This window comes from Lygodium microphyllum, chromosome 12, assembly GCF_053477565.2.
Source record: "Lygodium microphyllum isolate KBCC chromosome 12, Lygodium_microphyllum_v1.1.10, whole genome shotgun sequence".
NCBI classification, from domain to species: Eukaryota; Viridiplantae; Streptophyta; class Polypodiopsida; order Schizaeales; family Lygodiaceae; genus Lygodium; species Lygodium microphyllum.
The window spans coordinates 26,970,227-27,042,315 of record NC_141146.1 but is presented as its reverse complement, the minus strand read 5'-3'; positions in this window follow the sequence as shown (position 1 = coordinate 27,042,315).

The following is a 72,089-nucleotide window of genomic DNA, read 5'->3' as shown; positions in this document are numbered from 1 at the left end:
GATTTATAGCCAGAGCCCCCTGGCACCCAAGCGTCCTCCTGTTCCAAGTAGCGCTCAACGGAGAGACCTCTCGCGGCGAGTTCGGTCCACTTTCTCGGCGCGGTCAACAACCCCCTTGGTTAGGGTTAGGCAGGCAGTTGGGGGTAACTGAAGCTGCCTCTCCCTTCAGGACTTCAACCTAAAGTATAGATATCCATTTATCTTTTAATTCATTGATCAAACAAAGCAAAACAGTGCTCTAAAATCTGTAGCAAGCACAAACATTTCCATTGATCGTTTTTATTTGCAAACTGCTAAGGAATGAATCCTTCCTTACGAATGCGTCCAGCACTCAATCCAGGATGACTTGCAACTTGGCAAGATCCCCTATATCCTGGGTTAGGGTGTACCCTATTAACCCAACTTGGTCAGACCTTAAGTTCATTGGGTACTACAGTTTATCAGCTGGTCTTTAGTTTCCAATTAATCTTCCTTACTCAAGAAGGATACTAAAGTATTCATCCTCTTGCAAGATAACTTGCGTAAGGATCCGCCAACTTCATTGTGAGAACTTGGCCATTCCCTTGTGATTCAATCACAAGATCCGCACTTGTTGCGCAAGTGTCGCTTCGAACTATGAGACAATGGAGTCACGAAACAATCTGTTTTAGGTTACTAGGCTGGTATCGTTAGACCTAGGGTTTCCAAGTTTCATCTTTTAAGATTCTTAGGGACAAACCCTAGCTCCTTTACGATTTCATTTCATTGTCCCTACATTCAGTGAATGTGGACAAGTATTTAAGGTATAGGCATTTCCTAGAATTTACTTATTCTAAACGAGCACTCCGCGGCTTAGGTGTTTTAGGTTTATGCCAATTTGGTTAGCTCTATAAGATAATTTCGAGATTACTTCCACATGATTCGTTGACTATGCGTAAATTGATTTTTTTAACTCTAACTTATCGGTTTGAGGTCTTAGGTTAATTTCAACTAATCTTCCCTTTTCTTTGCGAAAAAAATTCATGCTAATTAAGAAACCTTTTTCTTGCTAATTTATGCAGTTGTTAACGATAATTTCATAGAGTTTATGCATCGTAAGAATCGTTTCATGCTTTGCACTTTCCATGATGATTCATTGCGATATGGGTTAATAGTGCGAGATGCAGTTTATACTTCTAGGCTTAACCGAAGTATACTATTTTAATGGATAATAAACTAGTCTCATAATTCATTTCAATGCATAAGCTATTTGCTAGAAATGTGTTTATGCTTTCTTAATTTGCATGTTTCATTTAAAAGTATTGATGACTAAGTTCCTTCATCGTGAACAACTAGGACGAAAATATATCCTATTTCTAACAATTAACCTTGCATGATTGAATTACAACAATATCAAATAAAAATTAGGAAGGAAAACCTGGGCTTGGGGTGAGATGTCCACGTGGATGCCAGGAGATGACCCACCCACGGCAGCGCCTTGGACTTTCTTCGGAGGCATCGCAATTGTAGTCTTTCCAATGTGGAAGTAGCTTTACAACTCCTCTTTGGAATTCCACCGTCGCTTCCTTGCACTGTCCGTCGAAAGTAGTTTTAGAAGGCTCCCTCGAGGCTTTTTGAGTGAAAAAGGGAGGTATAAAAAAAAACCTTCAACACTCTTCTTCTCTTTTACGAGTGGGGAAAAAGAATAAAAACCCCAAGGGTATTTTGCATAGGCAAGGAACGGGCTAAGGGGTTTAACCATGGGGGAAAATGGGGAGTAATCCCAAGTCCAAGGGAAAGGGCTTAAGGAAATTTATAAAACGGGGGGGGTGGGGGGATTTCAAAACCCACAGGAAGCATGGGAAGGCTAAGGGGGAAAAAGGGCTTATAATCTTTTAAACATGAGGGGGGGTGATAAGAGGCACAAGGAGGGGCCCTTGTAAGGCTTTACGACACAGGTGGAGGGGGGGGGTGAAAGGGTTTTAAAGAGATACAACACGGGGGTAATAAGACCTTTAAGGCCTTAGTTCTTCTAAGGGTAAAGGGGCTTATAAAGGTAAAAAACCGGGGGGGGGGGGGGGGGGGACTTCAAGGTGAAGGGAAAGGGGTTTAAGGGATTAAGCACGAGGAAAAACGGATGGTTTTCCAACATTCATGGGAAAGGGCCTACGGGGCGTGTGAGGATTTTAAACATGGGGGAGGGGGGGTGATAAGTCCAAAAGAAAGGGGGCTTAAGAGGATTTTAAACCCGGGGGGAGGGGATTTGATGAAGCAGAGGAAGGGGGTTTAAGGAGGCCCCCCCTTGGAAGCTTCTGAACTTCCAGAAGATTACGTGGGGGGGTGTGAGAGCCATCTGTCGACGACAAAAATGAAGGCGGCGGCTCCCGTTGGCTGCATGGCAGCCCAGCCCTCGTCCACAGCACAATGATGAGGCGGCCTCACTCTTGCAGGGCGGCATTACGGCAGACCAGGAGGCGGGAGGACTTGCGTAGATGGCGGCATCCCATGACTGAGGGCAGCAATTGCTAGCCCACGACAGCACTGCAGTCCGACGGCCTTCACTCCCTCCTTTCTCACGACCACAGCGGCAGGATAGGGTCCACACTTCACTCCCTCATCAAGCTCTCACGGCAGCACCTCCGTCCGTCTCCCTCAGCCTGCACACCCTCCATTTATATAGGTGGGGGAAAGGGGGATCCTCCTTCCCCTACGTGGCCTCATGCATGAGCCCCCTCCCTCCAAAGCATCCAACAAGGATGCTTAGTCATCCACCATTCCCTCCCTCTCCCCCAGCACGACAGTCGGCTGGGGGAAGGAGGGAATAATTAAAAAATTTGCCTAATTTAAAAGAAAAATATTGTCCCTACTAATTATCCCAACCTAAGAGGGGATTCATGCGAAATGCATATTTCTACTACGGAGCTGTTATATTTATGGCCTCAAAGGCTCCACGTGCCTGAAATGAGAAGATAGACTTTTTTCTCCAAGGGACATTAGAATATTGGCATTCCTCTTTCGATCCCCAATTGTATGTCACATCTCAGTTGGAGGGCACACATTGTTTGTGCTTTATATAGTTGATCTCATCTTGATAAGTGACAATGCCCAAAAAGTTAAGCAAACAAAGGAGGCACTATGCACTGGGCAAGTCATTTGTTGGGCAAGCGGTAGTGTGGCGACACAAATCACATATTTTCTACTTAACTTCTTTGTGATCAATTATTTTCAATAGTTTCTTGCCAGACCTGGTCATTTTATTAGGCTATTTTTAGCTATTTATTGTAGCCTTTAGCTAGCCCAATTCATTTTTCATTTTTAAGTGAGTCGAGAGATCAGCTTGTGGAGATACTTTTGACAACCCGTTTGTAAATAAATATTTTTCATTTCAATGTCGTTCATCTACTAGAGATTTTTGCATTCTGCTGTCTATCTTCTCTCTCCCTCTTCTCTCGTGTTTATTGTCTCTCAGTCTTGTCCATAGGCTTCCACATTCACTGCACTCTAACATATATATATATATATATATATATATATATATATATATATATATATGCATATGTATATATCTCTAAGGAGGGATTTAGGCCTGCTTGCCCCAAAGTCACTCAAGTACTTGGGTACAAGATGGGCTTCATTGGACCATAAATAAGGTAAAAGAATGAGAGAAGACGTACATAAGAGCAGGCTAAATACTTTTTCTCAGGTTTTCCCCTTTTATGGATTGTCATACCATTCATTTTCGTCATACGAAATGGACAGGTAAGAAGAGCTCTCACCTTCCTTGTTTGTATCTCCTTCTTCAGCTCCAGTTTGCCTTGAGTTTGCATGCTTTGGAGCATGCACCATAGCTCACAGCTCCTTCTCCATTTGCCACAGGTATGCAAGCCCAGTTTTAGCACCGAAAAATGCGGGCTACATCCTATTCACCTCCCACTTATCACTTTGACCACTTAGGTCACTTACAAGTCATTTTAGTCCATTATTTCAGGTCCCACATGAACCTAGTGTACTTTTGGCACTTTTCTTGATTTCTAACCAAATCTTCCTCTTGAACCAATGTGACTTAGCCTACAAACTGTCAATTACTTCTAGCTGATCAAGTTGTGCATTCCCATAGACAATTTTTTTTAAAAATTTACATGATACAACTGAAAAGTGTATGACAGATACAAAAGAATTTATGAAACTAAGTGATATCTAAGTTGGTTGTTGGGTAACAATGTCTGAGTTATGTATGAAAATTCCTCATATAAATCCTAGTAAAGTTCTTCTGTGTTCATAAGAATTCCATGTTTTATATTATGAACAATAAACTTTCTGACATTCACCCCCTCCTAACTAGCACATCCTCTGGCATGTGCCATTTCACAAAATTACAGGTTAAGGAGGGTCTTCTTCTGACATATCTTCATCTTCACTCTCTAAGTCTTCTTCATCTTGCTTGTCTTCATGTAGATGGCTCATATCCAAGTCATCAAGCTCATAAGTAGAAGATTTTCTTCGTTTGAAGATCTTGATACGTTTACCAGCTATTGGTACCTTGACCATGGTCCCATCCATTTCAGCCAAAGTATAAGTAGCATTATCATGTACTACTTTCACCACATATGGTCCAAACCATCGCTTGGCTAACTTCCTATGAGCACTATATTGATTGTCCAGGCTGCTGTCATAGACAAGTACCCAATCATTCTCTTGAATAGCTCTTGGACGGAGTCGATGATGCTTGTCAAACCTCTTCTTATTCTTCAATCTTGCTGCCTTCAGCCTTTTAATTGCTGTCTTGACATCTTCTCGCCTTCTTTCAAGCTGCCTTATGTGCAAAATCAGCAACTCTTCTCTATTTATGCCTTCATCCCAAGGCAAGATACTCCATGTGACAATAGACTCCTCAATAGGAATAATAGGTGGCTGCCCATATATTAGTTCAGCCGGCATATAACCTTTTACTGCACTATGGGTAGTTCTATCAGCCCATAATGTGAATGGAAGCATTCTAGGCCATTCTCTCATCTTTCTTCTACAAGATTTCGCCAATGCTTTGAGAATTGGTTGATGACCTCTTTCACTCTTACCATTGCCTTAAGGATTGTAGGCTGATGTAAGAGATAACTTGATTTCCAATTGAGCAAAGAAATGGCGAGCCTCATCGACATCCAATTCTCCTCTATCAGCAGTTACTTTGGCAACACAGCCATACCTGCAAAATACTTCTTCAAGTAAAAATCTACAAACGGCTTGAGTAGACTTTGTTGTCAAGGCTTTTCCTTCCACTTGATTTGTGAGATCTTCTCTAGCGAGTACTAGATATCTCATGTTCCAAATTCCTGTAGGCATGGTTACTAAATCAATAACCCATCTATAGTGAATGGATAAGGAAAGGTAGGTTGAAGCCCATCTCTATGCTTAACCATAGAGTACATTTGACAAACATGACAAGACTCAATACATGTTTTGCCACCAAAATTTCTCTTTTATTTTGGCAAAAGTTCCCCATATGCCTCTATGACCAGCCAATAGGCTTTCATGGAATTCTTGCATGACCTGTCTTTGAGTCTTCTTGTCTCGTAAGACACGAACAGGCACCCTTCCTTTCTTTTTCGCATGCCTCCAAAGGTAACCATCTTTGAGGAAAAAGCCATAGGCTTTTCTCTTGATTCTCTTGAACTCTTCATTAGTCCAATCTTCCTTCTTTGTCATAGTGCTTAGAAATTGGCCAATTTTTAGCCAATCACCTGCATAATATTCTTCTTTAAAGTGCGAACAAACCATAACAAAACATTGAGCATGCTGTCTTTCAGTTGTCCACTGTCCTTCTATGGTTGTTTCTTCTTTCTTTACTGCTGTAAATTTTGTTTCAGCAGCTGAACCTGTTGTACTTGCTGTAGTTAATGTTGTACCTATATTTTTGACAGCGGAACCATCATTAGGTACACCTGTACTTGCTGTTTTCAGATTTGAACCTGCAACTACAGCATTATTTTTAGTAAATATAGACTCTGTTTCTTTCTCATCCATCATCTGTTCTTCATCCTTATATTTGGCATGCGAAAGCATGTCAGCAATTGGATTATCTCTTCCTACAATATGTTTCAAATCAGGATTTAAGGATTTAATATAGGCTATCCATCTTAGCATAGCTATGTCTGGAGTGGAGGAGTTGGCAATCATGCCCAAGAGTGGAAGACAATCTGTTTCAACTATTACATGTGCGCCCATGAAGTACTCCCGGTCACATTTTAATGCAGTTACCACTCCCTAAAGTTCTCTTTTGATTTGAGCATATCTTCTTTGACGTTCATTAAGAACCTTCGCTCCAAAGCGAATTGCATATATGTTGCCCTCAAGGTCATCTTGACCGACTTCCCATCCTATTCCGATAGGACTTGTGTCCACTGTGAGTATGAGAGGCTGTCCATTTGAGTAATTAGCCCTCTTTAAGGTGGGGACTGAAACCAGCAATTTCTTTAATTTCCGAATAGCTTGAGTATGCTCTTTTTCCCATATAAACCTTTGGCCTTTTCTTAGTAGTTGATAAAGATTTTCAGCAACATGAGCGAAATGTGGGATCCAAATAAGGTAGAAGACATGCTCCAAGAAATCTTCTCACCTCCGAAACATTTGTGCATCTTTCCTGCATTTTTCTCATAGCATCAATCTTGGTTGGAGAAGGCTTTCGGCCGTATGGACCACACATATGCCCTACCACAAGAACTTCTTGGACTCCAAAAATAGATTTAGCATCTAAAAGAGTAAGATGGACTTCTTCCAATTTAGACAAGATTTGAGCACAATCATTAATATGATCGGAAAAAAACTTGCGACATCCAAGTTCATTGAGTTCTTCATTCTTCTCATGAACTTCACATCCTTTGATCGGTACATCATAATTCTCTGTATAGCAAAGTTGGTGGGTTCCAGAAAGAAACACTCTGGGGAAAATCCTTCATAATTCAAGAAAGTGCATTCCCTCTACTCGCTTAAGTAGTCTCCACTCATGAGTAATAATAATGGCCCGAATTTCTACACCTTCCACTCTATACAAAACATCCAAGTTAATGTATGCATCAACAGGAAGATTTTCTTCCAGCAGTGTCTTGTCATGTACTTTGGGGCTGAAAGATTAAGGGAGATTCTTGTATCACCAGAACTTATAATCTTCCCAATGCTAAATCATTGACATATGCATGGATATTGTTGTAGTCCATGCTAAGCTTTTATAAAACATATCGCACATCATGACTTGGCATGGTATTTTCAAGTGGAAATATATGATACTTTAGCAACCTGAAAAGAAATCATAAAACACCTTGAAAAAGCACAATTGCTATTTATAATGGTATCGAAAAGAAATCAACGAAGCATACGTAGAATGTACCTAAATAACTCAGTCACACTCGCATCGCTCCACCCGTATTTTGCTTACGCACTTAGAAGTGCAAGAAACATCTTTAGGCAAGATACTCGGCGCCAATCATATAATGGTATGGATGTTTTCTCTCTTAGTGGATCAGATGTCTCTGTATCCATCGGCATCAATGCATCGATCATTGTCTCCATGTCAAGCTCCAAGATTATAGGAAAGTGCGAGAGGCTACCTATCTCCTCTGGTATTGATGGTATAGATTGGGTTATGCCCTAGAGCCCCAAGAGGAACACCAAGGAAAAGGGGATTCTACTGCAAGAAAATCTATCTTGTAACATCAACAAGCTTTTATTTCATTCTTTTGATCATCAAAACAAAGACAACAGTAAATCTTCACGTAGCATCATAGTAGATATCTCCCACGGATTTGATAAAATCAACCATATTCTTCAACATCTTCATAGAATCCATCAATACAACAAAGAACATAGAAGAATACACCATCTTTGAATGAAAATCAATCACATAGTATTCATCTTCAATGTCTTTATAGTTCTCTCTCTCAATCTCTCATATACAATTACACTGTTTTGATAGAATTGGCTATCTCTGGCTCTCTCTCTCTCTCTCCATCAATAGTACATCATCTCCTCACTACAATACTCTCATAATAACTCTCAATAATCCTTCTTAGGTCGTGGATGCACCTCCCAAGACAAATATCTGATATGAAGAGGTACCAGAGCCACTATAGTGTCTCTTCACAGCTCACTAATGTCATTGTCACTTTAGTCTTCTCTTCAGTCTTCATCAGCTCCTTCTTCCATTTGTTTTAGCTCTTTTGAACTTAGATTCATCCTTTCCAAAAGTTAGAAAAATTTCCCAAAGTCACACATAAATTCTACAGAACACTTACAGAAGATCTACAGAACAGTACAATACAATACTAGAGCAGCTACAGAACAGTTACAGAGCAGAGACAGAGTAGAGATAGAGGCTCTACAAAAGGTTTACAGAGGGTTACAGAAGGTCATCAAAACCTCATAACTCATACTAAAATCATTCCAAACTATCAAAAACTATTCAATAGGCTTCCAAAAGACCTCAATATTTATCAATCATCAATCCATGCTTCATACAGAAGAAAATCAGAACAAAACAGAAGCTATATAGAAGGTATACAGAACCAATCAGAACCTCAACAGAACCTATCAGAACATCACATAGCTTCATATCTCTACTAAAAATTACCATGAACTTCTAAAACATAATCAATATCATCTAAAACACTCTCAAATACTTCCTTTATCAACCATACATCACTCTAAATCCATCAAAAATCAATCATTCGGATCTCAAAAACAACAAAAATCAGTCAAAATTCAGTCTTTTTCCACTCTTAACATATCCCCATACTTAGAAAGGAAGCGTCCTTGCGACCTAAGGAAAAGAAGAATATAAGTTTATTAAAGAGCTCAATGTTATCTTTCGTAGGATCTTCAATAATCTCGCCAAATCACGACCCCAACTTATCACCTGTATCTTTAAAAAAACTACTAAAGGAAAACTTTTGTTATTCATTAACTCATTTGATTAATCATTTAAAAGTCATAACAAATTTGTAAAGGATATAAGAGGTTTTTCTTCAGCTTTTCATCATACGCTTTCCATCCACCATCAATAGTTTGAAAAGAGCTCTCGAACAAATTATTCTCAATCAGCACGAACTCATCACATACAATTATTACAACAACACACACACAAAACACAGAACACTAACATAACCATCTGAATGACACCTTCAAAAAGAGAGATATATATAATTAAGAATCATCCAAAATACATTGCAAAGGCATCAATGAAGGTGATCCCTTTTAAAGGCTTGGTGGTTTCGAAAACGATCCATGGAAAAGGACTCATCTACAAATGTCTTTGGAGGATTTTGAAAGAATTGCAGGTAACACATCCTTTCTAGTAAAACAAGGTATCTGCTAGGGAGACATAGGGCATAAAAATATAGGGCATCCAACTGTCGGGAGTCAATGTTCACATTGACATTCATACAAAGCTTTGAAATGGCCTTTTGATCATTATGGGAATGCCTATGCATGTGTGCTAGATACCAAGCAAAATGAGCTGTCAATCTCACTAAAGGATCTAGAGATTGTGAATATTGGTTAGCAAGATGGATGTAATTCTGGTATACTTGACTAGCAGTAGTCCAGTCCCCTTGAATTATTGGCCAGTTTATCTTGGGTCCCGTAAGATAATCGGTTGAGCTCCATCCTCTTCTTCTTGGAATATGCTGATCAAATCCATCGTATCCAGTAACCAACTGAGGGGGTTGAGAAATAGAAGTGGCAGGAGATGGAAGTGGAATAAGTAAAAGAGGATGAAGATATGGGTAGGCAAAATCATAAAAGGAGGAATAAGATAAAGGAGCGGCTGAAAATTTAAGTGAATCGGTTAGGAAATGTATTAATTGATGAACAGGAAAAGTAGAAGGTATATGGATAGATGAAGAAGGACATGGTGGATAAGGTAAAAATACTCGATCTTCAATGAAAGAACAATAGGTAAATATAGGAATTTGAGGAAAACCTTGAGGTTGGAAAAGAATTCATGGATTGCAATCTTTCCACTTTATCTCGAAACAAGGGACACAATGTGGCCTATCTCTGGAGAACTGCCAAGTCTTGCTTAAAGATAGAAGGAATCATAGGATCATTGGGGCTTGGAGGAATGGACCGTGATTGTGCCAGTTGGTCTTGCAACTGCTTAATTTGGGAAGCTTGTGATTCCACTATGTTATGAGCAGTCTGTAAGGCTGAGAGTTTTGCATCTAAAAGAGTCTAAAACTCTTAAGCTTCTTTGGATATTCTCTCTTTCTCCTCCGAGACTTTAGTGACCTTTGACTGAGCTTCTGTTAACTAAATCTTCAAAGAAGATATCTCTTCTCTTTGGGTCTCAATCATTTGGGTCTCCTGCTCCATCTTCTTAAACAGATCAGCAAGTGTGTCTTTAGCAGAGGTTAACTCTGAGGTTGCCTTATGCAACTGGTCTTTGGACTACATCAATTCTTCATGGAAAGAAGCATACAGTTGTTGAACACAAGCTGCCACTAAAAGTTCAATCGAACTTTGGATGTCTTTACAGAGAAATGGAATAGCATCGCTTGACACTAAACTGTTCAGTGAAGGGACTGATATTTCCAAAGGACCCTCTCTATGCGCCCTGAATAAATTTTTACATGTGAGGTAAGCAGGGAGGTCATTGCTAGAAGTAGCAGGAATTGTGACTGAAGGAAGAACTAAGGGAGTTTTATCTGCCACATGCTTCAAGCGCTTCCGCTGAATGACCAATGGAGGAGGAGAATCAAGATCCTCTATGTCAATAGGTTCTGACTCTTCTAGAGGTGGAGGGGGAGGTACTAGATCAGATGGAGGAGGTGGTAGCACACCCTTCTTAAGACCTGAGTATGTCAAGAAAGCATGCACATAGGAACCATAGGTGACATTTGTGATATTTTCTCTAGTTACTTTGACAAAATGTTAATCCATCTTTGTAAGCAAGCAAGTACTCCAATCAATAACCACCCCTTTTAACACCATCCTGGAAGCTGTGAAGAGTTCTTTGGACAAGTAATGGGATGGTGTTTTGACAGGCATAAACCTTTCTTGGAGAAATTGGTAGACTAACTTCCAAAAAGGATCAGTGATCATGGAAAAAGATACTCCTAAAGTGTTTATCACTTTCTTGACATCCAGAATCTCTTTGGCTTGCTTCTATAACAACTTAAAAATCTTATCATTAGAGAATAATTGTCTAGCTGTAATAAAGGGCTCTCCTTTGTAGGGAAGAGACAAAGCCTTCCCTAACCCTCGAGGTGTCAATACCATGAAAGCACCATGAACCAGGTCCGACTTCTTGCTGTATGATGCAAGAAACTCATCACACAAGGATGGATCATCTAGAATCAATGGGAATGAGACAGCCACAAAAGTCACAAGTCCTGCTTTCACTATAGGCTCAAAAGACAATAGGGACGAATAATCCCTACTAACCAGTGGGACATATTGGATAGGAGAAGGAGCGTGAGGCGCCATTCAGATGGAGAACACACACACTACTACACAGACAATCACAAAGAATGCCTGCAAAATGACCAAAATAGTTATAAAAAAGAAGTCAATCAAAATAAGGACATACATACATAGACGTAACTAACCCATCTACCACCCCAAACAACCCATATCCTAGAAAAAATTCGGCATGAGCTCTACACATATGCGACCAAAAACTTCATGTGATGCAACAAGAAGGCACCCAAAACCCCGTATCAAGCAAAAAAGAAAGAAAAACTTCAAACCGTACCCGTAATCGTAACACATAAGCAAACCATAATACCATAAAAATCTAAATCAAGACCTGACCATAACTTTGACCAATAATTTTAACTAAGAGGACTTTACGCGCCCATCCCAGGAAGCGTGTTTATTAAAAAGGGAAAAAAAAGTGCAGTGATGGGAAATGGTTTTAATGAAGGGTTTATTTTAAGAAATTATTAAAAATGGGTGACATTTTATTAGGTTATAAACCTTAAAAAGAAAATGGCGGTTCCTTCTTAAAATTTTAATTGCAATTTATTAGAGTAAAGCGGTGCTTTATCAAAACCCAGACTATGATTCCCATATTGGGGTCTCTAAATGCAAATTCATTAATTAAAAATTAATGGTGATGTAGAGCGCTTTTTTGCCAACATGTCCTTTTTTAATGCCAGGAGGCATATTTCACTGTGGATTCTGTGCCACGATGGATTTCGTGAGGTTTTACGGTGGATTCCGTAAACTTTGTTGACCGGGGCTCATACACAAAGTGGATTCTTTGTGTGAGAAGTCGATGGGGATGCCTATTCTTTTCGGGCGTTTCATTAATTTAGTGTATACATGGGTGATTCCATAGCGGGTGATTCCATAAAATACATATTAAATTAATAAACGTTTATGAGTTTAGAGTGTACACTCGTGATAAATTAAGGTTAGGATTGATTTCTAACCAGTTTATTTATTTATGTAGCTGAAGACTGCTAGGTATTCACTTTTGTCGGTTTAATTGTATTATTTCACTAATGATTGTGAATGCTTCAGTTGATGTGTAGAGATAGCAACAGTGGCGGAGGAAAGAATTAGAGGATAGCATGTATTCGAGTTATCACTTATATTTTGATGGGCGCATACCTTAGGCATGGTGCCTATATTTTGTTGCGCCTATTTATTAAGGCGTTGGATATTTATTTATTATTTTTATATGTGCATGGGCGCACGATTATGATATTTATATTTGGACATTGTATTGGGTATGCCTGACTCTTTGGGCACCTGCCCATTAGCTTTATTTCTATTTAGCACTAAAGCAAACTCAAAAGCCAAAAGCGTGCTATTTTGTAATTTGGGCTATTATTTGAGCTTGAAGATGATTAATACATAAAATACATGCTTTGTGGAGCATTCACACTAGGCATGGGGAGAGATTGCACCCAATTGGTCTCTTATTCAGGTCGTGCATGCTTTCTACCTTGTGTTTTGTGTAAAAAGTAGAGTTCTTTTGTTCTTGCGGACCTTCCGGCGCTCACTACACGAGCATATAGCATCCGATCTGTGCACTAGTGGTATCAGAGCGAAGCTGAGATCGAGAGCTTCCAATCCCTATCCATCTTGTGCGAAGGCGGAGCTCCTGGAACAATCGAGCTCTATAGTCAGTTTCATCGCGAACGGTCGATACGGGTAGATTCCTGGCGGTCAAGAACCTCTGCCTACAGCCTCTGATCGCGAAAGACCAGCCTGAGGAAGTGGAGGACCACTCCTACATCTCTTCTATCAAGTCGTTTTTTTACACAGTTACAGTAAGCTTATCTCCATAACTAAAAAAGTTATTAAGCTTTAAAATAAAGCTTAGCAAGCTTGATAAGAAGCTTAAGAAGCTTCAAGCAAAAATTTCGGTGACAGGCGGCTTCATCCCGTGATTTTCGATGCAGCAAAACGGCCCCCCCTAAAATCCGTCGTCAGTTTTAGCTTAGTTAAAAGCTTAAGTCATATAAGCTTTACAAAGGCTCAATCACTTAAATCCTGCAAGTTTTATCACTTTGCAAGTCACGAAGGTCCATCAAGTTCCCAGAAGTCAAAACTGACTTATTCTAATAACTCTTATAAGGACTGTTCCTGCGCAGAAGCACAGAACTGCAAAGTTGTTCCCTGGAAGACTCTGTTCGCATACGCAGACTTGCTGAACCAGTTTCAGCACATGTAGAAGGTCATACAAAGATTTTACAAAGACTACAAATCCTGCAACCGCAAAAGACAAAGACCATGAAAGCCAAACAAAAATCTATAAGCCTTGTATTCCCGAATTTGAGCTACGCTCATCCCGCTAATTGGATTTTGAGAGTGTGAGGTCTTTTGGATTTTTTACAGGATGACGGAACAAAACATGGATGATCTAATGGCTGAAGGCGATCTTTCCGAACCTACGATGGAACAAAAATTGGATTTAATTATGATGCAGCTTGATGAAGAACGAAGAGCCCGACAAGCTTTGCAAGTTCAATTGGCCAATTTACAACGATCTACCACCGACAAAGATGGACCGCAACCCAAAGATCTTATCCGATGTACCATTGATGCGACTCTCGAAGCTCAATCCATCTACAAGGAAGCAAAGATAAGTAAAAGAAATTTCAAATTCTGTACTTTCAATGGAACTCGAGATGGAAAGACTGTACTTGCATTCATAAGTCAGTTTGATGATTACTTTCATGAAGAGACATACGCTGAAAAAGATAAAATTAAATGTGTCACTAATCACTTAGTCGATCGAGCATCTCTTTGGTGGACCGTGGTTCATAAGAGCATAGATAGTCCCACTACCTGGGAGAGTTTCAAAAAGAAGTTTATGTAGAATTTCCTTCCTCCTCAATTCCATGGAAAAAGCCATAAAGCAATGGGATCTTCTTCAACAACGAGATCGTCAGCCTATTTCTCAGTATACCGAACGTTTTTGGAATGCCCTACTGTAACTCAGAATGCTTGAAGATGTACATGAAGCGACTCACAAGCGCAAATTTATGTCTAGATTACTTGGGCATTACTACACTGAAGTCAATATGTTCAAGCCTACAATCCTTGAAGATGCAATTTCTTTAGCTCATGACATTGAAGACAAGATTCGAGGAAGAGACAAGCATCCACAACAATTTCAAGCAAATGGTAACTATGGTTTTAAGCAATTCAATTCAAAATTTAGAAGATTCAATCAAATTCATTTCCCTTCATCATTTTTCTGTAAGTCTTGGACAAAACCACCTGCTTTGCCATCAAATACCAATCAAAACCCTAAGCCATTCTCACAGCCAAATCCTAATATTCCTAGACTTCTTGCCATTGCAAACAATGTATCTAAAGCCAAACCTATAGTCTGTTACAAATGCCATCAACCTGGACATCTAACAGCCAATTGCCAATCGAAGAAGCCACCTGTCCATATCAACTATCTTAGAGCAATGGAAGATGAAGAACGGGAGGAAATGCCTGACTTTACAGAAGACGAGAACGACATTACTACTCCTTTGGATACTTTACCAGGTATGCCAACTCCACATTCTTTGTTGACAATGAAATGTTTAGTGCATGGAAAAGAAAAGATTATTTTGCATGATGATGGTAGTACACATGATTTTATTTCTGCAAAGTTAGTGAAAGAATTGAAATTACAAACTGTTCCTATGCATTACCACATTAAAGCAGCATTCTTAGGCACAAGATATAATGGAACACAAGAGGTGCATGATTTAGAAATGAAAATTGGTGAATACACTGAACGAAGGAATTTCCTAGTTGTACCTTTATAGTCCAGTGATATTATCCTAGGTATGCCTTGGCGTCATCAGCATAATCCTGACATAGATTATTCCATGCATTCAATTAAAATTCATTTTCAAGAAAAACACATTACATTGTATGGTATGCACGCATCCAATAATTTTCCACTGCTTACTCATACTCAAGCTAAACGTGCATTACGTAAAAGTAGTAAATCTTGTTTAATTTGGGTGAATGAACTTCAAGCTAAAGAAAAACATATGCATCCTAGGCATAAAGAATTCCTTGCACAATTTAAAGATTGTTTTGCTAAAGATTTACTACTTGGACTACCACCTTCACGTCCTGAAGATCACAAAATAGATTTAATTCCTGGCACACAACCACCATGTAAAGCACCATATAGGCATAACTAGATTGAACAGAAAGAAATTCAAAATCAAGTTGAGGAATCGTTAAATAGAGGATTAATTAGACCTAGTAGTTCTCCATTTGGTGCACCTGTTTTATTGGTAAAGAAGAAGAATAATACTTATCGCAGTGCATAGATTATTGTGCCCTATATAAGATTACTGTGAAGAATAGATATCCAATTCCTAGGGTAGATGATCTTATGGATAAACTACAAGGTTCTGCCATATTCAGTAAAATAGATCTTAAATCTGGTTATCATCAAGTGAGATTAGATAAATTTGATATATTCAAAACTGCATTTAGAACACAATTTGGACATTATGAATTTCTAGTGATGCCTTTTAGATTGACTAATGCACCTGCTACATTTAGTCGAATGATGAATCGCATATTTTTGAAATATCAACATTGTGTTATAGTATTCTTTGATGATATCTTGGTATTCAGTAAAAATGAGAAAGAGCATTATGAACATCTATCTTTGGTTTTCAAGTTGTTGAAAGATAATCAATTGTATGCTAATCCAAAAAAGAGTGAGTTCTTTCAAACAGAAATTGAATATCTAGGTCATATTGTGTCATCAGAAGGTATTAAGGTTGACCCTAAGAAGATAGAAGCAATATTAAACTGGCCCATACCCAAAAATGTGCATGAGTTACGTTCTTTTCTAGGTCTTACTAGTTTCTACAAGAAGTTTGTGCAAAATTTTTCATTACTTGCTTTGCCTTTGACTAAACTTTTAAAGCAAGGTATTATTTATCATTGGTCTAATAATCAACAAAAATCTTTTGATTTATTGAAACATGCATTAACCCATGCTCCTATATTACAACTACCTGATTTCAATAGACCATTCTTTTTAGTAGTTACTGATGCTAGCGGATCTGGAATAGGAGTTGTACTTATGCAAGATAATCATCCCATAGCTTATTCTAGTTGTAAATTGAAACCATCCGAACTTAAATATTCCACTTATCATAAAGAATTATTAGTTGTTGTACAAGCTTTAAGACAATGAAAACATTACTTAATGGGTTCTAAGTTTATGATTAAGACTGACCAACAAAGTATTAGACATCTCCTTAGTCAACCCCAAATACTGACCGACATATCAAATGGACAGCCTTCATTCAAAGTTTTCATCCCCTTATCCAATATCAACCAGGAAAAGAAAATGTAGTAGTTGATGCTTTAAGTAGAAGACCCACCATTCATAATATCTCTGTCATATCATTTGATTCTCTTACCCCTATGAAAGATACTTATCATCAGGACATTACTTTTCAAGCTGATTGGAATAAATTAGTTCGAAATAACTGGATTCCTATTGATTCACTGTCTTACAATGATGGATTCATGTTTTATGAAAAGAGATTATGTGTTACAGTTCCATTTAGATCTTTGTTTTTGAATGAGATTCATTGTCCTCCATATCAAGGTCATAGAGGTATTATATCTACTTTGCGTACATTGACTGAAGATTTTTATTGGCCACATATGGACACTGATGTATCTAACTTTGTTTCTGAATGTTTGGTTTGTCAAAGAGTTAAGAGACATCATGGTAAACAATATGGTTTACTATTGCCTTTATCTATTCCATCAAGACCATGGGAACAGATTTCTATGGATTTTATTACTGGTTTACCTAACACTAAAGCTAACCATGATATGATTTAGACTGTTGTAGACACGTTTAGTAAACAAGCATATTTCATTCCATGCAAGAAAAATTTAACAGCATCTCAGGCAGCACAATTGTTTTTGAAAATTGTTTTCACTAATCATGGATTATCAAAAGTTATTATTTCTGATTGTGACTCTAGATTCTATAATAATTTTTGGATTACTTTGTTTGCTAACCCAAGAACAAATATTGATTTCTCATTTGCATTTCATCCTGAAACTAATGGTCAAACAGAAGCTACTAACAGTACTATTTTAGATCTTTTACGTGCTTACACTATTTCTAAACCACAGACATGGGATACACATCTACATTTACTTCAGTTTGCATATAATAATACACCACACACAGCTACAAAGAAAGCACCGTTTGAAGTGATTTATGGTTATAGATTGTCTACACCTGTTGCATCTTTATCAAATAGAATTCAGAGTGCTGATGATATTGCTAACATGCATGCTACTATTTTTGATGAAGTTAAAGACATGACTGCCAAAGCCCAGCAATCATATACAAAGCAAGCCAATAAGAAAAGACAGGCCATGAATTTCAAAGTTGATGACTATGTTTGGTTAAGAATAGAGAAACTTAGATTACAAAGTGTAGATAAACACCCAGTTGTAAAATTAGCACCTAGATTCTATGGACCATTTAAGATCATTCACAAAATCAATGACAATGCATTTAAGTTAGAACTACCACCACATTGGAAAATTCACAATACCTTTTACATTAGTTTATTACGACCCTTTAGAGGCCAATTACCTGTTCACCCTGTTTATGAAAACCCACCTTTGTTAGATGAAGAGACTGAAATCCTTGAGCCTGAAGCTATCATAGATACTCACTTTATGACCACTAGAACTGGCCCTAGATATTCTAGATATTTGGTCAAGTTTAAAAATCATCCTGTTGAAGAGGCCCAATGGATGCACGCTAGAGACTTAAATGCTTTCCCCACTCTGTTAGCTCCAATTGAGCTAATAGAAATTGAGGACAATTGCTATCCCACCCTAGGGGTATGATGCTAGGAGGCATATTTCGCGGTGGATTCCGTAAACTTTGTTGACTAGGGCTCATACACCAAGTGGATTCTTTGTGCGAGAAGTCGATGGGGACGCCTATCCTTTTCAGGCGTTTCACTAATTTAGTGTGTACATGGGTGATTCCATAGTGGGTGATTCTGCAAAATACATATTAAATTAATAAACGTTTATGAGTTTAGAGTGCGCACTCGTGATAAATTAAGGTTAGGATTGATTTCTAACCAGTTGATTTATTTATGTAGTTGAAGACTGCCAGGTATTCACTTTTGTCGGTTTAATTGTATTATTTTACTCACGATTGTGAATGCTTCAGTTGATGTGTAGAGATAGCAGCAGTGGCCGAGGAAAGCATTGGAGGATAGCGTGTATTCGAGTTATCACTTATATTTTGATGGGCGCATATCTTAGGCATGGTGCCTATATTTTGTCACGCCTATTTATTAAGGCGTTGGATATTTATTTATTATTTTTGTACGCGCATGGGTGCACGATTATGATATTTGTATTTGGACATTGTATTGGGTATGCCTGACTCTTTGGGCGTCTGCCCATTAGCTTTATTTCTATTTAGCACTAAAGCAAACTCAAAAGCCAAAAGCGTGCTATTTTGTAATTTGGGCTATTATTTGAGCTTGAAGATTATTAAAACATAAAATACATGCTTTATGGAGTGCTCACACAAGGTATGGGGGGAAATTGTACCCAATTGGTCTCTTGTTTTGATGCCAGGAGGCATATTCCACGGTGGATTCCGTGAGGTTTAACGGTGGATTCCGTAAACTTAGATGACCGGGGCTCATACGCAAAAAGGATTCTTTGTGCGAGAAGTTGATGGGGACGCCTGTCCTTTTCGGGCGTTTCATTAATTTAGTGTGTACATGGGTGATTCCATAGCGGGTGATTCCGCAAAATGCATATTAAATTAATAAACGTTTCTGAGTTTAGAGTGCGCACTCGTAATAAATTAAGGTTAGGATTTATTTCTAACCAGTTGATTTATTTATGTAGCTGAAGACTGCTAGGTATTCACTTTTGTCGGTTTAATTGTGTTATTTTACTAACGATTGTGAATGCTTCAGTTGATGTGTAGAGATAACAGCAGTGGCGGAGGAAAGCATTGGAGTCTAGCGGGTTTCCGATCTTTGGACTATATTTTGATAGGCGCCACGCCTATATTTTGATTATGTCTATAGAGACATCGATTATTTATTATTATTTTGTATGTGCTTATGCGCCTGGATATGTTATTTTTATTTGGACATTGAGATTGGGCGTGCCAGACTCTTTGGGCACCGTCCATTAGCTTTATTTTCCTATTTTTGGTAGAAAGCAAACTCAAAAGCTAAAAGCTTGTCATATTTTTGTAATTGGGCTATTTTTGAGCAAAAAGATTGGAAATATATATTAAATACATGCTTTGTGAAGCGCTCACACAAGGCATGGGGGAGATTCAACCCAATTTGTCTCTTGTCTCATGTCGTGCTTGTTTTTACATTGGTTTTTGTGCTAAAAAGTAGAGTGCTTTGTTCTTGGGGTACCTTTGGGAATTGGGGTATGATGCCAGGAGGCATATTCCACGGTGGATTCCATGAGGTTTTACGGTGGATTCCGTAAACTTAGATGACCGGGGCTCATACGCAAAGAGGATTCTTTGTGCGAGAAGTTGATGGGGACGCCTGTCCTTTTCGGGCGTTTCATTAATTTAGTGTGTACATGGGTGATTCCATAGCGGGTGATTCCGCAAAATGCATATTAAATTAATAAACGTTTATGAGTTTAGAGTGCGCACTCGTAATAAATTAAGGTTAGGATTTATTTCTAACCAGTTGATTTATTTATGTAGCTGAAGACTGCTAGGTATTCACTTTTGTCGGTTTAATTGTGTTATTTTACTAACGATTGTGAATGCTTCAGTTGATGTGTAGAGATAGCAGCAGTGGCGGAGGAAAGCATTGGAGTCTAGCGGGTTTCCGATCTTTGGACTATATTTTGATAGGCGCCACGCCTATATTTTGATTATGTCTATAGAGACATCGATTATTTATTATTATTTTGTATGTGCTTATGCGCCTGGATATGTTATTTTTATTTGGACATTGAGATTGGGCGTGCCAGACTCTTTGGGCACCGTCCATTAGCTTTATTTTCCTATTTTTGGTAGAAAGCAAACTCAAAAGCTAAAAGCTTGTCATATTTTTGTAATTGGGCTATTTTTGAGCAAAAAGATTGGAAATATATATTAAATACATGCTTTGTGAAGCGCTCACACAAGGCATGGGGGAGATTCAACCCAATTTGTCTCTTGTCTCATGTCGTGCTTGTTTTTACATTGGTTTTTGTGCTAAAAAGTAGAGTGCTTTGTTCTTGGGGGACCTTTGGGAATTGGGGTATGATGCCAGGAGGCATATTCCACGGTGGATTCCGTGAGGTTTTACGGTGGATTCCGTAAACTTAGATGACCGGGGCTCATACGCAAAGAGGATTCTTTGTGCGAGAAGTTGATGGGGACGCCTGTCCTTTTCGGGCGTTTCATTAATTTAGTGTGTACATGGGTGATTCCATAGCGGGTGATTCCGCAAAATGCATATTAAATTAATAAACGTTTATGAGTTTAGAGTGCGCACTCGTAATAAATTAAGGTTAGGATTTATTTCTAACCAGTTGATTTATTTATGTAGCTGAAGACTGCTAGGTATTCACTTTTGTCGGTTTAATTGTGTTATTTTACTAACGATTGTGAATGCTTCAGTTGATGTGTAGAGATAGCAGCAGTGGCGGAGGAAAGCATTTGAGTCTAGCGGATTTCCGATCTTTGGACTATATTTTGATAGGCGCCACGCCTATATTTTGATTATGTCTATAGAGACATCGATTATTTATTATTATTTTGTATGCGCTTATGCGCCTGGATATGTTATTTTTATTTGGACATTGAGATTGGGCGTGCCAGACTCTTTGGGCACCGTCCATTAGCTTTATTTTCCTATTTTTGGTAGAAAGCAAACTCAAAAGCTAAAAGCTTGTCATATTTTTGTAATTGGGCTATTTTTGAGCAAAAAGATTGGAAATATATATTAAATACATGCTTTGTGAAGCGCTCACACAAGGCATGGGGAAGATTCAACCCAATTTGTCTCTTGTCTCATGTCGTGCTTGTTTTTACATTGGTTTTTGTGCTAAAAAGTAGAGTGCTTTGTTCTTGGGGGACCTTTGGGAATTCACTACGTGAGCTACCTGCGACCGATCTGCGCACCATGTTTAGGTCGTGCATGGTTTCTACCTTGAGTTTTGTGCAAAAAGTAGAGTTCTTTTGTTCTTGGGGACCTTCCGACGCTCACTACGCGATCATACAACATCCGATCTGTGCATTATTTTTTGTGACGGCTGGTTCATTCTTATTAACAATTAAGGTGCCCCTTAAGCGCACGTAGCACGTGCAAAGTGAACGTCTGGTTGATTTTAAATTATTAGAAAATTGTGTGTTTAGTGCGAATGCGCGTGGAAAAGTGTGTGAATATTGTTCATTTTAGCAATTAATTATGGTTAAGGGATAATGAAAATAAATAAAGATTAAAAAATAAATACCTCGTAGGGGTGTGTATGCAATGGACTAAAGCCACACTAAGTAGTTCCCAAATACAAGAAATCCGCTAAAAAAAAAACACCACTAATTAGAAAAAATAAAGCACCTTAGTGTTTTTGTTTGATTTTTATTTTATTTTTTTTAAATTTTATTATTTATGTTTTTTTTCCCAATTGTATTTTAGGTGTATTTTTATTTTGTATATTGTTTGGTTTTGGTTTGTTTGTTTTATTCTTTTTTTTCTATTTAAAAAAAATTAAATCGGGATACATGACACATGAATATGTTATGAAGTGGAAAAGTGGAATTTCAGCCATCTAGCAAGTGTCAACAATGTGTGTGAATTTATCCATGATTTTTCAACTGATTTTTGAAATTTAAAATGAATTTTTATGAAGTGAAGTATTAAATTTAGGGTTTTTGGCTTCAAATAATATTTTTTCCATTTATGAAAATATTTTTAATTCAAAAATTAGTGGCAAAAGCGGCAAGGGGATTTGTGGAATTTTTTACCATTTTTTGGAGTTTATTCTGAGTTTTTACCAAATTTTAATGAAATTTACTCATTTTACATGTATTTTTGAAGGAATTTTCATATTTTAAATTTTTGGGAATTTATTTTATTGAATTTCCACTTTAAAAATATTCCAAATGATTTCAGCAATATTGATAAATTTTTAGAAAAATTTTAGTAATTTTTTTGAATTTTAAATAAATTTTAATGATTTTTTGGAATTTTTATGTGTTTTGTGTTATTTTTATGTATTTTGGCGGGTTGGAAAATAAAAGGCGGTACCCAGGCTACGTGTGAACAGCGAAGGATGAAAACGTGTGAACGGCTGACTGCAACACTCCACCGCACGCACAAGTCGAAAGCCCGTCGTCGCGCGTGAACGCCCGCTAGCACACCCGTACACAACGGGAAGACAACGGAGGAGAAAGGGCAGGAACGGGGGCTAACTGAGTATGTTAAGTTAATTAGGTTAGCTTTGTCTAAGAAAGTCAATTAAGTTAGTTTAGTGTGGTAAATCAATTAGGTTAGTTAGGTCACTTTAGTTTGTTAAGTTAGGTTAGTGTAAGTAACGTTAGTCTGTTTAATTTGTGTAAGTAATGAGTGAGGTGAGTCTATTAAGTAATGGTAGTCAGGGTAAGCTGTGGTTAGTCTGTGTAAGTAAGGTTAGGTTAGTCCAACTGGGGCTAGGTTAGTCTAACTAGAGTTAGTTGTCTAACTAGAGGTAGTTATGTAGGTTAACTAGGGGTGAGTTAGTCTAACTAGGAGTGAGTTAATTAACCAAGGTGTAGTTAGTTTAACCAAGGGATATTTAAATTAACTGGGGGTGAGATAATTAAGTAGGGGTTAGGGTAATTAACTAAGGGTGAGTTAATTAACCTAGTTAGTTACGGAACTATGGTTAGTGAAACTAACCAAGGTGGTTAGGGTGGAGAGAGGGGGGTGGGCCACCAGTACGACGGAGGAGGAGGAGGAGGAGGAGGAGGAGCAGAAGAAGAAGAAGAAGAAGAAGAAGAAGAAGAAGAAGAAGAAGAAGAGGAGGAGGAGGAAGAAGGGTGAGGAGGAGGAAGGGAAGGAGGAGGGAGGAGGAGGAGGAGGAAGAAAGGGAGGAAGAGCGGGAGGTGGAGGAAAAGGAGGAACAACTGGAGGAGGAAGGGTGGCGGGGTGCGGCTGTCAAGGCGACTGTCGAGGACGGCCGCGTCCCGGACCACGACGGAGGAGGGCAGCGACGGCAGGTTGTGGTGTGGTTTCTATTTGATTATTATTATTTTTTTCTTTTTTTCTTTTTTGTTGTTTTCTGGGTGTGTTTGTTTCGTTTTTCTTTTCTTTTTCATTTTTTGTGTTTCATTTTTTTTGTTTTTTTAAATATTATTTTTTTATTGTGTGTAGTTGGTTGCCTGTGTGATTGATTTGTTTATGTGTGTCTTTATGTAGATTTTTTTAAATAAAAAGAAATTAAATGTGGGTGTGCAAAAGAACGCACCCCCATCTCGCGCGCATGCGCGGGCGGGCGTAAAAAAATTTGTAATGACGAGATCAAACGGGACAGGGATGGCGAGCGCAAACCACAAACGCCATGAGGGCGTCTCAAGGCGCGTAAAACCGAAACAGGTGTGTTCACGCACGACACGAGAAACACGGTCACACGAGAAAAAGGAATAATAAGTAATAAAATCCACACCGTTCGTCAGATCAAAAAACCATAAGAAGGAAAAATGTACTAAGAGATGAGGGGAAAATGATACAAACATGCAACACCATTTCTGAGGCAAAATCAGGGTGTTTTCATGGGAAAAACACAAAAAACAAGTCCGAAAACACATACGTATATTAATAACGAAATATCCGTGCATCGGAATGAAGGGCGGAAAGAAGGAAAATTGTGCAAAACAATGTGTCCAACAACCTATCATGGCAAAACACAGTTCCGATTGAGATAGGATGCGTTCACATGGGAAAAATCCCAAAAATAGACCGAAAAATTGACTCAAAAATTAATACGTGAAGAGCCGTGCACCGAAATAGAGGATGATAAAAAGGAAAAATGTCTAGAAGAAAGAGATTCAGAGGGTTGTTGCATCAAAACCTAGTTGGCAGGGAATTAGGAAGGGTTCACCTGGAAAAAACACGAAAATCACACTCGAAAATACTCAGAAAAATTAATAACTAAAAATCTAGCAGTCGGAAGAGGGAGGAGGAAAAAGGAAAAAGTGGGGGAAAGGCTGGCAGGACATGGCTGTCAAATCAAACTGGAATTCCTATGCAAATAGGGCAAGTTCACATGGAAAAATGTGAAAAATAAGCACGAAAAGGGCCTGAAAACTTGCAAAAATTAATAATGGACCAACCGTGCATCGGAACGATAGGGAGTAAAAGAAAAAAATGTCAGGGGGAATGGGAAGGAGAAGGTTGGCACATCAGATCATGTTTCAAAGCAATAAAGGTACGTTCGTATGGGAAACTGTCAATTTTACGGGAATTGCTTCAAAAATTAATAACTCAACAACCGTCTGTCGGAACAGGGGTTGGTAAAAAGGAAAAATAAACAGTTCGAAGGGACAAACAAGGTTGTAAGGTTGGATGTGATTCCGGTGAATGCAAGGTGCGTTCGTATGAAAAAAGTACAAAACAAAGAATAAAGGACAACGATCAAGGAACAACCCCGGGGACAGGGTGAAATAGAACGGGGATAGGGTGAAATAGAATGGAAGAGTAGGGAAGGGACCCCACTAGGTTAAAATGAAGTCATGGCATAGATGTATGATCATAGCAGAGTATATGCATGGGGGTATGCATCATAAACGCGCAGGGACGCGCCCCACACTTAAAACCTTAGCAGGAAGGGTAAATCGAACAAGAAGGACCTAGTACCCCACATCAAACCAACCACGAATGTCCCCACAAGACATGACCATTACTAAGAAACAGAGGGTGGGTTATAAAAACATAGCCCATATTTCCGAGGAGAAATGTTGACTATCGAGGTTGCGTCTTGTGCCGTTGTCGGCTGCAGGTACCAAGATGTCTTCACAGCTCACGTCCTTTGTCCTTCGTGGCAGGGACCAAGCGGCAGCACCCACGGAGATAGTCGGTTAAAGGAATCGCAGGAAATTCGTCGATGACGAGGGATATTGCACTCAACTCACAATCACTCAAATGGAATGAAAGAACAGTCACTCGCCCCATTACTAACATCACTCGAGGAAATAATGATGAAAACCTATAGCTCACACCTGGTTTAGGAACCGACAAGGGAATGGTGCAGAGAGAGTATGCAAGGGTGCACAATTAATGGTGTATTAGTGCGTCCAACCCCGTCTGGCATAGGTGCAAGAAGAAATGCTAGGGAGCCTTGCAGTACAGTGTACAGAACAGAATGACGTGTTCTGTGCTGATGGCAGAGACCCATCCTGTGGGTGCATAGGGAATTAGAAACGTACATGACTCCAATCGTCGTAACGTCCCTCAATCCTCACCTCTCGATAATTGATTAAAGAAACACCAGTCACACTCAGCCCACCCTCTGTCTCACGCTCTGTTCATACAGAGGGCAACCCATTCCTAAAACCCATTGATGCAATCCTCACCGTCACTTGTGCAGAGGTTGTATGCCTTGTGCACATTTGATGGTGCAACTGTGCATCCCGCCCTCTGCCAGCATACAGTGCAAGAAGGAAGGCCAAGGAGCCTTATGGTGCAGTGCATAGGAACAGATCGTGCATTGTGCATTAAGAGGCCCATCCCGTGCGTGCAACACTCCGTTCACACATCTCACCTCTCATTTGATTTAAAGGGAAAGACTGGTCACTCTCCCCACCCTCTATCTCACTCTCTGATAGATACAGAGGGCAGCCCATACTCACGTCCCCATCCTGTCAGGATGAAAGCTCACATCACTCAAGGGGTTGGTGATGAAGATCATGGCAGTTGTTGTCATGAGGATCTTGAAGACGAGGCATACCCAGGGAGGCAGCTAACAGATCTCATACTTCAATGACTTGTAAGAAGAGTCGTCTGTTAAGAAGGGCAGACGAACTGATATTGCAGAGACAGCGCACCCAGGGAGGTGGCCTCAAATTACTTGCTGGAAAGGTTCTGTTGGTGATGAGTCAGCTATCCTAAATTGCGGGATGTTGCCACCTTTTCCATAGTCAGCTTCCTGCCCAAGGGTGTTTCCACCTTTTCTTGGAACGAGGCCTGTTATGACAAATAATTTCTTCCTTTTCTCCCATAATAATTTTGTTTGTTTGTTTGTTTGTTTTGTTTTTTTTTGTTTTTTGTTCTTTTTTTTTCATGAAGAAAGAGAATGGTAGAAATACCATGTATCAGGACCAACCTCGCCATCGTTGTTGGATCAGATGAGAAGAGAACAAGGTCGGGTTGAGAGGTATCTGCGAAGGGTTAGCAAAACGAGACCACTTCATGAGGAGAATCATAAGGGCTATCAGAAGCATGACAAGAAGGACAGTGCGACACCCAAAAGGGAGAGGGTAGGTCGACTGTTATTGTCAAGATCCCTAAGGAGGGAAGTGCTTTTTCAGACGATAGCCATTGATAAGGAAAGGATCATTAGAGGCATCAACAGTCTGCACCTGAACAGAGCCGTTAGGATTGACAACAAGTACCTTGTACGGACCCATCCACCATTGTTGAAGCTTGCCAGGAAACTTGCTAAATCTCGAATCATAGGCTAGGATAAGATCACTTTCTTTGAACTCCTTGTGCTTGATAAAACTGTCATGATAGGCCTTGCGTCGCGCTTGAGCGGTTTCCATACACTGTAGGGCCATCCGCCATATCTCATCCAAGCATTCCAAGTGCAGGAGACGGCATTGAAGTTACTCATCATCTCCCAAGTGCTCTTTAATGACCACTCGCAAAGAGGGCAATTCCAGCTCAACAGGGAAGACGGCTTCTGTACCATACACTAGCTGAAAAGGGGTTTGTCTTGTAGCTGCCTTATTAGAGGTTCTGTATGCCCAAAGGGCCTCTGTAAGTCGATCATCCTAGTCATGACAATGTGCGGCAATCATGCTTGTCAGGATCGAGCAAAAGATGCGATTGGTGACTTCAACTTGGCCATTGACTCTGGGGTAATAGGGAGTGGACTTGCGATGGTGGATCTTATACAGCTCTGTCAGCTCCTCCATGATTTTGTTAAGAAAATGAGTGCCTCTGTTACTCACCAGATCAAGGGGACTACTAAAACGGGTGATAATATTCTCGTACATGAACAAGGCTACGTTGTCCGAGGGGTTTTTGTCGAAAGGTCGAATCCACCGGGGATCAGAAGTAGAAGAAAGTAGAGATAGGAGATGGAAGAGAAGATAGAGAATACCCAAGTGGTAAACACGACAAAAAAAAATAACAATGAATTGAATCAATATATATTGAAAGAACCTGGAGTCTTTGCACTACTCAGAAGCAATCTCCAGGCATTAGTTCTCCTGGAGCTTCTTCGTAGACCAAAAACGTGGATCAGAAAAATCAGCCCTTTCTTTGCTATCTAGAACCCAAATCTGATTGCTCAGTTGGCTCCGAAAGGGGGGTAAAACGTCAGGACACTTGCTCACAGATCTCCCAGATCACTCCTTCTTCTTCTTTCATTTCAATCTACAGTTTTCAGCCTGTTTACAGCGATCGCAACGCGCGCGATTTCGTCAATCTGTCTTTTTTATGAAAAATCTCCTAATTGGCTGAAAAAGCAACTAGCTTTTTGCATGCCATCCTAATCTAGAAGTTTTTTCTAACTTTTTTGGATTTTTACAATAAATAATATCAAAAATAGACTAAAATTATCCCAAAATATAGTATTTTCGGATAATCCATGCAACTCACACTAGTACTAATGGCCTTAGATCACATTGACTCTCTAGATCAATAGAGAAGTGGAATGATGATGCATTTCATACTTTTTCACAGTGTGTCCTCTTAACATCACGACATCCACCCCCTCTGAACTTGCACATCCTCCGGTATGTGCCAAAATCCTAGTTGTCACCGGATTCTGAGTCCTCCTCATCCTCTGCAATCATATCCTTTGCTTCTTCATCTTCCATATCTTCCTGGCTAGCCCCTATATCATGACCACTATTTTCTTCCAATTATGGCAACTCATAGGCAGTAGATTCCTACCTTTTGAATAATTTGATTCTTTTCCCTACTACTGGAAGTTTTATGGTTGTCCTATCTAGCTCATTTAATGCATAATTAGCATTATCAAACACTTGTCTTACCACATAGGGTCCAAACCATCTTTTGGAAACTTTACGCATGGCACATTGCTGGTCATCTAAACTGCTATACTGCTATCATAAACCAATACCCAATCCCCATCTTGTATGATCCTTGGTCTCAATCTATGTCTTTTGTCAAACCCTTTCTTGTTCTGTATCCTTGCTGCCCTTAGCTTTGTAATTGCTGCCTCTATGTCTTCTGATTTTCTTTCCAATTGTCCAAAGCGTAAGGCCAAAAATTCCTCTCGATTCAACTCCTCCTCCCAAGGTAACACACTCCATTTGATTGTCATCTCTTCTATTGGCATGATAGGTTTGTGACCATACATCAATTCTGCAGGCATATATCCTGTAACAGCACTATGAGTTGTTATGTTAGTCCACAAAGCATAAGGGAACAATCGTGGCCACTCTTTTATCTTCTCTTCACATGCTTTTGCCAATGCCTTCACAATAGGTTGATGACCTCTTTCACTTTTGCCATTTCCTTCAGGGTTATAGGCTGAAGTTAAAGCAATCTTTATCCCCAACTTGCAAAGAAATCATGAGCTTCATCTGCATCCAACTCACCCCTATCTGCTGTAATTTTTCCCACACAGCCATATCGACAAAAGATCTCTTCTAAGAGAAAAGTATATACGGCATTTGTCGACTTAGTACGTAGAGCTCTCCCTTCCACTTGATTAGTCAAGTCTTCACGAGCAAGCACAAGATACCTCATTTGCCAAAGACCTGTAGGCATTGTGACTAAATCCACCACCCACTTAAAATGAAGAGACAATGGATATGTGGTTTGTAATCCACCCCGATGTCTCACAGTTGAATACATTTGACATGTCCTACATGTTTCCACAAAGTGAGCAACATCCTTATACATACCCTGCCACCAATATCTTTCTTTGATCTTTGTAAAAGTACCCCAAACACCTCTATGACCAGCCCACAAGCTTTCATGAAATTCTTGCATTACTTTTACTTGTGAAGCTCTGTCACCCAAAACTCGCAATGGCATACCCTATTTCTTTTTAGCATGTTTCCATAAGTATCCATCTTTTAAGAAAAATCCATAGGCTTTCCTCTTGATCTTCTTAAACTCCTCATATGACCATTCATCTCTCTTTGTTAATGTACTGAGATATTGACCAATTCTCAGCCACTCTCTTGCATATTTGTCTTCCAGAAACACTTCTACACAAGATGCAAAACATCTAAAGTGTCTTCTCTTTGTTGTCCAAGCTTCTGTTAATGCTATAGCAACACCTTGCATTGCTAAATTCACTCTTGCAACATCATTTTCAACCATAAGAAAGTCATATTCTTCCTCCTCATCCATCATCCCATCTTCATTCTCACAGTGTGCTCGAGATAACATGTCTGCCACCATTGGGTTATCTCTTCCTGCAATATGCTGAAATTCAGGGTTCAAAGATTTGATGTATGCAATCCACCAGAGCATAGAAATGTCAAGGGTAGCACAACTAGTAATCATACCCAATACCAGCAACAATCATTCTCAATGACTACATGAGCACCCATAAAATACTCCTTATTACATTTAAGGGCTGTCAGAATTTCCCATAATTCTTTTTTTACCTGTGGATATCTTCTCTGTCATTCAGTCAATACTTTTGCACCAAAGCGTATTGCATATCTTTGCCCCTCCTCATCATCTTGCCCAATTGCCCATCCAATCTCGATTGGGCTTGTATCAACAGTAATAATGATAGGCTTTTCATGTGAATAGTCAGCCTTTCTCAACGTTGGAGCAGATTTTAAGAGTTACTTCAATTTCTTCATTGCTTTCTGATGCTTCCTTTCCCAATGAAATTTCTAACCTTTCCTTAGAAGCTGATAAAGAGCATCGGCTACATGTGCAAAGTGAGTAATCCATATCAAATAGAACACACATGCACCCAAGAATCTACGCACCTCTGATACATTCGTGCATACTTCTTGCATTCTATCAATCCCATCTATTTTTGCTGGTGATGGCCTTCGCCCATAAGGCCCACACATATGCCCAACAATCAAAACCTCTTCAACTCCAAAGATAGACTTTCTCCAGAAAGAGTTAAATGCACCTCTTCTAGACGTGTCAAAATCCTCTCACAATCCACAATATGGTCTGCAACAAACTGTCTACATCCATGAGCATCCATCTCTTCATTCTTTTCATCCACTGCACACCCTTTGATTGGAACATCATCCAAGAAGGGGATAGTCAATTGTGGTATAAAATCCCTGAGTACCCTATTCATAGCATTTGTCATGTGTGCCACTGAGTTTGTTGCACCCTGTGGGAGAGTACACATCGGTACTAACCCCAAAGGAGTCTTCATGGTTGTGATATCCCTACTTTCAATTGCAAGCTGAAACTGATCATACCCCGAGTAAAGATCACCCAAAGAATAGATCGCTTTGCCTACAAAAGCCTCTGCAAATTCATCAACCACAGGACCTACACCCACATTTCTTTTGGTCACTTTATTGACCGGTTGCATGTCTTGAATAAATCTCAAAACCCCATTCTTTTTGTGCATAGTAAACCAACGATTTGAGTACGGGGCTGAATAAGGCTCCAAGATTTTCATGCGAATATTTTCATTTAGCAAATCCATCATCTTTGGCTATGGTACATGTGGCACAGTAAATATGACCATAGAAGAGACAACATTTGGATCCACACAACCTATTTCACTTGGTTGAAATGCAAATGCCTTCCCATGTCTAGCCACCATCTGCATAAAACAGTTTCTCTCAGCAGGCAAAAGAAACCCTTCTGCACCAAATTTCAATTCCTGTAATGTTTCAAATGTAAACTGATAACCTATATCTTTAGGATCCCGTAAGCTTGGTTGCCTTCACACTTTTTCATACATACCCTCACTCTCTGGTGGAAGTGGCAAAGAAATTGGTTTCACCTTTTTGTCAACTGTCTTATATTTTGTCTCCACAAATGCTTCAGCCCATTCTAATCCTTCTTGCTGAGCAAACAATGCTATAACATCATACATATCCAAAGAACATACTGACAACACTCTGTTTTCAGCCTCATTTTCTGCATGTATAGTTGCTGAAATTTCAGCCATAGTGTCAGTAATATTCAGCCCATAAAAGATGCCTAAAATGCCATCATTTTCAGCTAACAGCCCCAATGCTCTTAGTTTCTTAATAGCCTGTTTCATAGATATGCATTCAGCCCTACACATAGCTTCCATAGGCTTAAACCAACATGAACTGTTTACTGTAAACTGAGAATTACCAAGAGTAAATACATGCTTCATTTCATCAAGAGGTGAGTACACCCTCTGAACAGCACTACTGTAGCCCCGCATTACAGCACTGCTTAATGAAAATCCAGGTCTTTGAATTCCCTTGCATTTGGAACCAAAGGAGACTCTCGAAGCGTATCACAATTTCTAGGATGATTAACACAAACAGTAAGAAATTGGGCTTCTTTTCTCCCATCCTTGCTTCTAACTCTTGCATAAGCAGAACCATCATCAAGCACCTTTGTTTCCATACGCACACCTGTAATATAGGGTTGTCCCAAAATCACTGCATATGAGGAATTATCTTGCAAAAAGAAGTGTTGGACTTCTTGTACATCACCAATTGCCACTTTTACATTAGGACATGCAGCATAGAGCTCCCCTAAAGAATTATTTGTAGCCCTCATATGCCAACCATGATCAGTGTCCACAGGCCATGCAGTATTTTCATACAATCCCTGCTCAATGACATTTATCTCATACCCATGGTCAAGTAAAGCAACACAAGGAGTTTCAGTGGTAGCTCTAGCCCAATGATTTCTTGTGTAGTGACTTCGAGGAATAAATCCTAGAGTCTCTTCTCCATATTGTTGCATTTGCCTTACTCCACCATGCATATTGCTATAAGACAATGCATTTTTAGCCACTTTCTTCTCTTTTCCACATGCTGTCCATTGATTAGTAGCATCTTGCATAGACAATCTTGTACTTACTTCATGCTCATATTCAACCCGAATACCCAACAAACTAGTTTCCTCTTCAAATTGTAGTAATGCCTCCCTTTCCAAAATTCAAAGCAAGAGGCAATCTCGTTTCTTGTGCATGGATCTTGCCATCTTTCCAGAAGATAAGCTGTTGTTCCAAGGCCTCTTGATAGGCAGCACAATCCTTTCTCTCGTGCTGCAAACTGTCACACCACATACATCTTTTTCCAGACTTAGGGGCTGCTGCCCATCCCCTTTCCTCTTGTCCTTTTTCATCCAATTTTGCAACCTTCAATTGAAGATCCTGCATCCCTTTGGCCAATTCATCCAAGACATCTTCACTAAAAGAGGGAACAATAGTAGGTACAGCCATAGGGTTAGCCACAGAAGCGGGCGGCTTACTGGATACTTCAACTGTCTTACCCGTAACAGTGGGCAAGCTAGAGACATGCAATCTTTCTCTTCTTCTATGCTTCTTCACAAGCACAATAACAGCTTCCTTGACATGTCTCCACTCTGTTTTCAAATCTGTCTCTGTAGTCTGATCCTCCATCAAATCATCAAGCTTCTCTTGAAGCTCAGGATCAGCCGCATGTAGAAACAATTCAAATTTCTGACTTGCAAGAGCTTGTTGTTCTTCAAGATCCAACTACTCAAATCGACTTTCAAATTCTCTTAACAATTCTGTAGCCACAAGACCCTTATTGGGTTGTATAACCCACTCCTGAAAAGTCTTACGCGTAATCAAACTGGTGTCCTCAATGTAAAATTCTTCCCTGAGTGTGTTCTTGAATGCTACCTAGTCTCTGCATCCTGCAAATATAATTCAGTAATCCGTGCTTTCAGTTCATAAACAGTAACACGTACAAAATACCGGCTCCATGCAGATTGGGCAACTCCAAAGAATTCCATCTTCTGGGCATAGGTATGCACATATGCAGATACATTCTTGCCATTGAATAACTTCACCTCATGCTCAACTGCTTGCAAAGCATTCATCACAACACTTTCTGTTTGTGCTGAAGCTTGCATCACCTGTTATTGTTATTCTACCTATATAAGCATATTCATATTTTGCACCAAATGTTACAAAACATCACTGGAGATTGTATTCAAAGGTTCTCCCATATTATCTTTCCTTCTTCCATGATGACCTTTCACATCGGGTTCACCAATGTTGGAGGGGTTTTTGTCGAAAGGTCGAATCCACCGCGGATCAGAAGTAGAAGGAAATAGAGATAAGAGATGGAAGAGAAGATAGAGAATACCCAAGTGGTAAACATGACAAAAACAAATCACAATGAATTGAATCAATATGTATTGAAGGAACCTGGAATCTTTGCACTACTCAGAAGCAATCTCCAGGCCTTAGTTCTCCTGGAGCTCCTTCGTAGAACAAAAACATGGATCAGAAAAATCAGCCCTTTGTCTGCTATCCGGAACCCAAATCTGATGGCTCCATTGGCTCCGAAAGGGGGGTAAAACCTCAGGACACCTGCTCATGGATCTCCCAGATCACTCCTTCTTCTTCTTTTAGTTCAATCTGCAGTTTTCAGCTTGTTTACAACGATCGCGACGTGTGCGATTTCGTCAATCTATCGTTTTTATGAGAAATCTCCTAATTGGCTGAAAAAGCAACTAGCTTTTTGCATGCCATCCTAATTTAGAAGCTTTTTCTAAATTTTTTGAATTTTTAAAATAAATAATATAAAAAATCGACTAAAATAGTATTTTTGGATAATCCATGCAACTCATACTAGTACTAATGGCCCAGATCACATTGACTCTCTAGATCAATAGAGATGTTGGATGATGATGCATTCCATACTTTTTCACATTGTGTCTTCTTAACATCACGACAACACTGTTACCATCATCCCGCTTCAAGGCTTTAGCTTCACACCACTTTGTGACATAATCCATACATACTAAGATGTATCTGTTCTACTTCCATCTAGTGGGTGGATCAATGGGACCTAGGAAATCAATCTCCCACTTTGCGAACGACTTTAGGGGAAGAATGGGTTGCAGTGGCATGGCACTTGTTTGGTGGGTTTTCCCATTCGCTGACAAGCATCACATCTTTTGCAGTAGTCATATGCATCCTTGTTGAGGGTTGGCCACAAGTATCCCGCCAACAGAGCCTTTTTGGCTGTCGCTTCTTCTGCGAAGTGTCCACCACATGGTTCATCATGGCATGCTTTTAATACTATGCCGATTTCTTCCCCTGCAACACATCTTCGCAACACTTGATCTTTGCCTCTTTTGTACAGTACACCACGTAGCAAATTGTAGGGGGTTGATTCTAATAGAAGCTTCTTTTTCTCATGGCTTGAGATGCCAAGAGGATACTGTTGAGTTGCCAGGAGGTTGGCTATGTCTGCATACCAGGGAGTAACTATTTCAAGTAGAAACAAGGAAGCATTAGGAAGGTCTAGATCATCTTGTTCCTCTTCTTTTGTTTGATGGATCCGTGATAGATGATCGGCAAATGGCCAGGCTTAGTGTCCATTTCAAAATCGAAATCTTGGAAGAGGAGCAACCATCTTATCAGTCGTCCTTTAACATCGGCTTTATTCATCAGGAAGGATAAGGCTTCATGATCCAAGTAGAACTTGAAATGCATTGACAATAGATAGTGTCGAAACTTCTCCAGTGCAAACACAATTGCTAAGCATTCAAGCTCTGTCGCTGTGTAGTTCCATTCTCTATCAGTGACCTTTCGGTTTGCATAATATATTGGTTGATCTAATTTAGAGGGGCCTTTTTGAATTAGGACAGCACCTAGCCCTTCAACTGATGCATCTGTGTGCACATGGAACTCCTTCGTCCGGTTAGGAGGCTGCAAAATAGGTGCTTGGATAAGGCATTGTTTTAGGGCATTAAAGGCTTCTTCACAGTTATCAGTCCAAAGGAAATCCGCATCTTTCCTTAGGAGCTTGTGCAAAGGAGTTGCCTTGGTTGCAAAATGTGCAATAAATCTTCTATAGTAGCCCACATGGCCAAGAAATCCTCTCAATTGCTTGAGGCTTGTTGGTGCTGTTAATGCGGCAATCTTCTCAATCTTCGCCGGGTCTATTGCAATCCCTTGTGCCAATACAATATGGCCCAGAAGAACTCCTGAGGAGACGCCAAAGACACATTTGTCGGGGTTGAGAGAAATCACATACTCTCGGCATCTTTCAAAACATTGCTCTAGGTGTCCCTAGTGCTCTTGGATAAAGCTATAGATACAGAAGTCATCAAGATACACCTCAATGAAATCATGCAGATGGTTCTAGAAGGTAGCCATCATTACTCGTTGGAAGGTGGCAGGAGCATTACAAAGCCCAAATGGCATCACTTTATAGGCATAGGTCCCCCATTCTGTGGTGAAGGTTGTTTTAGATTGGTCCTCTTCTGCGATTTGGACTTGGTTATATCCATTGAATCCATCCAAGAGGGAATAGAGCTCATGGCCTGCCACTGTATCCAACAGTTGGTCTGTAAAAGGGATAGGGAGATGATCCTTCTTCATCTTTGAATTGAGCTTTCGAAAGTCAACACATATTCGAAGTTTCCCGTTCTTCTTGGGTACTACCACAACGGGCGAAACCCATTCACTATTAGCCACGGGATAAATGAACTCTGCTTCAAGAAGTTTCAATAATTCGTCTTTCACCAGAACAGAGTAATTCGGACTCATTTGCCTTTGTCTTTGCCTTACAGGTTTGGCATCGGGCTCTAGGTCAATGTGATGTTGGCATATTGTGGGATCAATCCCGTTTAGGTCTTTGTACGACCAAGCAAACACGTCTAAGTTCTCTTTGAGTAGGTCTCGCAGGACCACTAGTTCTTCTTCTGGAAGATTGAGGCCCACTTTCAGGTGACGTTCAGTACCATCAATATCCAAGAATGTCACTTGTCTTTCACCTTCCACTTTGCGAATGAATGTACCATGGATTACTTCTGGGTAGAGATCTGTGACTCTTTCAAGGAAGTAGTGTCCTCGTCTGATGTTCCACTAGAACTAGTGTCCTCCTTCTGAACAGATGACTCATTTGTCTATTGAGGGTTTTGAAAGGGTATTAGAGCTTTGTTTTCTTTTGTGTGAGTGGTAATTTCTTCTGGGCTCAGGTATTCATCTTCAGAGGATGCATCCAAGAATATCACATAGCACGGACCTTCTAGAAGCCGAGGCTTTGATGGCTCTAACTTCTATTGGCAGGGGGCATCATCATCATCTTTTCTCTAGACTGAACAGTTAGGGCAGCAAGAGCCACTGGTGAACTTAATTTTTATGCTTTTAATCCATTGCTTATACAGATTCTGTATACTTGTGGTCCATTGGCCAACCCAAATGGAACCATGGTCATTCCATCCAGCACCTTGAGATCTTCGGCCTCTGAGGTCTCTATAGGGACATCAACAAGATAATCCGCTATCAGAGGAAATTCTTCATCTGCACTTTCATAACTTGTTTCATTTTCTTTCTCATCATTTTTATCCTCTTTCTTTGGAGGCTCTGTCTCTACTTCTGTAGAGGCTCTGTAGGAGAAGAACAGATCTTCTGCCTCTCCATCTGCTTTTGCTTCTGTCACACAGCTTCTGACTCTACTTCTGCCTCTGGCTCTGGCTCTAGTTCTGTGTCTGTTACTGTCTTTGTGACTGTTTCTGTATCCGCTCTGTCTCTGTTCTGCCTTTACTCTATATCTGCTCTGTATATGTACTCTCTCTGCTCTGTCTCTATATCTCTCTCTGCTCTATATCTGTTCTGCCTCTGTTCTGTCTCTGCGGTTGTCATGTAACAGGGAGAACAGTACATCCATGCTTCTATTTCACTGTCAGAGGTGATTTCAAAAGTTAATTCTAGTTGAGGCAGGAGGTATTCTCCCATGGACAAGGAGTTTGCTTCCCTTAGCAGTTAGCTTACAATGTCCACTGTTAGGGACTGTGTCTCAGTTTTCTTGGGAAAGATATGTTTAACAGTCTCTTTATCTCCTGTTGTACCATCTGTTACCTCGTTGGAGGAGTCAGTTATGACTTCGATGGATGTGGATTCATTGCCTTTTTGCGATCCATACAACTTCAACACCACCTTGTTGGGTCCTCTGCCTAGGGTCAGGGTTCCTTTGAATGAGTCCATCTTAGCTCTTGCTTCAAAGGGCCAAGGTCTTCCCAACAGTAGAGGATATGAAGTCCCATAAGAATTTGGTTTGACCACCAGATAGGTCAGCCAATAGTCTCTTCCTACAAGGGTTGTTTTTACATATGGGAGGATGCCCAATGGTTTAATTCTGCTTTGGTCTGCCAATCTGATAAGCCACTGTGTAGGTTGAATTCCTTGCAACCCTAAGTCCTTCATTGTCACATCTATCATTATGTTTACTAATGAGCCTCCATCAGTCAATGCATCTAAAATGAAGCATCCTTCTATCCATACACTAATCTCTGGGGTTCTAGGATCTAGCCACATCTACTTCCTTTACAAGCTCCGGGGCTTTATTAGTCTTTGTTGCTGTTGAAGGAGCGATCGTTAGTCCACGTCTTCTTATCAAGATGCTTTTGAATTTCTTTCGATAGCTGGGAGAAAACATCAGTAACTGTCAGAATGTTAGATTTGGTTTAAAAGTGTCTAGGTCTTTAACCAAGTCATAATCTTTGATAGGATCCACAGGCTTCTCCAGAGCCGGTTGGGGAATGGGGATATACCCATTTTCATCTTTCCTTTTTCTTCTAATAATTGCAGCATCGGCAAATCCTCTATTTTTGGAAGGGCTTCTGTATCATCTATCTCCTGGGCCTCTGGTCCTGCTTCTAGGACTGTCTTTGTGACTCTCTGTAGCACTAAGTGCTCTGTACTGCATTGTTATGTTATGTATAGCTTTGTCCCTCTATTGGCAGGTTGAACTTCATAGTCTTGGCAGGAGAGTTATTTTCATTCTAAACAACTGGTTCCTTCTTCTTGGTGTGTGTAACAACAGCAACTTCCAACTCTACAAAATTGGAGACATGTTCTTGTACCTTCTGTTGGCTATCAGTGCCATTGGCCTTTACAGGGGCTGGACTCGGACAGTCCTTTGCAGTGTGACCTTCACCTTTGCATCAGTTGCATAAGAGCTTGTAATCCATAGATCATCTAGGGTTTGGACAATTCGGGGAGATATGTCCCTTTTCTCCACACCTGTTACGTTCCACCTTTGATCTCTAACCACCACCACACTGTTGTCCTCTATAACTTTGAGAGGGAAACCTCCTTGGACCAAAATTAGGACCAAACTCCCTAGGCTTTGGTCCAATATCTTGTGTTGTTATTTTGGATTCCAGCAAGTTGAATCTTTCTGTCTTCGTTCATGCATCTCTTTCAGAGACAAATATCCTCTGTATGGTTCTTCCGCAAACAGTAGGAACAGAAGGCCCTAGGAATGGTTGGTTTTCGAGTACATTCAGTGGCTAAATGTCCCGCTTGACACTTTCCACACCATGTATTACAGCACATCACATCTCTTCCAGCTCCCACATGAGTGGATATATTGGCGGTATTCACCTTCAGTGTCTATAACTGCTCTGTAATCACATCGAGAAGCTCTTTCTTGATACTTGCAACTGAGTTGAATAAGTAGTCCTTCAGATTTTCACCTCCTAAAGTGCTTGTAGTAGGGTTTTGGGAAGCTTCTGTAACTACTACATACAGTGATTGGGTCGATCCAGAAGGTCCTCTTTTTTGGTTCTGATTCAGAGCTCCTGTTGAGACTTGGGGTTGTTGATTCGAGTTGGTAGGGCTCCACTGCTGTTGAGTCACCATTGGAGGAACTGTTTGAGGCCACTGTTGTTGTGGTTGAACCATCATTTGAGGCACTGTCATTTATGGCGACCACAGTGGGTTAGGTGCATTATACTGCGGCACTGTTTGCATATGGGGATAGGGGTAGGGAACTGTCCCTAGGACTGCATTTGGTGGGTATACCATTCTTGGCATGGGAGGAGGTAAAACTCCTCTTCCTGGAGTCATTGACAGCCTTGCTTCAACTTCGTCATACAATCTTACACCTTCCACTGTAGCTTGTAGATTGACTGGTCTTCTCAATTCCACGAACTTTCGAACTTTTGGTTGTAGGCCTCTGAGAAACACTCCTTTCTGGATACCTTCATCCAAATGATGGTTAGTCCATCTCTTTAGGATGGATTCCATTCGCGAGACATAAGCTTCTACTCTTTCTCCAGAGGTCTGACTTAGGTTCATGAACTCCTCTCGCATCTGCTCTTCGAAACCTTCACGCATGAATTTAGAGAGGAAGGCCAACTTCACGTCGTCCCATGTGCCAAAAGTTCCTACTGCTTGTCTCTCATACCACTGAAATGCTGCGCCCTTGAAAGTGGCAGAGAATACTGCTAACCAATGCTCAGGGGTTCTGGCATTGTTAGCCACACATGCTACCATAAATTCTGCTACATGAAGATCAGGGTCTTCATTGTACTCTCCCTTAAAAACTGGCAATGGGACTATATTTGCTGGCATGTCATCAATATTTTTAGGACGAATTTGACTAGGAAGATGACCTTGAGTTACCATGGGAACTTCTGTAAAGAGTGCTTTTAGGGCGTCAAAGGAGGCTTCTGCTCCAAGCTCGTTCTCATCCTTGATTTTTGCCTTCTCTTTTCTCATGTACCTCTAGACTCGTTCTAACGCTTGCCTTTTGATTGCATCATTCATCAGGGGGTTGGCTCCAACAAGTTGGTCTATACTCAACAGGATAGTATCAGGGAGGGCTTCAATCTCTGATGGATTCTCTGGCCAACATCTCTTGTACTTCCTTCTTTTCAACATCTCTGAATTCGGTTTTCAAACCACTACAAAGGGGGAGATATTCAGTTCTGAAAGTATCAAAACTCATTCTTCTTAGGATTGTTGTTGTGCCATTATAATAATGCCAGCTTTTGAGGGTTTCAATAGTATATGTTGTGAAAAACACTATGTCTACCAGCTTCCAGTGGGTTGCTAATTGGACAAACAGAAGATTGTCAGTGCACCAAGCATCCCACGTATCTTGCTGTTGAGCATCCACGAACAAATTCCAACTCTTTTCCTTCTTGTTTTCGTGAATCTCTACAAACCACGATTCCTGAAGCTTCTTCACAATCTCCCACTTGATGATGTCTGAAAAATTCTCAATGAATGCCAAATCTTCCATGGATGTCCATTCTCTCAGTTTCTGCTCTTCAGTTTGTTTCCAAACAGTTTGCCACCAAGATGTAAGTTTCTACTACTTCAACAGGAAGAGGAAATAGTCCACCACATAGAGCATGCATCATGATGGTGATATGTTTCCGCCATTGTGGGATGAAATTTTTGTGGAAAGTGGCTTTGATAGTGAGAATCTTCAACTCTTTAGTGGAAGAAGGAACTTTGCAAACTTCCATTGAATTTTTCTCTTCTTGGCAATGCCATTTCTTTCGTTTTCAGCCTCTTTTGATGCTTGTTGATGGCAAGTTTTCCTGGCTGCGCACCAAAAACATGGAGTCCCAAGAGGAACACGAAGGAAAAGGGAATTCTACTACAAGAAAATCTATCTTGTAACATCAACAAGCTTATATTTTATTCTTTTGATCATGAAAACAAAGAAAATAGTAAATCTTCACGCAACATCATAGTTGATATCTCCCACGGATTTGATAAAATCAACCATATTCTTCAACATCTTCATAGAATCCATCAATATAACAAAGAACATAGAAGAATACACCATATTTGAATGAAAATCAATCACATAGTATTCATCTTCAATGTCTTCATAGTTCTCTCTCTCAATCTCTCATATATAGTCACACTGTTTTGATAGAATTGGCTATCTCTGGTTCTCTCTCTCTCTCTCTCTCTCCATCAATAGTACATCATCTCCTCACTACAATACTCTCATAATAATTCTGAATAATCATTATTAGATCGTGGATGCACCTCCCAAGAGGTATGTCTGATATGAAGAGGTACCAGAGCCACTACAGTGTCTCTTCATAGCTCACTACTGTCATTGTCACTTCAGTCTTTAGCAGCTGCTTCTTCCTTTTGTTTTAGCTCTTTTGAACTTAGATTCATCCTTTCCAAAAGTTAGAAAACCTTTTCAAATTCACACATACATTCTACAAAAAACTTACAGAAGATCTACATAACAGTATAGTACAGTACCAAAGCAGCTACATAATAGTTATAGAGCAGAGACAGAGGCTCTACAGAAGGTTTACATAGGGTTACCGAAGGTTATCAAAACCTCATAACTCATACTAAAACCATTCCAAACTATCAAAAACTATTCAATAGGCTTCAAAAAGACCTCAATCTTTATCAATCATCAATCCATGCTTCATACAGAAGAAAATCAGAACAAAACAGAAGCTATACAGAACCAATCAGAACCTCAACAAAACCTATCAGTACATCACAGAGCTCCATATCTCTACTAAAATTACCATGAACTTCCAAAACATAATCAATATCATCCAAAAAACTCTCAAACACTTCCTTTATCAACTATACATCACTCTAAATCCATCAAAAATCAATCATTCAAACCTCAAAAATAACAAAAATTAGTCAAAATTCAGTCTTTTTCCACTCTCAACATGGCCTCTAAGTGGTGAATTGGCTCAGGCGCTCCATCCATCGCACACCCACGAGCTCTTATAAACTGGCCACAATAGGTGCATTCCTCCTTGGGATGAGATGTCACCTCCTTGTATAAATTTTATGGCAACATCTAATGTTTTTATATATGATATTCAATTAGTTTGTGAATATAAGGCATGATTGATACACCTTTTTCTCACAATTTACTCAAAGTCTGAGATTTCTTGATCAATGATCTCCAATTGGAACTCGCCAAAGCGTCGTACATGTTCTATAGACAACCGACGCTTTCGTCGGATTGCCAGCTTGCATTAAGAGCAAGGACATGGGACACACTGATTAAGATATGCCTCGGGATCTTGAACATCATGACCATCATCGTTTTCCATTTTTTTCTACATTACCACGAACAATTGGTTTTTGTTCTCATTCTCTTTTTCTTTCTAAATTTGTTTGAGAAGGGATTTCTTCTCTTATAACTCAATAAAATTAACGTGAACTGAAATATCTTGGTTTACAACACATAATAACTTTAGACACATGGAAATTAGGCACATTAATAGTATAATTAACCATAGATTACTTTAAAATAAACATTAAACAACTTTTAGATTTTCTATCCATTACATCTACTTAATGTTGGCTCCAATATAGGGAAGGTGATCGGCATTGATAAAGCAATATATGCCATTCCATATCCAAAACCTTTCATAATGCAGAAAGATTATAAAGTTAATCTAAGGTGTGCACAAATCAATCCCTTTTCATCCAAATTAATATGCATCAACAACTTTATTGACAAGGTATAGTCTCAACTTAGGCCCCCTAAAATAACATTGATTTGGATCTATGATGACACACTAGGATAGTTGACATTCGATCATTCCTAACTTGACCTAATCTAGCATTTCAGATTTTTAATGGAATTCTCTTTGCTAACCAAGACCGCTTTGCTGTAAAAAAAATCCATAGGCAATTTAAACACCCCCTTGACCCCTTTCCCTCGAAGAGTAGCTTTAGTTTTCTAACTAACCTAATACAACTTATCCACCTTTCTTTCCACTCTTCATTTTATGTTCTCTCCCCCTTCTCCGATCTTTCTTTCTCTCTCTCTCTTTCTTTGTTGCCCCTCTCTTTGTTTCTCTCCACCCCTTCACAATTTCTTACTCATTCTCCTCTCTTCCTTCCTCTCTCTCTCTCTCTCTCTCTCTCTCTCTCTCTCTCTCTCTCGTTCTCTCTTCATTTTCTTTGATTCTTCTCCCTCTCTCACTTCCTCTCTTTCTCCCTCAATGCACCTCATTCTAAAAAAAAACAACAAAACAAAGAAGAAAGAACAAAAACAAACTAAGAGGAGGATGGATTCTTTGTCTTCTCTTCATGAGACAAACCCTCTCTTTGTTTCTCTCCACCCCCTCGTGTTTTCTTACTCATTCTCCTCTCTCTCTTCCTCCCTCTCTCCCTCTCTCCCCCTCTCTCTCTCTCTCTCTCTTTCTATGTTATCTTTTATGTTTATTCTCTCTCTCTCTCTCTCGTTCTCTCTTCCTTTTCCTTTCTTCTTCTCCCTCTCTCATTTCCTCTCTTTCTCCCTCAATGCACCTCATTCTCAAGAAAAACAAACAAAAGAAAAGAAGAAAGAACAAGAACAAACTAAGAGGGGAAAATTTACTCACCACAAAGGCCCGATGATGGATTCTTCGTCTCCTCTTTGCAATAGCCCCTCTTATTCTTTCGTGCACTTCTTTTCCTTCTTCGTGAACAGCGACGGCGGTGACAACGAGGGTGAGAAGCTCTCCTTCTCTCTTGTTATCTCTTCCTCTCTCCCTCCCAAAGCCACGATCTCTTTACTCTCTCTCAAACTCTTTGCAGAAAAATGCTACGCTCGGGTTTTGCCCGCTTTTCTTTTCTCTGAGTATCGTCGCTATTTACGTCACATTTGCAACACAAATAGCAACTCTGGTAATTTGTGTCATAGACGCCCCATTGTTATGCCCCTATATCCTTATAGTGAAACCAACAAGGTACCAAATCTTTTCAAAAATAGAAATATGCCAAAGACATAGATGCAATCCCAAACCAAATATTAGCTTATACATAAGCTAATTGTGCATAAGAGATCTTCAAAAAAATAATGGAGATCCACCAATCTCCAACTAACTCATTGCATATGAAAAATGAAGCTCAAGTACATAACCAAGAATATATCAAAGCTGACAAACCCATCTAATAAGAGGAAGTCTTAGGTATACAAACCAAAGCTAAATCAGCCCACAATCATCAATATATGTGATAAGGACATTGTAAGCATGATGCAATAAGCATGTAAGAGTCTCCCACTAACTCAAGAGTTCAAGATCTACAATAATGAAAATATTAAAGTGCTCCCATGGAAATAAATTCAAAATGTCCAAGACTAAACCAAAGCTCAATACATGTGCCTTATAACAACAAGTGTCCAAAGACATGAAGAAATACATCTAGGGCTATATGCCAATAAGATTCAGTGCCGCTAAATGTACCAAAATCATCAATACATCCATGTAGCATCTCCAAAATTTTCATAGGCATTCAATCACACTGAATGCTTGCTAGCCATAGGGTGTTACAATAAAGAACCCTCCAAATGTTGAGCTAAAGAAGCCCTAATCAATCCCAAAGTCTTTCTCGAGCATCAATACGTCGTTTGGGAATTACAAACTTGCCCCATAACCATTATTTGAGCATTAACTAGTCAAATACTTATCCAAATAGTGAACAACAGTCTACTCTAAACCGTACAACAATGGTCAATCCAAAACTCTTCAAATGATATTAAATAAGGAGCCAAAGGAAGCTGGAAAGAACCATCAAGTTACAGGCAAAGTCTAGCAAGAAGTACAAAATAAAGTAGATGAGGTGGGAGATGCACCAAAATTCGTGGGCTATTCCCTACTCTCTCCTTGCTAGTAGTGAATGTGCTAAAGCTCCTAGCACTCACCAATGATTTGGAGAAGGTTGAGAAATAAGCCAAGAAGATAGGGAGCTAATCTAGGAGTAATGGGATTGATATTTATCTCTATGAGTAATTGCCATAGAAGTTGTGAATGAAGCTATTTTCCCAAGCTGAAGTGAACATCCTAAAGCTCCACAAATGCTCTCTTTGATCCCACTGAAAATGTAGAGCTAGACTGAGAGAAAAAGTGAAAGCAAGAGCTAAGGAGGTTCATGTAAGAGAGAGTAATACGATATGTGGGAACTCCAATAGTCACAATGTTTGAATTTCCTTTCCTTGTTCTATTGTCGTAGAATGAATAAAGAATAAAGTGATAGTGATTGAGAATGTCACCTGCAATATAAGGTATGTAAGCACTATGTGCAAAGTAAGTGTAGGTGGCTAGGCACATGTGGCCTCTAACCCCCAACAAGAGTAGATAGTCAAAAAAGAAGCTATCATGCTGATTTAAGAATTTCCATAACACACGAGCATACCGAAGGTTAGTTAGTGACTTCTTTTTTGGCATCACAGTTAGCATCACTCTTAATGCTGCTACATTAACGATGCTAACAACAATACTTATAGCACTGTGAATAGCGATACTCTCATGCAAGTGGTGAAGAAAGAAAACCTTACAACCCAATAAGAAGACACAAAGGAGCACCAATAGGGTCTCATGGCTTGGTGGTAGGCTAAATAGGCCCATGGGTTTCTCCACCTAAACAATACATGCAATCTCACCAAGGTACAACAATCACATATAGAGAATTGAACAACCTTGTGTTATTAACTTCATTGTACATCCAAGTTGAGTCAAAGAAGAAAAAAATATTGTCCTCCACCAAATCCCCATTAATGGTCTCAACTATAATATCAAAGTATCATAGCTCAATGATGTAATCAAGCATGTATAATATTAAGCTCAAGTTTTTCATATTAAAAATGAAAATTACTAAAACTTATTTTCAATGTTCAAGATCACACAAGAGGTATTGTCATAGCATAAGCTATCAACATAATTCAACAATTCTCAATGTATTAAGAGAACCCATGAGCCTCTCCATGTTCTATAGTATGACAAACAATATTCTTTGATTTGACTCACCCATCACCATATTGGCTTAGTTAGCAAGAACATATAACCAAGGTATTGTATACATCTGACATCAAAGAAGCACAAGATGATTATAGTGAGGAAAAGAGCCCTACCAGTAAAAGCTTTTAACAACAACGTTATAAAGCTATAATGAGCATAAGTAGACCAAAGAGATCCAAGATCAGGGGATGAAGGGCTTACTCTCTATCGTAGAAGCCATTCTTTTCGTAAAGAACTAATGAGACTCTAATGAGAAATTATTAGTTAAAATATTGCTAGTACTGCTCCCTCTTTCCACGAAAAAGACGGTCTAGTGCAAGCTCTTGATGACACCTCAGAAACTAATAGTCTCGTTTTGTGGCTACAGCATAGAAACATTTCTCTGCGTGCCATAATAGAGGTGCCATTTTTTACACATGTAGGTCGGAATGTGTGTTCTGTCATGAAATCCTGCTCCTCAGGATGACACTGGTACCATCCGAAAGAGATGTTCAAATCCTTAATAACTCAAGAACTGCAATATATGATCATCTCTTGGGCTACCAATTGTAGTATTGGTCCTCATCATAAGCCCCATTCCAAGCAGACATTGATTTGCTAGAAAGTTAGATGATCATCCCTCATAAAGCCTTTATGTTCCTCCTATCATGCAATCTTCAGCACTTTGCATTGCGTGCAGACAACCTCTCTTATAGACTATGCCACATTCTCCATCAATCCTTATTATGCAGCACCTTTGACTCTCGTAAAGCTTTCCATCATTGCCATTATTTTGCCTTTATCTTAGCTTTCCTAAAGCTTTTTCTTTAGTCCCATGATTTTATTGTGACTGACTTTTTACTACTTTTGTTTTTGAATGAAAAAACTAAACATACAGCTTTGATTTTCAAACTATATAAATTATTTACATTTTCCCTTTGTTAGCAAATGAAACTAGTAGGCTTTAGGCCAGAAATTTAATCCTTTTGAGTGCAGCTTCAGACCACTCAACCTTCTTTTTCATGAGGCTAAGATATTGGCCTATTTTAAGCCAATCATCCTCATACAACTCTTCCAAAAATTGTGTTCTCACAAAAGCATAACATTGATGATGCTTTCTCTCTATTGTCCATCTCCTCTCCATGGTTGTAAGTTCTTTTCTTACTGCTAGAATCCCTTTTTCAACAGTTGTACCTATGGTAACAACAACTGCATACTCATTTCCTATTGTCATAAATTCATTTTCAACACCTATCATGTCATCCTCTTCATCTTCCATCATCTCCTCTTCATCTTCAAACCTTTCTCATGATAGCATGTAAACCATAGGGTTTTATCTACCTACAATATGCTGAAAATCAGGGTTAAGTGACTTTATATATGCAATCCACCGCAACATGGCAATATCAGGAGTTGAGCAATTTACTATCATGCCCAATAGAGGTAGAAAATCAGTCTCTACCACTACATGAGCTCCAATAAAATACTCCTTATCACACTTAAGGGCTGTCACTACAACCCAAAGCTCTCTCTTGACTTGAGAATACTGCCATTGCCATTCATTAAGGACCTTTGCTTCAAACCAAATGTCATACCTATTCCCATCAACATCATCTTACCAATGCCAATTGGGCTTGTATCTATGGTGAGAATAATAGGCTACCCATTCTCATAATTTTATCTCTTTAATGTTAGGGTTGAATTCAATAAGCTCTTTAACTTTCGTATGTTATTTACCACACCAAATTTTTTTCCCTTTTCTCAAGAGCTAATATAAACTCCCAACTACATGAGAAAAATGTGGAATCCATATCAAGTAAAAGACACACACATCCAAAAATCTTCTCACCTTGGATACATTCAAACATATCTTCCACATCTTGCTTATTACATCAATCTTTACTCGCGAGGGCTTTCTTCCATATGGTCCACACATGTGCCCAACAATTAATACTTCCTCCACTTCAAAATTTGACTTTTCTCCTGACAGAGTCAAATGCACTTCTTCAAGATGGCTCAAAATCCTATCACAATCAGCAATATGATCAAGCACGAAACTTTTGTATCCCTCCTCATTCAACTCTTCATTCTTCTCATGGATATCACATTATTTGATTGGCACATCATCAAGAAAAAGGGTAAGGTCAACTGAGGAATATACTTCCTTAAAACTCTAAACATAACATTCATCATATGCGCCACTAAATCGGTTTCTCCGTGTGGAAGCATACACATCCTAACCAATCCAAGTAATGTCTTCATGGTAGTGATATCCAAGCTTTCTAATGCAAGCTGTAACTAATCATATCCTGAATATAGATTTCCCATAGAGTAAATTGCCTTAACTGCAAACGCTTCTACAAATTCATCCACTATTAAGCTTGATCCAACATTCCTTATGGTGACCTTTTTAACTTGCTATAAATCTTGTATAAACCTCAAAGAACCATTCTTATTTGGAACAGTAAACCACCGATTCAAATATGTAACTAAACAAGGCTCCAAAATCTGCATTCTGATCTTCTTGTTCAAAAGCTCTAGTAGCTTAGGAAAATATGCCCAAGACACTCAAATAGGCTTTAAATTCCATGGCACATGAGGTACTGTAAAGATCACCATAGGTGCAACCATGGTTCGATTGACACATCCAATTTCATCTAGTTGGAATGCAAAGGCTTTTCCATGCCTTACCAACATCTGCAAAAACAAGCTCTTTGTGCGCAAAAGAAAGCTTGTATCCTTGATTTTCAACTTTTATAAAGTTTCAGTGTAAATTTATGTCCTACTCCATGTGGATCCCGTAAACAAGGCTATTGAGTCACTTGTTCAACAACCCATCACTTTTAGGTGGTAAAGGCAAAGCCACATGCTTAACATTGTTTGCAACTGTTTTGTACTTTGTATCCACCCTTGCTTTATCCCTATTTTGTAGCCATAGCATTCATGCTCAGCAAACTCTTGAATGACTTTATACATCTCTAAAGTGTGAATATAAATAACCTCTTTTTCTTCCTTGTTTTTAGCATTAATTGCTATAGAAATTTCAGCCACTATATTAACATCAACCAGCCTTAAAAACAACCTTGAAATACCTTCGTTTGTAGCCATCAAACCATATGTCTTTAGCTCTTTTTCAACCCATGCTACATATTTCTTTTTAATCTTGCACATGGCTAAAATATTCTTAAAACTGTCAAGACTACATGCTGTCCATTCTTGTAATCCAGACACAAACACAGATTCCCCCTTTCTTGGAGGCGTAATTATTTTCCTAAAGGCACTCCTATAGCCTCCACTTACATCACTGCTATCTAGAAACCCTTAAACTCTCGTGCATTAGGTGGCATGGGATTATCCTGTAGCTTATCTCGATTGTGGGGATGATTCACATAGATAGTGAGAATCTGTACTACGTTTGTATTGTCTTTACTTCAAACCCGAGCATATGAAGAACCATCATCCAAGGCTTTTGTTTCTAGTCTTGATTCTGAAATATGGGGCTATCCCAAAATCACTAGATAACTATATGAATCTTGCACAAAAAAATGATATTCATCCCTAACATCTCCAATAGTCATGGGTACATTTGGACAAGCGGCAAAAAGATCCCCTCATGAATTGTTTGCTACCCGTATGTGCCATCCTATATCTACATCAATTGGCCAACCTCCATTCTCATACAAGAACTTGCATGCGATAACATTGATTTCAAAACCATGATCTAAGAGAGCTATGCAAGGTGTCTCTCTTTCTTCCACTTTAACAATTGTCTTTGTTGTAGCATGAGCCCAATGAGTTTGCAAATAATGACTACTTGGAATAAAATGAGCATCTTCTTCTTCATGTGCTTATTGATGGACATCCCCATTATACATAGCCTTCTCTCTATGCTTATTGCTGCCCATAATATCATTTTTAGCACAAGCTTGCTGTCTACACTCCCATTTTACCCACTGTCAACATCAACCTGCTCCAAATTAGCATTACATGCATCATCATATTCCCTCTGAAGTTGTTTCTCTATGTCTTTGTCAACCTACATCAATGCTTGCAAAACTTCACCATCAAACTGTATTTTTTATTTTATTATATAAATGACTACATCATGAAATTCATGCTTCATGATTCCAAGAAATTTGCCAAGTGTGAATCCCACTCTACTACAAAGTATGCGATCTTCCAAGACCTTTTTAAGGTTTGTGGCAATCTTAGATCCGATTGTAACATGTAAAACTAGGCTGCTTGCCCCTTTTCTTCCCTTCTTGTTTCTTCTCTTGAGATACATCCTCCATAACATGCATTGCTTGCACAAAGTGGGATGGGAAATGATGCAGTTTAAATGTCAAAATGTTTTGGCCTTCATCCGGTTGTATATGAAGAAAAGATATTGTAAAGCATCACCACTACTTGAATCTGCAGAATCCCCCATCTTTACACACCTATTATCAACTTTCACGTCGGGTTTACCACTCTTGGAGCATTTGGGGTCGAAAGTCTACCACAAGGGTAAGAGATAGTAGGATGAAGGGAGATTTAGGGAGAGGAGTAGAGGGAAGAGAAGGGGTTTAAAGAAATGGAAGATGTAGAAGAAATACTCATAGAGGTGAAACTTGTCAATTTATTTTTGCATCCTCAGAAGATTAATCTCTTATAAACCAAAAACGCGCATAAAACAATATCTTTCTCTATACTACTCAGACCGCCAATCTACAGTAAAATACTAGGACACCTGGCCGGAATTCTCTCGGATCACTCCTCCTAGTTCAAAGTGTTGTTCATTGCCTGAAAACTGTGATAATGCATTACGTGATTTTTCCCACTCTTCTTTTTTCAAAAAATCCCCCAAAAATGGCTAAAAGCCACTTTCTTTATTTTACAGTAGGATGAAGGGAGATTTAGGGAGAGGAGTAGAGGGAAGAGAAGGGGTTTAAAGAAATGGAAGATGTAGAAGAAATACTCATAGAGGTGAAACTTGTCAATTTATTTCTGCATCCTCAGAAGATTAATCTCTTATAAACCAAAAACGTGCATAAAACAATATCTTTCTCTATACTACTCAGACCGCCAATCTACAGTAAAATACTAGGACACCTGGCCGGAATTCTCTCGGATCACTCCTTCTCCTAGTTCAAAGTGTTGTTCATTGCCTGAAAACTGTGATCATGCATTACGTGATTTTCCCACTCTTCTTTTTTCAAAAAATCCCCCAAAAATGGCTAAAAGCCACTTTTTTTATTTTACATGTCATCCTATTCTAGAAGTTCTCTACAACTTTTGGATATTTACAAGAGATAATATCTTTAATATCAAAAATTGGCCAACTTACAAGAGTAAGTTGGTGCCACATGGCATTTCCTGTCCATGTTCCTGACAAGAAACACAGTAGGAGGCATGTTCCCTGCTACGTTCCCTATCAAAAATGGGACGGTGGATTTCCATAATTCCTTTGCACCTATAGTTCGGATGGCTACCATTAGAGCCATTCTTGCCTTAGCTAGCCATTATAGGAGTTGGCCAATTTAATAGTTTGATGTGAAGTTTGCTTTCCTTAATAGAGATTTGCAAGGGAAGATCTATGTTAAGCAACCTCATCACTTTTTCTCATCCAATGGCAAGGTATGTAGATTGAAGAAGATTCTTTACACCCTCAAATTGGCTCCGTATGCCTGAAATGAGAAGGTAGACTTGTTTCTCCAAGGGACGTTAGAATATTGGTATTTATCTTTCGATCCCCAATTGTATGTCACATCTTAGTTGGAGGGTACGCATTGTTTGTGCTTTATATAGTTAATCTCATCTTGATAAGTGACCATGCCCAAAAGGTTAAGCAAACAAAGGAGGCACTATGCACTGTGCAGGTCATTTGTTGGGTAAGCGGTAGTGCGGCGACACAAATCACATATTTTCTACTTGTCTTATGTGCGGTTAGTTATTTTCAATAGTTGCTTGCCACACCTAGTCATTTTATTAGGCTATTTTTAGCTATTTAGTGTAGCCTTTGGCTAGGCCAATTCATTTGTCATTTTTAAGTGGGCAGAGAGATCATCTCATCAAGATACTTTTGACAACCTATTTGTATATTAATATTTTTCATTCCAATTTCATTCATCTAAAACATATTTTTGCGTTCTATTGTCTATCTTCTCTCTCCCTCTTCTCTCATGTTCATTGTCTCTCAGTCTTGTCCATAGGCTACCACACTCATTGCACTCTAACACACACACGCACACACACACACACACACGCGCGCACACACGCACACACGCACACACACACACACATCTCTCTCTAAGGAGGGATTTAGGCCTCTCCGCAGCAAGATGGAATATGAGAACCAAATATGCCTAGGATTGTTTTTATTGAAGATCCAAGCATAAAAAGAGAAGCTTCTGAGGAGCAAGACCAAAAGAGAGGAAAAGTGAATGAGCAAATAGCTTCTTAAATGGCTCTCATCTCTAATATTTTTCAAGTTGGGATAAGGTAATGATGTAACAACAAATCACTCACATCAAGACTCTACAACATGGTAGGATATTGTCATCAAGTTCAAATGACTTTCTATGGTAAGGAGAACTATTGCATTCTAGAACATACTGAAGGACTATAAAAAATCACTCATATCAAGGCTCTACAACATGGTAGAATACTATCATCAAGATCTCTAGCCTCCCTCCCAACATACTCAAGGGCCTTTAAGCCCTTCGATGTTATAGCCTTCCCACCCTTCAATACATCCCATAAGGAAAAACTAGTATTAAAACCCAACTATTTTATTACATTTTACACATAGCTCAAAAAAGTAAACCCTTAGAGTACTTTGAATTTATCCCAGCACTGCTTGAAGTAAAATATGTGTAAAAAAGGAACCTCAAGTAGTCCCAGGGCAAGAGTTCCAACTTTGTAATAAGAGAAGCTTCCTTGCTTTTGAAATGTCTCAGCAAATTTTTTAGCTAATTGCACTATTCTACACAAATATTAAATTATCCAAGCCACAAAAGTCATTCTTCTTTATTCTCAAAGTTTTGTCTCTTGCATCAAAGTCTATAAAAATGGCTTGCCAATGCTAAAACCCAACCCCCCACCCCAACCTAAAACAAAAAAAGCTCTTTAAGTGCTCACTTTTGAATGAAAATTGTTGAGATATTTGCAATCACACCTACTTCAGTCCCTTTGTGAGGAGCAGTGAGGGCTCAGGACAAGAATTCCATATGCATAGTAGGAGAAAGTACCACCACTCAAATCCTATAAAGCATTGTACTTGCACTCTTTTTTTAATGCAATGATAGTACTCTTTTCTTTCCAATAAAGTGTCATGTCACTGTCAATACACAAGATTGTGTTTATGAGTCCAAGTCTCAATCTTGGAACCTAATTCACTTGTGTAACAATTTGTCCTAGTCAGGGTCAATATCTTCATGAGTTTCTTTTTCCTCTTTCAACTTCCATAACTTCCGCATCTGCAATGCTCTAGATCCCACGTATTTCACATGGTATTAGAGCTCAGTTGAGCATGGCCCAACTCTCCTTAAACTCCTCTCAGATCCTTTCCATCTCTTCTCAGCTCAGTTTGAGTACTGGACCCTATCTCCAACTTCATTTGCATTCCTACCTTCAATGAAGCTTCCATGGCAGCCATCGACAGCAGCACCCTGTCAGTTTGAAGCTTTCATATCTCTCTCCACAGGCCAAATCTCTCTTAATCTAGCTCAATTTCTCTATTTTGTCTACCACCACCCTTGGCTTCTTGCATGATGACCAAGGTGGGGACTTGTCCCATCCACTATGCTCCATATTTTCAAAGATGCCATACATAATCTAGGATTATGTTAATCAAGAAGATTAGCTTAATCTAATCCCTCATGGAGGCTATATAAAGAGCCCATGGAGAATGAGGGAAGGAGGAAGGAAGTAGGGACAATGACAAGTCCATGAGAGCATTCTAGAATACCCTCATCTCTTTCAGGGAAGCTATGAGTGAGTTCTTTTATTATGTAGCATAATGGCAAGCTTCTTCTACCTCTTCTCCTCTTGTCTCCCTCTCCTCTCATCTCTCTCTCTCTTATATTTCAATATGGTGTCTAGTACATATATTCTCTCTTGTAAATTTGTGTCTTGGTTCTCTTGATTCTCTTTGAGAAAAGGAAAAAAAAGGACAATGACAAGTCCATGAGAGCATTTTAGAATACCCTCATCTCTTTGAGGGAAGGAATGAGTGAGTTCTTTTATTATGTAGCATAATGGCAAGCTTCCTCTACCTCTTCTCCTATTATCTCCCTCTTTTCTCATCTTCTCATTCCATGTAGCATAATGGAAAGCTTCTTCTACCTCTTCTCCCCTTGTATCCCTCTCCTCTCATCTCTCTCTCTTATATTTCAATATGGTGTCTAGTACATATATTCTCTCTCGTAAATTTGTGTCTTGGTTCTCTTGATTCTCTTTGAGAAAATGGATGTCCTAGCCCATCCTCCCTTTGGCTAGGTGGTGACCCTCTTTAGTTCTCTTAGTGAGGATTGGAGGTTGGATGGGTAAGAGGCAACCCGTTCATCATTTCAGCCCTCATTTTTGGTGCCCCCACTGAGGACATTCTCAATCACAATTCTCTACCTCCTTATGTGGAATGATACAACACATGGTGGTGCATCCTCTACAATAAGTTCCCCAAGTGGCTCTTCCTCAAGGCCTTCACCAACTATTTTTGAAGCTGGTCCAAGTCCACGACTCCCAAAATTGTCTCCTAAAGAAGCTCAAGAAAGAAAGTATGCCTATCGGATGACGGCATGCATGCGGGTAAAAGATGTTCACTTTAGAAATTCCATCATCTCACAAGGGAAAAAAATATGTTGCCATCAATTGCTAGGTTCTTATAATTGTTGTGAGTGTTTTGCAAACAAAGTGAAGGCCCTTCCGAGAAGTCCTCGTCTCCAAATCATCAAATCCCTCTCTCTCTCTAGCCTAATCCACATCAAAGGAGGACAACTATGCATGAACGGTGTGGAGTTTTGTAGAAGTGCAAAGTATGGAGACTACCTTCAACTGTTGTTAGCTCGAAGGTTGGGTGTGGTTGAAAAGGTGCCCATCACACCTTATGAAATATATGTTGCTGAGGATGGACACACCAAGGCAAGAACAATCACTGGTGAGCAAATTCTCCGTATAGCAAAGTTGGTGGGTTCCAAAAAGAAACACTCTGGGAAAAATCCTTCATAATTCAAGAAAGTGCATTCCCTCTACTCCCTTAAGTAGTCTCCACTCATGAATAATACTAATGGCCCGAATTTCTACACCTTCCACTCTGTACAAAACATCCGAGTTAATGTATTTATCAGTAGGAAGATTTTCTTCCAGCAGCGTCTTGTGATGTACTTTGGGGCTGAAAGATTAAGGGAGATTCTTGTATCACCAGAACCTATAATCTTCCCAATGCTAGACTATAATGCATCCTTCAATGTACATGTCTTTATCCTATTATAATAGTTTCTCATGAATCAGAACGAGTTGTATGGATCTATCCGTCCACTTCCTATGCAAACTGTGCATATTGTAGCTAGCACAAAACTTAGATTTCAAGGCATTATTAGGAGCATACTGGGGCCTAGACGTCTTGCTGAAATCAATGCATCTGTGAACCCATTCATCATTCCCCTTATAAAATACAACTTAAGTCTAGACGTTTTCATCTTCATACTCTACTAAGGCAACATGGCATTTCCAAGTTTTTTTTGGGCACAAAGGGGAGAAAGCTCTAGACTTTTTGGATGACTTGGAAATGGCATTCCTAGTCACAGGCCGGGATGATGAAGCAACCAAAGTATGGGCCTTTCGTTTAGTTCTAAAGGGTGATGCTCGAGTGTGGTGTCAAGCTCTCAGAGGCTACAAGGGGTAATTGGAAGGATCTCAAGACCGCATTCATGCACAAGTACCAAGATGCAGAGCCACCTGAAGATATTTGGAGACAGCTCTTAGATCTTCGCCAAACCATAGTAGGGGAGTACCAATCATATGAAGGCATGTTTATAAAATTGTGGGATAAATGGACAGCATCTTTAGCCGAGGGAGAAAGAGTACCTGATTGCCTTAAGAAAGATTGTTTTCTAGCTGGACTCCATCCTCTACTAAGGGCGAAGGTCAAAGGAAAGTTTCCCACATCCTATGAAGAATCAGTCACTTATGCGAGGGAGAAAGATAGAAAATTGAAGTATCAAGCCCAGTTAAAGGGGGGAGTTGAGCCCATGCAGGTTTTACCAACCATGCCAAGGCCTAGAGAAATAGCAGAGGCCCCACCTGAACCAGAGATACCACAGCAAGAGCTCCTACAACGCATTACTAATCAACTTGAAAGCCTTTCATTAAATTTGGTACAAGGAGTACGACCCCCTCCCCTCATAAATGAAGGCAATTGAGGTCCAAGAAGACAAGAAAGAGAGTATGTTTGCTATAATTGTGGGGAGACTGGCCATGGTATGTACTTTTGCCCTCATCCTAGGCATTTTCCAGGAAATGGGTTGCAACCAAGAAGGAGAGGACAACAAGTGACACCACCTAGGGAAAGGTTTGTTCCACCAAATCCAAGGCCTCCACCACCGGTTCAAGTTCTCCAGCATCCTCGACCACTTGCAGAGGTGCCGCCCTTGCCTGTTCAACCGCCAGAGAATCATGATGTTAGGATAATTAGTTTAGATGAGAGTGATGTCAAAGGGAAGGACAAAGTAGTAGAGGTTGAAGCAATGCCGGTGAAGAAAGCCCGGAGAATTGAGAAAATGGAGCCTACACCACCAAAGGAGGTTGAAAACATGGAAGAGGAGGCAGAGTCATCAATGGCTGCAAAGACACGCAACAGTAAAAAGAGGAGGGCTCGCTCACGCCGACACATTGAGCCAGATGATTTTTCCCTGGGTAAAGGTACTAAAGCTTATGATTTGCTTGTTGATGTGAGGAATCAAGGGCCAAAAATTTCATGGCCACAATTACTACATCTATCTCCAACAGTGCGGCGACAATGGTCAAAGATGGTAAGCATTAGATCCATGAAGAATAGACATGTGAATGCAATCCAGGCTAGAAAGATGAAAGATATTGTGCCTCTAGTGGAAGCCGAAATCAATGGACAGAGAGTGTCAAAGACATATGTGCATGGAGGTGCAGAGATTTGTGTCATGACAGAAAAGTTGATGCATCGTTTGGGATTAGAGGTAAATGAAACTACTAAATTTGGGGCTAAAATGGCTAACAATGTAGTAGTAAATTGTTTGGGAGTTATAAAGAAAGTCAAGGTAACGGTGTGTGGAGTGCAATTGGAGCTTGACATGTATGTGATGCCAGTGAAGGGGGACAGCTATCCGCTCATTCTTGGGCGACCATGGCTAATGGGAATGAAAGCCAGACAAGATTGGGAGACAGGGGCTTTAGAGCTAAGGCCACAAAAGGGGCTGCATAAAAAATGGAAGACCACTATCTATAACATGAAGGAGGGCCGACAGGAGGATCTTGTGTTAGAGACCACCGCTGATGAATGGAGTTCCAGCGAGGGTTGGTCATATATGACAGAGGGAGAGTCTTCTAATGAGGAGGAAGAAAGATCTCTAGAATTGATGGGGATTACATTAAAAGGGCCTTCTAGTAGTGCAATTCCAGAGTAGCTTCCAAAGGTCGAGAAGGAGGGATTAGAAAAAATGTTGGCTAAGGATCTATTAGTTGAGGAGAAGGTAGCCTACATGGAAGTGGTGATAAAACACTCTGCACTTTTTATTTTTGATTATGAACACATCACAGGTGTGACAGTAGTACAACATCACATTAATCTAAAAGAGGGAGCACGGCCAGTGGTGCAGCGACTACGACGATTGGGAGTAGTTCAACAAAACGCTCTACTCACTGAGGTGCAACGACTTTTAAAGGCAGGCTTCATCTATCCAATAGGGGACTCAGAGTGGGTTTCATCTGTGGTGGTGATACCCAAGAAGAATGGAAAATGGAGGATTTGTGTGGATTACAAGCCGCTAAATGCTGCAACTAAGAGAGATCACTTTCCTCTTCCCTTTCAGGATGAAATACTCAACGAGGTGGCCGGGCATGAGAGATACACTGTTTGTGATGGGTATTCAGGTTATTTCCAAATTCGAATAGCTGAGGAGGATCAACAGAAGACCACCTTCATTACACCTTGGGGTTGTTTTGCTTACAAAGTAATGCCATTTGGATTAACAAATGCCCCAGCTACCTTCCAGCGATTCATGAATTATGTCTTCCATCCATATTTTGGGAAATCCATCAGGGTATTTATTGATGATTTTTGTATTTATAGTTCTAAGGCTTTACATCTAGGAAAGGTGGATGAAGCTTTCAACCGCCTTGCACAAATGGGGGGGCAGTTAAACCATGAGAAGTGTCGCATTGGCGAAAGCAGTGTAACTTTGTTAGGGCATGTCGTAAGTGAGAGGGGCATTGAAGCAGATCCAAACAAAGTTAAGGCCCTATTGGCGGTGCCATCACCATCTTCTGTGAAGCAACTAACCTCTTTCATTCAGAAGGTGCGATATATGGGGCGGTTCATTCATCTCCTCTCTCAATTAATATTTCCACTGCAACAGTTAACCCACTCTGAGGAGCTCCTGTGGAGTGACGAAAGCGAAAGGTGCTTTCACGAGGTGAAGAAGGCTCTTAGCACCCTTCCTATAATTTTACAGCCTTGTTGGGATCAAGAGTTTTTTGTCAACCCGAGTTTTGGGGAAGATGCTCTAGGGGCAGCACTAATACAAAAGGATGCTAAAACTGGCCTAATGAGACCGGTTTACTTTTCTAGTAGAGTAATGACAGCATCAGAACGAGGGTACAAGATGGTCGAGCTGATGGTTTTGTCTCTAATGTTTGCTGTAAGGAAGTTTCGTCCTTATCTTCTCCCTAGGCCATTCACAGTGATCACGACAGAAGAGCATTTTCCCTATGCCTTACAGCACATGGATGTTTCAATCGCTAAGTGGGTGATACAACTCCAAGAGTTTGACTACACCTTCAAGGTGGAGGATTCTACTCGAGCTTGCCTAGCTGATTTGTTGACCCATAGATGCCATCAAAAGAAGGAAAAGGAGAAGGGAAAGGTAAAAGAGGAGACACCTCCTCTTGAGGAGCTGCCACAGGTGGAGAATGCCCATGCCCTCTACTTTGACGGAGCCTACAAGCGTATTAAAGACAAAGCGGCAGCAGGAATAGTGGTGTTCAGTCCCGAAGGTGACAAACTTTATGGAGAAGGTATCAGCTTGGAGGATGTCCATTCTAACAATGAGGCAGAATATCAAGCCTTGCTTTTAGGTTTGAGGTGGTGTCTCTCACATGGTGTCACTCGACTGAATGTTTTTGGGGATTCTATGCTAATTGTTAAGCAAATGAAAGGAATCTGGGCTTGTAAAAATGATAACTTAGCAGTGAAAATGAGGGAAGCTAAAACTCTCATGAGAAAGCTACAGAAAGCCCAAATCTATTTTGTGCCAAGGCGCACAAATGGCGACGCAGATGCTCTAGCAGCTGAAAAATTGAAAGAGGTAATGGTGGGCATCATTGTAGTAAAGCTTCCCTTGTTTCAGGCTAAGTTTCAACTACAAGATGTGCTTTATTTTCTTGAGCATGGTGAGGCACCTACACAGATGAGTAAAAGTGAGAAAAGGTGGCTAGCTACTAAGGCCACTGCCATGAAGGGGTTTGTGGCGGACATTTTGCTCAAGAAATAACCAGTAGGAAGATTCTCCAAGCCAGTTTTGTGTGGCCTAGTCTACATCGAGATGTGCAACATTGGTGCCGCACTTGTGACAATTGCCAAAAGGCCGGACCAAGGAAGCTAGTGCATGAGGAACAAAATCCCATAACTACATATGGCCCATTTGAGAAATGGGGGATTGATGCAATAGGGCCACTCCCACGAACTCAATTTGGCAAGGAATACATCATAATCGGAGTAGACTACATGACGAGGTGGGCAGAGGCTTCAGCAACTAGTAGGATCACAGCCCAAGAAGTGGGAAAATTTGTGTTTGAAAATATTTGTTGTAGGTTTGGCACACCTTTGGAAATTATCTCTGATCGGGGTCCTGGTTTTAGGGCAAACCTAGTAGGGGAGCTAATGGAAAGGCTAAAAATCAAGTACAGGCATTCTACTCCCTACTATCCACAGTGTAATGGTTTGGTCGAAAAAGTGAATGGGCTGATTTGTAAGATAATTACCAAGCAGGTACACATGCACCCCAAGCACTGGGATAAAAAATTGAATGTAGCTCTTTGGGCCTACAGGACTTCATTCAGAACCTCACTTGGCTATACTCCATTTCACCTCGTCTATGGCCAAGAAGCTTTGCTTCCTATAGAGGTGGAACTGGCTAGTTTGCATGTTTTAGTAGCGAGTCAAGAGAAGAATCAAGATAAGAAGTTAGAGGAAAGGATCTTGGATCTAGAGAGGCTGGAGTTAGATAGAGAAGCAGCAGTCCAACACTATTCCATGCAGGCTGAAGAGAGGAGGAAGACCTTTAATAAGAAGTTGGCTAGCAAACACATAAGGGAAGGATCACTTGTGCTACGCTATGATAACCGCTTTGATAACAGAAAGGATGCTAAACTTGTGTTCAAGTGGGAAGGGCCATTCATGGTCATAAGGAGATATCCAAATGGCAGCTATAAGCTCGGTGACATGGATGGGAAGGTTCACAAGACAAGGGTAAATGGATGGTGATTGAAGCCTTATTTTCAAAGAAATATGAACACTTTGGAGCAGTCATTCAATGAAGAGCCACCAATGAGGGGGTGCAGTCCTCCTTGCTCTATTGGACTATCATTATCAAGCTAGAGGCATGAATACCTCTAGCCTAAGGGGAGGGCTAATGATCCGGGTTTTTTACAACCCGGATTATTACCACAAAAATTTGGCCAAAGCCCCTATCAAGAGCTTACCATATCACTTTGGGTTTACTCTTCAAGCACTAGGTATGCTACATTGCTTCTCGATTATGATAACTCTAGCAAATGGGGGGAACAAGTTCTTAGAAGGCATGTCAATGTAAAGGGTCAAAGGGATGGTTATCTTAGTGAAGATGAAAATAGATTACACCTAGGAGTTGAGTGAATGCATAGATTTTTTCAAAGGACTAGCCTCCAACTACACATGGGCCCCGTCTGCATCACTAAGATTTGGAATCTATCATCATCATTAGAGGACACCTCACCCTTGCACACAAGTCAATATCCACATCATGGTGTCATTTGGATCTTGCATAAAAGCTTACAAGCATGGACCCCTTTTGTCACATGCTTATATGTATTTATATACATATGGGAGACTAAAGTCAAAGCAGCTTTTGGAAGCCATTTTTTATAATCTCAATAACTCCCAAGAAAAAGCGAATTTCAAGAAAATTCCCACGTTGGCCAATCGGTTTCGACCTGGTCTACAAAGTTGCAGAAGAAACTTTTTCCAAATTCCTCACGAATTTGAAGTTACGAAGGCGCAGACTGCTGGCTACATGCAATTTTCTTCTCTCTTTCACCACACCAACTTTCCACTCTATCCTTCTTGTAAATATATTATAATAATGTGCTTTGGGCACCCATCTCTTGTAATCTAGCTCAATTTCTCTATTTTGTCTACGACCACCCTTGGCTTCTTGCATGATGACCAAGGTGGGGACTTGTCCCATCCACTATGCTCCATATTTTCAAAGATGCCATACATCATCTAGGATTATGTTAATCAAGAAGATTAGCTTAATCTAATCCCTCATGGAGGCTATATAAAGAGCCCATGGAGAATGAGGGAAGGAGGAAGGAAGGAGGGATAATGACAAGTCCATAAGAGCATTCTAGAATACCCTCATCTCTTTGAGGGAAGCTATGAGTGAGTTCTTTTATTATGTAGCATAATGGCAAGCTTCTTCTACCTCTTCTCCTCTTGTCTCCCTCTCCTCTCATCTCTCTCTCTCTTATATTTCAATATGGTGTCTAGTACATATATTTTCTCTTGTAAATTTGTGTCTTGGTTCTCTTGATTATTTTTGAGAAGAGGAGGAAAGAAGGACAATGACAAGTCCATGAGAGCATTCTAGAATACCCTCATCTCTTTGAGAGAAGCTATGAGTGAGTTCTTTTATTATGTAGCATAATGGCAAGCTTCCTCTACCTCTTCTCCTATTATCTCCCTCTCTTCTCATCTTCTCATTCCATGTAGCATAAAGCAAGCTTCTTCTACCTCTTCTCCTATTATCTCCCTCTCTTCTCATCTTCTCATTCCATGTAGCATAATGGCAAGCTTCCTCTACCTCTTCTCCTATTATCTCCCTCTCTTCTCATCTTCTCATTCCATGTAGCATAATGGCAAGCTTCTTGTCAAGATTGTGGGAGAGAAGGAAGGAGTCTCACTTGTAGCTTTCTTGCTTGCACAATGGGGGAATACACACAGAGGTGGAGGCTGAAAACAGTTTTCCTCTTCTTAGTTGTGTAAGCCAAAAGAACTCTCTTACAAAGAAATAGAAGAACCCTATATATGGGTCTCAAACCAAACTCAACTAACTAAGGTGGCATACTAACTGAGCCACGAACTAGAGTAGATAAGGATAGCTGTCATATAGCTATTATTCATGGGCGGTGTACCAACCGCGTCTGCAACTGACAAGTCGGTGACATAAATACACAACGGTCACCCTGGCGTATCACGAGTGGAGCTCGATATCTCAACACTCCCCCTCGAGCTCAATCCCAATTCCTGCACACCAAGCAGGTCTCTGAACTTGCGCAGCTTCTCTGCGCCCAATGCCTTCGTGAATATGTCAGCTACCTGATCCTCTGTGCTGACATAAACTAGATCAATAAGACCTAGTAAAACCCTCTCCCGCACATAGTGATAATATACTTCAATGTGCTTTGTTCTAGCATGATAGACTGGGTTATTTGCCAAGTGTATACTACTCATGTTGTCACAATAAATGACAACTGACCCATCTGTAGACTGATGCATATCATAAAGTAGCTTATGCAACCAAGCTACCTCACATGCAGCCATTGCTGCACCCCTGTACTTAGCCTCTGTGCTCGACAAGGCAACTGTAGGCTGTTTCTTGCTGCTCCAAGTGACTGCAGCACTCCCAAAAGAGAACACATATCCACTGGTAGATCGTCTATCAGAAATACTACCAGCCCAATCAGCATCAGTGTATCCATGCAGCTGTATTTGAACCCCAGTCTCATAAAATAGTCCATACTGCAATGTGGACTTCACATACCTGAGTATGCGTCTAGCCGCATCCAAATGCGATTTCCTTGGAGCCTGCATAAACTGACTTACCAATCCAATAGCATAGCTCAAATCTGGCCTGGTAATAGTCATATAAATCAAGCTTCCTACTATGCGTCTGTACATAGTAGGGTCTTCTAGAAGCTCACCTACATCTGCGCTCAGCTTCACATTCTGCTCCAAAGGAACTGAAATAGGCTTACAGCCTATCATCCCATATTTGGACAGCATGTCCAATCCATACTGCCTCTGCAAGAGCTGTATCCCACTTGGTGATCTAATCACCTCAATGCCCAAGAAATAACGCAGTTCTCCCAAATCCTTCATCTCAAACTTCTGCTTCAATAGCATTTTCACATGAAGGATAGCTTCATCACTGTCACCTGTCATAATCAAATCATCAACATAAATGACAAGTAGCATAATACCTTTCTCTGTTTTTCTCACATAAAGTGAGAAATCTGCCTTGGAAATCTGAAAGCCAATAGTGACAAGATACTGTCCTATCTTGTCAGACCATGCTCTAGGTGCTTGCTTCAAGCCATACAAAGCTTTCTTCAACCTACAAACAAACTCAGGATGAATAGCATGCACATAACCTGGTGGCTGCTCCATATAGACCTCTTCTTGCAAATCACCATACAAGAAGGCATTCTTTACATCCATCTGATGTAAAGACCATTCCTTTGATGCAGCCATAGCAATGACTGCTCTTACGGTTGCCATCCTTGCAACCGGACTGAATGTTTCTTCATAGTCAATGCCATATGTTTGTGCATACCCCTTGACTACTAATCTTGCCTTGTATCTGTTCACATAACCATCTGCATTGTGCTTCACCTTATAAACCCACTTATAGCCAATTGTATTTTTACCTTTAGGCAAAGGTACCAATTCCCATGTAGCATTTGCTTCGAAGGTATCCATTTCTTCATCCATGGCTTTCTCCCATTTTTCTTTTCCCATGGCTTGCTCAAAAGAAGTGGGTTCTGGTTCCTGTATCACTTTGACTATATATGCATAGTGAATGGTTGTAAATCCATCATATTTCAGCCTATCCACAGGATACCTAGCTCTGGTAGACCTGCGCAAAGTAGGTTCACTCCCAGGTGCTCTCAAAACATCCCTGGTCTTCCTTACTCCAGGTGTAACAATAGAAGGAATACCCAACTCATCATCAATGCTCTGTTCTGAGCCACTGGATTCACCATCCACATAAGAGTGACCTGCATTCACATCAAACATGGGCTGATCAACCTTCTCTTTTCCTTTTCGTGATACCTGCATACCACTATCTGCATTGCTTTGAGAAGATTCTCCTGATCTCAATCTGCCTGTCCATGGCGAAGAATGTGAACCACTGCTAGAGGACGCTCCAGGTCCACTAATATTTTGTGACTGCTGCTGTGAATTCTGTGCAGCATTACCATTTTGTGCATCTACATCATCAATCACATTTACTGGTTTATACCAGCTACTCATCTCATCAAAAACAACATCTCTGCTCACTGTAAACTTACGAGTAGAAGGGTTATAGCATCTATACCATTTTTGCTGCAGAGAGTAACCAATAAAGATGCACTTCTCAGCTTTTGGATCCAACTTGGATCTCAACTCATCTGGCACATGTACATAGGCAATGCAACCAAAAATTTTCAAATGAGAAATATCTGGTTTCCTACCAGTATACCTCTCCTCTGGAGTCATCCCATGTATTGCTGCAGTGGGAGTCCTGTTCATTATGTAGACTGCTGTAGCAACTGCTTCAGCCCAATAAAAATCTGGCAGGTCTTTTTCATTGAGCATGGCACGAGATACCTCTCCAATATGCCTATTTTTTCTTTCTGCAATTCCATTTTGTTGTGGGGTATGACTGCATGAATATTGCTGCTTTATGCCATGCTCCTGTAGGAACCTTGCAAACTCATTTGAGAGGTACTCTCCCCCTCCATCTGACCTTAGGCATTTTATTTGCAGACCTGTTTCTTTTTCAGCCATAGCTTTAAGAGTTTTGAAATGCCCAAAAACTTCACTTTTCTTTTTCATAAAATACACCCAAACTTTTCTGCTATAGTCATCAATAAAAGTGACAAAATAATGACAGCCTCCAAGAGATGTAGCTTTAGTAGTCCACACATCAGAGTGGATTAATTCCAATGGCTTCTCACTCTCTTGAACATGTCTAGGAAATGGTTTCCTTGCTTGTTTTCCAAACTGACAGGCTTCACATACCTTATGCATTTCTGCAACCTTGAATTTGGGCAATCCTGCAACAATATTTTAGGCTTGCATTGATTTAAGTCGCTGTACATTAACATGACCAATGCGTTTATGCCAGATATCAATATCTGCAACTACACCGGTCCCATGTGCAAACATTGCTGCACTCAATTCAGACATGTCTGCATCCAACGTAAACATTTTTCCCTTCTTCTTTCCTTTTGCTATCAAGCGACTTTTATTTTTCATATCCTCAACAAAGCATCCATGAGGATTAAATCTGACCTGCAAGCCCTGTTCAACCATTTGACCAACAGAAACCAGATTCTTGGTGATATTCGGGACATGAAATACATCGGACATGTATTTCTTTTTCCCATCCTGCATAGACAAAGGAAATTTTCCAATCTGCACAATCGGATGTGTAGTATCATCACCAGTCTCCACAAATCCTGGTTTTTCCATTTTCCTTGCATCCTCCATCCATTCTGCATGACCTGTCATATGGTTTGATGCACCTGATTCAACATACCACACATCGTTGCTTTCTTCTGCACTTGTCACAAAATTGTTCATGTGCTGCACCATAAATAAATGCTCATTTCTGTCATCACCCTGTCTACTAGAAGATGCATAATTTCCTTATTGCTGTTTTCCATTCATGATGTCATTCTGCTTTTTATAGCAGTCTTTAGCCATATGACCCATTTTACCACAGTAGTAGCATTCAACATTACTGTTTGCATTTTGGCCTCTTTGCCATCCACCACGACCTCTTTGGCTCCCCCTGCCTCTAGAGTTACCACGTCCTCCTCCATAGGACTGGTTTTCTTGAGTTTGCTGCATATTCTGATTTCTACCACGGCCTCCAAATCGGCCTCCTCTACCTCTGCCTCTACCTCTTCCAGCATTTGAGTAGAAGACAGCTTCTTTTGAAGTTCCTCCTGAAGAAGATACACCACCATTTCTCTGCTCCTCAAAAATTAGAAGAGCAATCAACTCCTCAAAATCAGGAAATCTTTCACGAACTGAAATGGATATCCAAAACTGTGCATAATCCTTTCCTAGACCATTCAAGGTCACAGAAACTAAATCATCATCTTCCACTGGCGACCCAATGGAAGCAAGTGCATCTGCAATCTTCTTCACCTTCATATGGTAGTCATTGATGCTCATACTTTCTCTTTGCACATTGTGCAACTCTTTCTTGAGCTGCATTTTCCTGGCTTGCATATTTGTGCTATACATTTTTGACAAAGTATCCCATGCCTCCTTTGGCATACTTGCATCTTGAATATGCACAATCATAGAGTCTAAAATGCTGATAGACAGCCAGTACATAACTTTCGTGGCTCTCTCATGCCATGCTTTAAATGCCTGCATTTGCTGTTGATTGGGAACATCAGGAAGAACTGGTTCTTCTTCATTTCCTGCAACAAATTCCCAATATCCTTTTTCCATAAGGAAATTCGTCATTCTAAACTTCCATGCTTGGAATTTGTTATTGTCAAGCTTTTCAGTTACAATCTGTGAAAGAGAATCAGACGCCATTACAGAACACTGCAAAAAATTCTGTCACTGCAAAAAACACAGCTTCACCCTCACAAGGGAAAATCTGCAAAACTGGCGAAAGTGGTATTTGACCACACAGTCACTTCCTAGTGACGATTTTGCATCAACAGGCAACAGGGATGATTCTGTAACTCCCAATGTCTCTGCGCACAAGCATACGATGCAATTTCTACAATAACTTTTCACTGACCTGTAGAACAGTGGCTGCACAGCATAAAACTGGGCCTTTTCCTGAGTGCATGCAGAAAACTTCCGCCTCCAAAACAGGCCCCGAAATGGCCTCAAATAAAAAAAACAAGGTTGCCAAGGGATAAAGCCCTCTCCCGCAGCATATACTGCCCTCTTGCTTCACCGCGAAGGGCGTCTCAACCTGAGACAATGCACTCCTGCAATTTCCGTCTGTGCTACTTGCAGAGATCTGCTCCCAAAACAGAAAATGAAAGCAACACTGCTCCTCTTACCAAAACACCGCGAGCTTGGCTTGCTTTCTTGAGCTCCTTACCACGAACAAGGCTCTGATACCATGTCAAGATTGTGGGAGAGAAGGAAGGAGTCTCACTTGTAGCTTTCTTGCTTGCACAATGGGGGAATACACACAGAGGTGGAGGCTGAAAACAGTTTTCCTCTTCTTAGTTGTGTAAGCCAAAAGAACTCTCTTACAAAGAAATAGAAGAACCCTATATATGGGTCTCAAACCAAACTCAACTAACTAAGGTGGCATACTAACTGAGCCATGAACTAGAGTAGATAAGGATAGCTGTCATGTAGCTATTATTCATGGGCGGTGTAGCAACCGTGTCTGCAACTGACAAGTCGGTGACATAAATACACAACGGTCACCCTGGCGTATCACGAGTGGAGCTCGATATCTCAACACTTCTTCTACCTCTTCTCCTCTTGTCTCCCTCTCCTCTCATCTCTCTCTCTCTCTTATATTTCAATATGGTGTCTAGTACATATATTCTCTCTTGTAAATTTGTGTCTTGGTTCTCTTGATTCTCTTTGAGAAAAGGAAGAAGAAGGACAATGACAAGTTCATGAGAGCATTTTAGAATACCCTCATCTCTTTGAGGGAAGCTATGAGTGAGTTCTTTTATTATGTAGCATAATGGCAAGCTTCCTCTACCTCTTCTCCTATTATCTCCCACTTTTCTCATCTTCTCATTTCATGTAGCATAATGTAAAGCTTCTTCTACCTCTTCTCCCCTTGTATCCCTCTCCTCTCATCTCTCTCTCTTATATTTCAATATGGTGTCTAGTACATATATTCTCTCTCGTAAATTTGTGTCTTGGTTCTCTTGATTCTCTTTGAGAAAATGGATGTCCTAGCCCATCCTCCCTTTGGCTAGGTGGTGCCCCTCTTTAGTTCTCTTAGTGAGGATTGGAGGTTGGATGGGTAAGAGGCAACCCGTTCGTCATTTCAGCCCTCAGTAGTAGTAGTAGTAGTAGTAGTAGTAGTAGTAGTAGTAGTAGTAGTAGTAGTAGTAGTAGTAGTAGTAGTAGTAGTAGTAGTAGTAGTAGTAGTAGTAGTAGTAGAAGAGAGAGAGAGAGAGAGAGAGAGAGGTTTTGTTAAAGGTGCACCTTGGGCATGTTCAACACTTCTCAGGAAGGCACGGATTGCCTATGTCTCCAGGCCTGGTAAAGCAAAAGCAAGATTGGACTTGGAGGTCAATGGATGGTTTTCTTGATATTCTTTGTGCTACCTCGTCCTATGCTTTGCATATTGAGTCACACACAAAGGAAAAAAAGGTGGCAAGGTTCGATGTAATACCACCAGATGGGGAACACTCTAACATAGGGTAGCTAGTCCCTCGCCCCCATGCATAGCATATTAGACTATACATATTGTAGGCCCGCCCGTAAGGGGGTGGAGAGAAACAAAGAGAGGGGCAACAAAGAAAGAGAAAGAGAGAGAGAAAGAAAGATAAAAAATAAGAGAGAGGGAAGAATGAAGGAAGAGGAAGAGAAAATAAGAAAGAGAGAATAAACATGAAAGATAAAGGGGAGAGAGGATAAAACAAAGAGCCCAAAGAAATGTGTAAAGAAAAGGGGAGAAAACCAAGACTTTAGTTGACGTTAATTTTTTTGAATTACAAGAGAAGAAATCCCTTCTTAAAAAATTTAAGAAAGAAAAAGAGAATGAGAACAAAAACAAATTGTTTGTCATAATGTAGACCACATGGAAAATGATGAAGGTCGTGATGTTCAAGATCACAATGCGTATCTTAATTAGCATGTCCCATGTCCTTGCTCTCAATGCAAGCTGGCAATTAGATGAAAATGTGGATTGTCTATAGAACATGTACAATGCTTCAACGAGTTTCAATCGGAGATTATTGATTAAGCGATCTCAAACTTTGAATAAACTCTAAGAAAAGTGTATATAAATCATAAATTGAATTCACAAATTAATTGAATAGCATATACAAAAACATTGGATGTGGACGTAAAATTGATTACATGGAGGTGACGTCTCATCCTAAGGAGAAGTGCACCTATTGCAGCCAATTAGAAGAGTTCGTGGGCATCCAATGAATGGAGTGCCTAAGCCAGTCTACCACTTGGAAGGCACTACCCAGTCTATATTGTTAATACTAGAGTAGACAGATAGCCTTTCAAACTTTTCTATAATCTTGGATCCTGAGATGCAGACAATGACCGATGCATTGATGCCCATGGATGCCGAGAAATTTTATCCGCTTAGAGAGAAAGAATCCATACCATTATATGATGGATGCCGAGTATCTTTACTGAAGACATTGCTTGCACTTCTAAGTATGCAAGCAAAATATGTGTGGAGCGATGCGAATGTGACCGATTTTCTACATATACTTCATTGATTTCTTTTTAGCACCCTTATAAAAAATAATTGTGCTTTTTCAAGGTATTTTATGATTTCTTTTCATGTTGCTAAAGTATCATATATTACCACTTGCAAATACCATGCCCAAGTCTTGTGATGATGCACGACATGTTTTACGAAAGCTTAGCATGGACTACAACAACATCAATGCATGTGTCAACGATTATGTGCTGTTTTAAGGAGAATATGAGACTATGCAAACATGTCCAAAGTGTAGTGCTCACAGGTATCCATAGGAATTACAAGGAAAAACCATCCCTCAAAAAGTTCTTAGACACTTTCCACTTATTCCCCATATACATCACATGTTTTGTACGTCAAGCATGGTGACCTTGACAATGTAGCATGCGCAGAATAGATCCATAAATAGAGTCCAAAAAATATCACTCGATTCACATACATGGAGCCACATTGACTCTACCTTTTCAGGCTTTGCATGAGAGCCAAGGAATCTTCGGCTCACGTGAACATATTCCGTCTCTGCTCAACTTCTTACAGTGTGTAGACTGTAGTCCTTGTTAGCTACGACATACCACCATGGCTTTCTACGAAGAAAGGACACGTGATCCTTAGCTTGCTCGTTCTTGGCTGCTACAAAGTCAAGAATATAGATATCTATCTCTGTCCATTAGTGAATGAGCTTAAGATTTTGTGGGAGGAGGGGGTCGCCATGGAAGATATGAGCAAAGCGCGATGGTCAACGATCTGCCAATACACAAGCCATTCTCATGTTGATCATGCATGACTTTCCAGGATTCAGGGAGTGCTCAAGTAAGTAGGCTTCCATTTTGGTTGGTAATATCTATCATAGCTCCTTTAAGTTTGTATTCATAGGATAGAGGTGTATGGAGAGGTTTGGTTACATCAAGCTATCATACATGTCCATTATGTGGGCCACAATTTGAATCCTAAAGGTGAAAAACCATGAAGAAGATGGTATATCAAGGACACGTCACTTTCTTGTCGAAGGTTCATGAACTAAGGAAAGGTTTTCTTAAACGACCTCCAGCACAAATGAATGCCCAAAGCTGGTACGAGGTGAAAATAGTCCACACGAAGTCACATTCAAACAGAATGCGGCGGTTCTTAGTTTTCTATGAGTTGCTATATTGGACCCACTTACAAATCAACCACTTGTTGGATCCTATGCATATTTTTAAGAATGTGGGAAACCTACTATGGGACAACATCACAAGAAAGAGAGACACTATAGGGGCGCGAATGGATTTGAAGGAGGTAGGCAAGATGGAGGCACTTTAGTGGAAGTTAACGAGTGTTGATGCTCACTTGCAACTATCTCGTGCTCCTTGGGTTTTATCCACTAAAGACAAGAATTTTGTGAGGCAAATTATTAGGTCTATCCACACTCCGATGGGTATGATGTATTCTCTTAGATCCACGTTTCCTAAAGATGACCAATTATCAAGCCTAAAATCCCATCATTGACATAAGATATGTTAGATTTGTACTACGAAAGGATTGTAAGTAGCCTGCGTATTTTGCTATTTGTAGTGTAGTTGTTGTTCCTAATGCTTCTTCATTTATGGTAGTTTGTACTACCTATCGCGATCGCAGGATGCCTTACTCTAGAAATATGCGAGGTGATTTAGAGGTTGTCAAATTTAGTGCAATGGATCTCATAGAAGAAGATCAAGACATCCTTTATTGAGTTTGCAAAGTGAGGAGCAGTGGAGATGGTCTGTCTCTTTGAGAAGTACCTGCCCACCAACATGCTCACGATAGAAACGAACCTCTAGGTATATCTTGGCGTAGATGAAGTGGAGATTGTTAGACCTGCCCATATGCGATGGATGTTCCTCTTGGAGCGCTTCATGAAAACCTTGAAAGGCTTTATGCGACAACAAGCTCGGCC